This window comes from Cnephaeus nilssonii (assembly GCF_951640355.1).
Source record: "Cnephaeus nilssonii genome assembly, chromosome: 10".
Classification (NCBI taxonomy): Eukaryota; Metazoa; Chordata; class Mammalia; order Chiroptera; family Vespertilionidae; genus Cnephaeus; species Cnephaeus nilssonii.
Genome location: NC_137081.1, coordinates 36,606,227 through 36,675,102, shown reverse-complemented (window position 1 = coordinate 36,675,102; position 68,876 = coordinate 36,606,227). Strand labels below are relative to the sequence as shown.

The 68,876-nt window shown below is 55.1% G+C and overlaps 4 protein-coding genes across 7 annotated transcripts in view; 1 reads left to right on the top strand and 3 right to left on the bottom strand.

Annotated features, from left to right (window-relative positions):
• The window catches only part of PDCD1 (programmed cell death 1), a 12,610-nt gene extending 7,882 nt beyond the window's left edge, over positions 1-4,728 (top strand). Inside the window, exons 2-5 of one of the 2 annotated variants that reach the window (XM_079782948.1) lie at positions 1,208-1,570; positions 1,864-2,007; positions 3,586-3,620; positions 3,927-4,728. In XM_079782948.1, the coding sequence (XP_079639074.1) occupies positions 1,208-1,570; positions 1,864-2,007; positions 3,586-3,620; positions 3,927-4,154 (770 nt within the window). In that variant the 3' untranslated portion in view covers positions 4,155-4,728. Of the gene's footprint in view, positions 1-1,207; positions 1,571-1,863; positions 2,008-3,585; positions 3,621-3,923 lie in introns of both variants that reach the window. The other variant, XM_079782947.1, reaches the window with a different exon arrangement.
• A 12,592-nt stretch (positions 4,729-17,320) lies between these two features.
• Positions 17,321-20,310, bottom strand: NEU4 (neuraminidase 4). Its single transcript, XM_079782726.1, has 4 exons — positions 20,248-20,310; positions 19,786-19,989; positions 19,445-19,700; positions 17,321-18,665 (listed from the first exon to the last, which is right to left on the bottom strand). The coding sequence occupies exons 2-4, from the start codon at positions 19,984-19,986 to the stop codon at positions 17,671-17,673; spliced, it is 1,452 nt and encodes a 483-aa protein (XP_079638852.1). The 5' UTR covers positions 19,987-19,989; positions 20,248-20,310; the 3' UTR covers positions 17,321-17,670.
• Positions 20,311-24,622: 4,312 nt separating this feature from the next.
• GAL3ST2 (galactose-3-O-sulfotransferase 2) lies at positions 24,623-38,417 on the bottom strand. Of its 2 annotated transcripts, none has more exons than XM_079782700.1 (4): positions 38,235-38,417; positions 29,843-29,926; positions 27,305-27,569; positions 24,623-26,597 (listed from the first exon to the last, which is right to left on the bottom strand). In XM_079782700.1, exons 1-4 carry the CDS (start codon positions 38,264-38,266, stop codon positions 25,779-25,781), a joined length of 1,200 nt encoding a protein of 399 aa, XP_079638826.1. In that variant the 5' UTR covers positions 38,267-38,417; the 3' UTR covers positions 24,623-25,778. The 2 variants fall into 2 exon arrangements, with proteins under 2 accessions (XP_079638826.1, XP_079638827.1); XM_079782701.1 differs by having other exon boundaries at positions 27,305-27,462; positions 38,235-38,286.
• A 6,331-nt stretch (positions 38,418-44,748) lies between these two features.
• Positions 44,749-68,632, bottom strand: D2HGDH (D-2-hydroxyglutarate dehydrogenase). Of its 2 annotated transcripts, XM_079782284.1 has the most exons (10): positions 68,533-68,632; positions 66,839-67,206; positions 63,595-63,652; positions 62,200-62,339; positions 61,141-61,334; positions 59,556-59,724; positions 57,687-57,830; positions 55,849-55,991; positions 52,787-52,952; positions 44,749-46,778 (listed from the first exon to the last, which is right to left on the bottom strand). In XM_079782284.1, the coding sequence occupies exons 2-10, from the start codon at positions 67,194-67,196 to the stop codon at positions 46,519-46,521; spliced, it is 1,632 nt and encodes a 543-aa protein (XP_079638410.1). In that variant the 5' UTR covers positions 67,197-67,206; positions 68,533-68,632; the 3' UTR covers positions 44,749-46,518. The 2 variants fall into 2 exon arrangements, with proteins under 2 accessions (XP_079638410.1, XP_079638411.1); XM_079782285.1 differs by lacking the exon at positions 68,533-68,632 and having other exon boundaries at positions 66,839-68,506.
• Between the last annotated feature and the right edge of the window lie 244 nt (positions 68,633-68,876).

Below are 68,876 nucleotides of genomic sequence, written 5' to 3'. Positions count from 1 at the left end.
GGTGCCCGGGAAGGGACATGATGGGAGGTACAGGCTGGCTGGGCCCTGGACCAGTGTCCTCAGTGTAAACTGAGTGGGAGGTGGAGAAGGTCCTGTGTCCCCGAGCAGGGCCACAGAAATGCGAGGACACTGGGAACACCTCAGGACCCACCTGGTCTCTGAAGAGCTGTGATTTTGACCCTTGTGAGGTGCCCAGTGGGGATGGGCAGAGGGTGTCCTGGTCACACGTGCCCTGAAGTGGCCCAGGTTGAAGGGCAGCTGGTCCCAGCACCATCCCATCCTCCTCCGAGCTGCGCAGACCCACTGGGCCGGCATCGCACGGGGCATGGTGGGCTGAAGCAGCCAGCCCGGGGCCAGTGTCACGGAGTATGGGGAGCCACGCCCAGCAAGTACTCCCGTTTAGGATGGAGCTGAGTAGAAAGCAGATGTGTGGCCGTGAGCGCGAATGCATGTGAGGGCGGGAGAGCATAGCCCAGCATGTGTTCTCCTTCTCGCATCGGAGAGCCTCGCGCCCCCTCCTGTGTGGGCGGCCCCAGACTGCCGGCACGTCCTTGTTCGGGGGAGTGTGGGCTGGAGCCCAGGGTGTTGGGGACTCTATTTCCGTCCATCTCAGGGGCAATGGCCCAGCTGAACCGCAGTCCCCAGAGCCTTGGGAGAGGACCTGGGGGGCCCCACTCTGCCCAGGTCAGCAGTGCTCATGTGGGGTCCTAGCTCTGAGCTTGTCCTGAAATGGGGGAAGGCTGGCCCCTGAGCCCACTGGAGCTGGGCTTCCCACGGCAGTCCTCGGCAGCCCAGCCCAGCGCCAGGCCACCCTCCGCACCCCCTGGCACAGCGCAGACCGCGCAGAGACCTGGGAGGCAGAGCTGGGGGCCTGAGTCAAGGAGGGAGGGGTGAAGGCCCTAAGCCACTGCTTGGGAAAGAAAAGGGATGGGGGGCCTGGGGTCGGAGCCAGAGGCAGCCCAGCCCAGATCTCTGGATGCCGTCAGTGGACACGATCCCACCGTGGGGTTCCCTGGTGAGAGGTGAGCACCCCGCCCCAGGAGGCCTGCAAGGAGAAGCTGCAAGGCTCATGGCAGAGGGGACTCCAGCGTGGCTGGGCTTCCCAGACCTTCCTGTCTGCCGGGAGGTGGGACAGTGGGAGGTGGGTCTCGGTGGGCTGTCCCACATGCCTTCCTCAAGTCCCGCTGGTTCTCTCTCCACCCCCCAGAGACGCCCTACAGGCCCTGGAGTCCCCTCACCTTCCACCCGCTTCAGCTCACGGTGGCCGAGGGGGAGAACGCCACCTTCACCTGCAGCTTCTCCAACACGTCCGAGGACTTCGTGCTCAACTGGTACCGCATGAGCCCCAGCAACCAGACGGACAAGCTGGCCGCCTTCCCCGAGGACAGCGGGCAGGAAGCCCGCAGGGACCAGCGCTTCCGCATGACCCGGCTGCCCAACGGACGGGACTTCAAAATGAGTGTCCTCACTGCCCAGCGCAATGACAGCGGCATCTACCTCTGTGGGGCCATCTACCTGCGCCCCAAGATGCAGATCCAGGAGAGCCCCCGAGCAGAGCTCACGGTGACAGGTGCAGGGCGGGGCCCGAGGGAGTGAGGATGCAGACGGGCAGGGGAGGGCCTGTCCCACACCCAGGGCCACAGTGACCAGTGGCTTCGGGCCCCTGTGCTTGGAAGCACCTCAGACCCCATTGAGGGAGGGGCAGGCGGTCGGTGCGCCTCAGAATGAGGTTGTGCAGGCCTGGGTGAGACTGGTCAGAGCAAGCCTGGGATTGAGTCCCCTCGGACTTGAAGGGGGCAGGGTAGGACCCGAAGTCCCTGTCCTGTGTCCCCACGCCTGAGTATCTGTCCTCTGTGTCTCCAGAGAGAGTCCTGGAACTGCCCACTGAGAGCCCCAGCCCCCCACCCAGGCCCGCAGGTCAGCTACAGGGCCTGGTCATCGGTGTCACGAGCGTCCTGGTGGGCGTCCTGCTGCTTCTGCTGCTGACCTGGGTCCTGGCCACTCGAGGTAATGCCCCAGCCAGCCGCCCGGCCGTCCCAGCCGGGTGGAGCCCGAGGCACTGCCGAGGCCTGGCCTCGGAGACCCCGGCCACGCCCTCAGGAGGGGTCTGAGGGGGAGGCAGCCGTCCAGGTCACACAGGAGGCAACGAGAGGCCCCCAGGCTGAGGCCCCTGTGTGGCTGCCCAAGGCTGCCCTCAAGCCTCAGGCCACAAGCCACTGCGATGGTGCTTCCAACAGCCGCTGGGGCCTGTGGTGACAGCCACAGCCCTCCCGCCCCCCAGGATGGTGGTGGTCACGGGCAGCTGACCTCAGTCACTCTGACGATGGGTGGACACCTCTGGGGCCGGAAAAAGGAGCCGCTTCCTAGAGGGGGCCTAGCCCAGGGCTAGGTCAGCCCCTCCGCAGGCCCCGCACACCAGAGGCTCCGGTCCCACTCTCCCAGGACGGGCACCATGGGTGGCAACAGCAGGAGTTCCCAATCGAGGACGGATGCTGCTCTTGGCCCCTCTGACGGCTCCTCGCCGGCCCACGGCCTCCAGACCCTGCGGTAACTGGGTGGCCACCCAGGGCTGAGCCTTGTAGGAATCACACCCCTGCACCAAGTCAGCCCTGCCTGGCTCTCCTCTTACACCTTGAGGGACCTGGGGGCAGGACAGACCACTGTCCCTTCTGGGCGAGGAGAGGAGACTGGCCCCGGGCTCCAGACGCAGACCTGCTGAGACGGCCGCGTCGCTGTCCTGAACTGCGGCTCTGTGCCTCCCGCACGCCCGCCCGCCCTGGGTGACAAGGGCAGCCACGGCCGCCATGCCCTCCCCCCGGGTGGTTAGGGACAGCAGCCATGCTGCCCTGCCAGGCCAGGCCCTGCAGGGTTCATTTCTCCAGGGATCACATTTTCCTCCTCCAGATATTTTTTAAATATGTTTTTATGGATTTTTTTTTTTAGAGAGAGAGGAAGGGAGAGGGAGAGAAGATAGCAACATCGATGATAGAGAAACACAGCCGCCTTCTGCACGCCCCCTGCTGGGGATTGAGCACACAACCCAAGCAGATGCTCTGACGGGCATGGAACCAGGGACCTCTGGGTTCATGGGTCAAGGCTCAACCACTGAGCCGTGCCCGCCAGGCCCCTTCAGATGGCTTTGAGATGTGCCGTATGCCCTGGGCGCTGGGCCCTGGTGGGGACGCACGTGGTGCGTGTGCACATCAGTCAGGGAGATGCTGCCATAGCACCGCTGACTGTGTGTCTGCCGTGTGCTTTATGGCGCCAGCCCGGGACCCACGGTGGGTTTGGTGGCCTGCAGTGGGCACCGGGCTCGGCCAGGTTTGCGACCCACAGGAGCACTACGCCTGGAAGACAGGCGGTCCTGTGTGGCCGCACACCCAGCAGCTCACTTCCAGACGGACCCTGGCGATAGCAGGGACTCGGGTGGCTGCATGGGGGGTGGGAGCAGGCAGGGAGGAAGCTTGGCCACCCACGCCTGAAGGCTTAGGCTCTTCCCACGGCCAGAGGTCTTCCCACCCCACTGCCTGCTGAGCCCCAGCCTGCCTGGGCCTCCTGGGCCTGACTCCCTGTGTTTCTCTGCAGGGGGCTGTGCCTGCCGGAGGGAGGACCAGCCTCAGGTGAGTTTCCTTCGCCTTCTGGTGATGCTGGGACATTTCAGGAAAGCGGGGGTGGGGGGTGAGGGGTGGGGGGGAGAGGCAATGCCACAGGTGAGTGGCCTCAGGAACAGCCACACCCATCCCCAACCATGTCACCTTGTTTGAACATGGGGACCCAAGCCCAAGCACAGGTTGTGAGGCTCAAGCCCTGCCCCTCTGTGTATGTGTGTATACGCACGTGTGGGTCTGTGTTCACACTTGTGTGTCTGTGCGTGTTCACCAGTTATTGAGAGAGTGCTGACTCCTTTCTCCTTCTCCCCTAAGAAGGAGGGCCCCTCCGCAGGGCCTGTGTTAACTGTGGACTATGGAGAGCTGGACTTCCAGTGTCGGGAGAAGACCCCGGAACCCCCCATCCCCTGTGTGCCTGAACAGACAGAGTACGCCACCATCGTCTTCCCTGGCAGACCCGGCTCTCCCCGCAGGGCCTCTGCCGACAGCCCGCAGGGGCCCTGGTCTCTGAGACTTGAGGATGGACACTGCTCTTGGCCGCTGTGACGGCTCCTCGCCGCCCCAAGGCCTTCAGACCCTGCGATAACTGGGTGGCCACCAAGGGCTCTCCTCTTAAACTTAAGGGACCTGGGCGCAGGAGAGACCACTGCCCCTTCTGGGCGAGGAGAGGAGACTGGCCCAGGGCTCCAGACGCAGACCTGCTGTCCTGAACTGCGGCTCTGGGGCTCCTGCACGCCTGCCCTGGGTGTCAGAGGGGCTTCCAGTTGGAGACTGTCTTGGGCAGCCAGTGAGGTGCCTGCAGAGCGAGGAAATCCAGCACGCACCTGAAGGGCACAGAGGGACGTGCAAGAGCCTGGCTCTCCCCAGGCCTGGAGAAGAGTCCCTGGCCACCCAGGTGGGCAGTACCCTGGAGTGGCCTCCTCAATGGCGCCCATTCACGGTGCTATTTAAAGGCGCCCTGGAGGCTCCTGCCTGGGGTGCTGGGTGGGCACTCTCCAGCCAGACCTACCACTCCTCACCCAGCACACACAGGGTGTCAGCTGTCCGGCAGGGTGGCCTGTGGGCACCCGGTGTGGGGGCTCAGAAGCAGGTGTCCTTCGTGGGCTCCACACACACTGAGAGGCCCTTCCCTTTTTATTATATTATCTACACTAATAAAAGAGAAACGTGCAAATTAACCATCACTCCGCTACGCCTACAAGCCACGCCCCCCAGCCAATCAAGAGCGAGTATGCAAATTAACCCAACCAAGATGGCAGCTGGCCACGGAGCTGGAGCAAGCAGGAGGCTTGGGTTGCCCCGGCAATGGAGGAAGCCAAGCTTCCCACCCGCCCTGGCCGACCCAGGCCTTCCCTCAAGGCTACAAAGTTTCAATTATAGAAGATAAATAAATCTTAGATACTTGCTTCCAGCCAGCCCTGGCCTCTGCTCCAGGAGGCACTGAAAAAAAAAAGAAAAAAAGGAGGGTCTGGGACCTTGGGTCCCCAGGGGGTGATCAGGCCAGGATGGAATGGCAGGGGCCGTTGGGGGTGAGCAGGCCATCAGTGAGGGTCAGTTGGAGGTGATCAGGACAGGGGGGGCAGTTTGGAGTGAGCAGGCCAGCAAGGGGGCAGTTGGGGGTGAGCAGGCCAGTGGGGAGGGGAGGTGGGGGCGAGCAGGCCAGCAAGGGAGGCAGTTGGGGGTGAGCAGGCTGGCACGGGGGGGCAGTTTGGGGTGATCAGGCTGGCGGGGGGGGGGCATTTGGGGTGAGCAGGCCAGCGACGGAGGACAGTTGGAGGTGAGCAGGCCGGCAGGCAGAGTGGTTAGGGACAATCAGGCAGGCAGGCAGGCAGGTGAGCAGCTGGAGCCAGCAGTCCTGGATTGTGAGAGGGATGTCTGACTGCCGGTTTAGGCCCGATCCCTGTAAATCGGCAGTAGGACATCCTTCAAGGGGTCCCAGATTGGAGAGGGTGCAGGCTGGGCTGAGGAACACTCCCCCCCACACACGAATTTCATGCACCAGGCCTCTAGTAATTAAATAATGACAAAAGCTCAAAGAAAGGCCCCCAGTTCTGTCCTGCTCACAAGGTCATGGGGGGAGGGGGAGACCCTGCTGGTGCCGGGCAGATGGAGGGCTCTGGCCGTGATGTCACTATTCAGGAAACACACAGGCCTCCTGAGGCCTCATCTCCGCTCCTGTGGCTCCTCCCACACTCACACAGCCTCCGACTTTAGGGGGCTGCTGGGCACCATCCCCCAGAAGCCCTTTCTGGGCTTCTCACCCCAAGGTCCCACGACACCCTGCCCCCAGACCACCTCAATCTGGCACAGGGCATCCCTGAGAGAGTGTGCCTATATCTGCCCTGCTGTAGCCCTCATGAGTCCCCCACACCTTGGGTCCCTCCTGGGCAGGGGCAGTGCCCCAGGCTGGGGCCAGGCCAGCCAGTGGGTGGGCTGCACCAGGCTACCAGCAAGCAGGCTCAGGGTGCAGCCTGCAAAGAGAATGCCTGGCCCGTCCTCCGGAGGGGACAGGACACCCCCGTGCCGGTTCCCTGACTGCAACGACAGGCCCGCCACTCCCCAGCCCTCTGAGCTCACAGCCTGTGCCTGGCGCCCTGGGGTCCTGTCCTGGGTGTGGTGGGAGGTGGAGCCACCCATCCAGGAAGAGGCAAGGATGCTAGACAAGGTCGCACGTCCGAGGGAACACTGCTGGGAAGTCTGCAGTGAGCATGAGCCTGAAAAACAGAGTAGGTTCCATGGGAAAATACTACAACAAGAACATCCAGTTAAGGAGCAGATATAAAACTAAGATCCCGAAATAGAGGGCTGTCACATATTCAAACACTGACCAGTTAGCTGCTAACTGTTCGCAGAAAATGTGATAGTGTTCCGTCTACAGCAGAACAAAGAAGACAAAATGCCGGCGGCATAAATTTATCAAGAAATGTGCAAACCTGCAGGAGAGCTGGGTGTGGGCCTGACTGACGGGAACACGCACCCTGGTTGGGATGACAAGACACCGCTGAGGTGTCAGCTCTTCCTGGGCTAATTTATAAATTTAACAGGATCCCAACAGAAACCCACATGTCTGACCTGTAAAATTCACGTGGAAAAATGAACGAGTAGCAGCCGCGAAAGCCGTGAAGAGAAAGTGAAAGGCTAGCTTTGTCAGATATAAACTCGCCCCAATTAAAGCAGTGGGATTAGCTCATGAAGAGACAGAAATGAATGGGACCAGGGCAGAAGGTAGACTTTTTGATGAGTAGTGTCGGGACCATACCGCTAGCTGGAAACGCATCCAGGTAGACTCACCTTATGCCACTCACTTGCAGAAATCACCCGGCAACAGGGACGTGAGTGTGAGAGAGGAACCCTACAAGACAGGAGAACACGTGATGAACTATATTCCTCACACTGGCTCAGAATCAAGGCGCCAGGAAAGAGAAGACAGAGCACGTTAGCATGGCAGAACTATCACAGGCCAACTGGGGAGGAGTGTGCAATGTCACACAGAGACCTTTTAGAAATACAGAGACAGCAGCTCACAGGTGCCATGGGAAGGTGAGCAGGAAGTGTGACCAGACAGTACATACATGCACGCAGCATATGTACACATGCACACAACACAAGTGTGCACACGGCACACCCAGGCACATGGAGCAACCACACGCGCATGAGCATGCACACGCCATGCACACACATGCGCACATTGCATTATGGGTACATTGCTTAAACAGTGAAAGCATGTTCAATTTTACTCATAATAAGAAAAGCGCAGGTTACTTGCACCTATCAGCTGGCAAATTGAAAGCTGGGACCAGGCTGCTGGCCAGGACGCAGGAGGCTCCTCGTGCGTGGCCACGGCCAGGGAAGCACAAACTGGAGGACCATCGGGTGACATCCGGCAGTTGGCGAAGCATTTGCCCTTCGACCCATGGAACCCACCTGGAATACCTCCTGGGGCGACTGGATGGCAAAAATATGAACCTCCCTCGGGGTCACTGAGCTGGGTCTGGGGCCACAGACTACTGGGTGGGGGCAGGAGGGCAGCGGAAGCAGCTGGGACACTGGGAGACCCCGGCTCTTGGGGCCAAGGGCAGTGCGGGTCCGTGGGGGGCGGGTGCAGGGGGGAGCCGAAGGCAAGGAGCCCAGCTGGGGTCCTGGCGAAAGACCAGACACACCATTTGAGCATCAAAACCGCCAGCGGCAAAACTAAACATCTAATTGATTAACACATTCTGAGTGTGTTTAAAATCGCCTGAGATCGTATCGATACAAAAAAAAAAAAAAAGACCAAAGCGCGCGCAGAGAGGGGAGGAAGAGTCCCGGCCGCGGCGGCGCAGATAAGAAGTGGAAGCGGACACCTCAGCACTTTGCGCGGCGCCTGCCTTCCCGTAAAGCCGGCCGCCTGCCGCCACTCACTTTTTCCGTTCCCCGCTCTGCCCCAGCCTCGGGTGTCACGGCCGGGCTGGGGCACCTCGCCCACCCCCGCCCACGCGCTCCGGCGGGTCTGTCCCTGCAGCTCCCCGGCGGCGGCTTCGGTGGGGAGCCGGGCGTGGCCGGCCCCGGTCCCCGCCCCAGGCCTGGGCTTCCTGAGCGAGGCCCGCGGATCCTGGCGGGCAGGGGGCCCAGAGCAGGAGGCGAGTGGCAGCAACGGCACCCTGGGCCCCACCAGGCTCCGGGTCCGCGCCCGGCCCTGGAGCCCCACCCTGCAGCCCCTGGCCCTGGGGGACACGCCCACCAGCCCCTGGCCCTCCCAGTCCCAGGTCTGCAGCTCAGGGAGAGGGGTTGGACACCTTGGCTTAAGTGACCGGAGGGACAGAAAAGACAGGTTAGGCCTGTAGGACTCTGGCCAAGGTCTCCTGGAAGGAGGAATGCACAGATCTCCAAGGGAGCTCCCCCTCGGGGTCATGCAGGCAGGGCTGGCGCCAGCGTGGAACCCCGAGGGTCTCAGGCCTAGTGGGTCAGCGGTCCAGCGTGAATGGATCCATCCCCTTTGCATGTGGGTGAGGCTCCGAGTTTTGAAGACTTCAGGATGTGGGGAGTCCTCCTGAGGGTGATCAAGGCCAACACAGTGTTCACCCCAATCACTGGAGCCCCCTAACTGGGGCTCAATCGAACCCTTCCTGAGAGTCCTGTACCCTCTGACCTCAGTCAGGCTGCCCTACCTGCCTGTGGGACCTTGTGTTTGTGACTCCTGAGCCCACTGACTCACTGTGGACAGGGGTGTGGAGCTCCCTTCAGCCTTCGGCTCCCACATCTTGGGGTGCCCTGAGCTCACCACATCTCAGGGGCACCTCCAAGAGCCACTGGAGCAGAAGAATGAGTGGCCGAGCTGTCTGCCCTCAGGCAGGAAGAGACTCTGGGCAGAGGTGGCCACGTGTCCAGGATTTGGCCTTGAAGCCTGATGTCTGCCATGGGGTGGCCGCTCAGTCCACCCCAGGAGCCACTTCCCAGCCTCCCCCACCCTTTGGCTCCTCCCAGCCAGAGGTCTTGGCCAGGCACACAGATCCCCAGGACTCAGCTCTTGTTGGTCTTCAGGCAAAATGAAGCCAGCCTGGGGGTTCGGCCTGGATGGCGGGAGCTGCCTGGGCCCCTGCCTTGGGCACAAATTAATGGTTGTTTTTTTGTTATGTTTTTATCTCATTTGAATTCCAAAAATAAATTGTTATATGGAACATTATCCAACTGTTAAAATAATTTTTAAAGTTTGTACATCAATGCACAATAGCCAACAGATGGCAGCAGCCCCAATGTCCGTGGAGGGATGAAAGGACTGTCGAATTGGGTCCCTCCACACAGCCCAGTATGATTGAGTCTGAAAAGGGAGCACAGACTGAGACCTGCTCCGACATGACAGGACCCTGAGGACTGACGCTCAGTGCAATAAGCCAGACACAGAAGGACAAACATGATGTGATTCCACTGATTTGAGGTTCCTGGAGGAGTCAGGTTCACAGAGACAGAGTAGGGGGACCGGAGTGGGGAGAGGGGAGAAAGAGTGTTTAATAGGGACAGAGGGTCAGTTTGGGAAGATGACCATGTCTGGGCTAGGAGGTCAGCCCCTGAGCCACAGGGACTGTCAGGGCACCTGGACCAGATGCAGTGGTGGGATGACGCATGGGTGGCCTGCAGTTCAGAAAGGGACTGATGTACAGAAGGGAACACAGGCGGGGGAGAGGGGGCAGAGGGAGAGGTCCCTGAGTCAGTCAGGGTTCTCCAGAGGAACAGAACCTGTAGGATGTGTGTATAGAGATTTATGTTAAAGGAACTGGCTCATGCTATTGTGGCAAGTCAGCAGCTGGAGACCCAGGAGCTTGAGTCCGAAGGCTGTCAGGAGGCAGAAGTCCCTCTTCCTCAGGGGACCTCAGTCTCTTCTCCTAAACCTCACATGATTGGATGAGGCCCACCACATCACGAAGGGCATTTGCTTTATCCAATGTCTGCTGATTTAAATGCCAATCTCATCACTTAAAAAAAAAAAAAAAAAGGTGGGCGGGGGAGAAAACCTTCACAGAAACATCTAGACTGGCATTTGACCAAAAGCTGGATACTGTGCCTAGCCAAGTTGACACATAAAATTAACCACACCATCTCCAAGCCAAGATAAGAGTGGAAAGACAAGAATGAAACCCAGGCTTCCATATATCCCCAAATCCTCAGGCTCATGGGGGCAGCTGGGCCTCCCCACAGCCAGAGCCCTGTTGCTCCCTCCAGGGCCGAGAGGTCCAGCTGGGAGGTCAATTGCAGGGCCACAGACTGAAGGATGTGACATCTTGGTTTCTTCCAAGTTTTGGCAATTATGAACAAGCTGCTATAAACATCCGTGGGCAGGTTTCCATGTAAACATACGTCTTCAACTTCTTTGGGTAAATGCCAAGGAGCACAATGCTGGATCCTATGGTAGGAGTCTGTTTTGTTTTGTAAGAAACCACCACACTGTCTCCCGAGTGGGGGCACCATTGTGCATTCCCGCCAGCATGAGTGAGAAGCCTGCTGCTCCCGGCATTTGATGCTGTCAGTGTTCCGGCAAAATTTTGGCCATTCTGATAGATGTGCAGTGGCATCTCACTGCTGTTTTATTCTGCATTTCCCTGGTGACATGCTATGCGGCATCTTTTTATAGACGTACTTGCCATAATATGCAAACGAGGTTTAAAACTCAACGCTATGAAAACAAGCAACCCAGCTGAAAAATAGGCAAAGACCTGGACCCCTCACCAAAGAAGATACACAGATGGTAAAGCCATGGTGGAAGATGGTTTGGCAATTTCGTACAAAGTGAAACTACCAGCTACGAGTCTTGCCACAATTTTCCTACAGTCGGTGGCTTGTCTTTTCATTCTCTTAACGTGTGGTGTCAACTTTTCTCATCGAATTGCCCTTTCACGGATCGTGCTTTAGGTGTTGTGTCAGTATGCTTGGTGAACTTTACTTCTTAAAATGTACCTAATTCCTTGGCTCTTTAACGGTTTCTCCTCCCAGGAGCAGCGCCCACAGTGTCAGCCCCATGCTCTCCCCAGGGACACACGACGTGTGCTGGTCCGTTCTTAGTGTTTGACAGGATTCGCTAGGAAAGCCACAGACGCCTGGAGTGTACCTAGTGTGCAGATTTTAAATGATAGATTCCATTTCTTTACCAAGATTCTCCAGATTTCCCCTTTCATCTTGTGTCAGTTCCAATGTCATATTTTTCCAAAACTTGTCCATTTTATCTAAATTTTCAACTTTATTAGCATAAAGTTGCTCCTCAAGTCCCCTTGAAATCTTTGAGTGTCTGTAGGGTCCCGTATGTCCTTTCTCATTCCTGGCATTGGTTATTTGTGGGCACTGAGAGAGAGAAAGAGAGAGAGAGAGAGAGAGAGATCAGTTGCCTTCTGTACCATCCCTGACGGGGATCAAACCCGAAACCCAGGTATGTGCCCTGATTGGGGATCGAACCAGCAACCTTTCGGTGCATGGGACGATGGTCAACCAACTAAGCCACTTCAGCTGGACTATTCTCTTCCTTTCTTCGTGACCAGCCTATCAGGAGTTTGTTCATTTTATTAGTTTTTTCAAAACCCAACCTTTGGCTTTCTTTGCTCTCTTGTGGGATTTTCCTGTCCCACTGCTCTGCTCTTTGTCATTTCCTCCTTCTGCTTTGTCTGGACCAAATACGCTGACCTTTTTCTCGAGAGAGCAGGACTGTCATCTTCCTTCTGTTCTAACATGTGCATTTCCCTCTAATTCTGGTTTCAGCATCATCCCACAAGTTTTGTGTAGTGTTTGCATAATTAATTTCAAAATCTCTTCTAATCTCCACTATGGGTTCTTTGAACTGTGAGTTATTTAGAATACTGTTTCTAAATTCTTAAACATATGAAGATGTTTAATTATCCTTTGTTTAATTTCTGGCTCAATTTCCCTGTGGTTTTTCAAGTCTTTGAAGCCTGTGGGGATTTAATTTTGTATCTTGGTGCGTTTGGAAAGATGGCACCTCCTGCAGGTGTTTTGTGCCCTGTCTGCAGGTGTCAATATAGTTTAGCTTGTTAGGCAGGTTGGCCACACCTGCCCTGTCCCTACTGATTTTATTGTTGTCTGCTAGTTCTGTCAATTACTGAGAGACTCGTGTCTAAAACTTGCTATTATAATTGTGGGTCTATTTTCCCCAATATATCTGTCCATTTTTGTTTCACTTTTTGAGGCATAATATTGGGTACATACAAACTTAATACTGCTATAATTTTCTGTTGAGTGAAAACATGTCCCTTTATATGTTTGGCTGTAAGGTCCTTGACTGATAGAAACACAGCGCCACCAGCTGTTTCCTGGGCTATTTTTTTCTTTTAGCCTCCAACCTTTCTCTTTCCATCTTCTGTCTGCTGACAGGGGGATATCGCTGGGTTTGGGGTGGGGTTTACTGTTGTTGTTTTGCTTTCTGCCATGACCGTTTTGTCTGTTAATAGGAATGTTAGTCAATTTACATTAATGTAATTCTGATATGCTTGTATTTCGATTGGTTTCTTAATTTTTTTTTCTCTTTATCTTACCAGTTCGGTGTGTATTTTCTCTCATTCATTGTCTTTTTTTACAAAAAATAAATCTTTATTGTTCAGACTATTACAATTGTTCCTCTTTTTCCCCACCATAGCTCCCCTCCACCTGGTTCCCACCCCACCCTCTGCCCTTACCCTCCTCCCCACTGTCTTCATCCATAGGTGTTCGATTTTTGTCCAGTCTCTTCCCGCACCCCCCGCACCCCTTTCCCCCAGAGAATTGTCAGTCCACTCCCTTTCTACGCCCCTGATTCTATTATATTCACCAGTTTATTCTGTTCATCAGATTTTTTATTCACTTGATTTTTAGATTCACTTGTTGATAGATATCTATTTGTTGTTCATAATTTTTATCTTTACCTTTTTCTTCTTCTTCCCCTTCTTAAAGAATACCTTTCAGCATTTCATATAATACTGGTTTGGCGGTGATGAACTCCTTTAGCTTTTTCTTATCTGTGAAGCTCTTTATCTGACCTTCAATTCTGAATGATAGCTTTGCTAGGTAGAGTAATCTTGGTTATAGGTTCTTGCTATTCATCACTTTGAATATTTCTTGCCACTCCCGTCTGGCCTGCATAGTTTCTGTTGAGAAATCAGTTGACAGATGTATGGGTGCTCCCTTGTAGGTAACTAACTGTTTTTCTCTTGCTGCTTTTAAGATTCTCTCTTTGTCTTTTGCCCTTGGCATTTTAATTATGATGTGTCTTGATGTGGTCCTCTTTGGATTCCTTTTGTTTGGGGTTCTGTGTGCTTCCTGGACTTGTAAGTCTATTTCTTTCACCAGGTGGGGGAAGTTTTCTGTCATTATTTCTTCAAATAGGTTTTCAGTATCTTGCTCTCTCTCTTCTTCTGGCACCTCCATAATTCAGATGTTGGTACGCTTGAAGTTGTCCCAGAGGCTCCTTACACTATCTTCATATTTTTGGATTCTTTTTTTTTTTCTTTTCCTGTTGGGTGTTTTTTACTTCTTTGTATTTCAAATCTTTGACTTGATTCTTGCGATCCTCCAATCTGTTGTTGGAACTCTGTATATTATTTTTTATTTCAGTCAGTGTATGCTTAATTTCTAGTTGGTCCCTTTTCATATCCTCGAGGGTCTCGTTAAATTTATCGGCCTTTTTTAGAAAATTCTTGAAAAACCTTATAACTGTGGTTTTGAACTCTATATCCAGTAGTTTGCCTTCCTCCATTTCTTTCATTTGTGACCTGTTTCTTTGCCTCCGCATTTTGGCTGCTTCCCTGAGTTGATAGAGTGGCTTTGTGTGCTAGGTGTCCTATAGGGCCCAGTGGCTCAGCCTTCCCAGTTACCTGAGGTGGACACTCTTGGTGCACCCCTTTGTGGGCTGTGTGCACAGTCTTGTTATAGTTAAGCCTTGATTGATGTTGGTATCACTGGGAGGAATTGATCTCCAGGCCAACTGGCTGTGAGGATCAGCTGTGTCTACGCTGGGAGAACTTCTGTGCTGGAGACACCCTTATGAGACAAGACTTGCAAAAGCATCTGTGCTCAGCTTGGATGGGGTGGAGTCTCAGGGCGGAGCAGACAGCATTGGCTTCCCGTCAGCTCTTTTCTAAGACGCCCCTGGGTCTCAGTGTCCCGCGGTAATCGCTGCAAGCACCTCTGAAAGAAAACCACCCTCGAGTTTCACCCGCTGCCAGACAGTCCAGTTTCTCCCCCAAATGAGTCTGGGTCCCCAGAGTCTCACCCAGAACCATCGGGAGCTATTGTCTCCCTCCCGGTTGAGAAAGACATCCGCGTACTCAGTTGCCAGCCCTCTCCGTGCACGCGTCTCAGTACCTCTGCCTTCCGCAGCTCCTCTGAGTCTCAGTATGCTTTTCTCTTTCCTTCTAGTTGTAGAATTTCCACTCAGCCAGCCTTCCTGTGGTTCTGGATGATGTCCGTTTTGTCTTTTAGTTGTAGTTTTGAAATTGTTGTGTGAGGCAGCAGTTTAGGTATTTACCTATGCCGCCATCTTGGTTTCCCTTCTAGTTGTAGTTTTGAAGTGGTTGTGTGCGGCAGCAAGTTCAGGTGTTTACCTATGCCGCCATCTTGGTTTCTCCTCTGTGTCTCATTCCTTGCCTTTTTAAAATTGAGCACTTTCTATTTTATTTTCCCATTTGTCACCTCTATTAATTTGGTGATTACACAGTTTTGCTGTTCTTTCAGCATTTGCCCTAGAGATCCAGACCCCAGCCTTGGCCAACATGCATGGGTGCATTTCCCTCTCCTTGGACAGGACAAGGATCTCTGAGCTCTTCCGTCCCATTTGCTGCCCACTCAGCTTAACGCTGCTCTTATTCCATATTTAAGTCTATGCACATTGAAACTTCCCGAGGAATCATTGTCAGTTCACAGTCAGGTTCATCCAGATTTATCGACTGTGTGCGTTGCCGCTGCTGTCCCGTGACGTTCCATCTGGAGTCACAGTCCTTCCATTGAAACAACGAGCTTTCATGGTTTCTTTAGCACGTCTGCTGGTGACAAGCTAATTCATTTTCATGTATGTGAGAACGTCCCTATTTTTCCTTCGTTCTTGAAGAATGCTTTTTCTAAGCATAGAATTCCAGGTTGGTGGCTATTTCCTCTCAGCACTTTTGAAGGAACCACATCATTGTTTCCCAGTTTCCATGGTTTCTGGTGAGAAGTCAAATTCCAACTAAATGTTGTCACAAATCGGGTACTTAGACAACAGGTGGTCATTCTCTCCCAGTTCTGGAGGCCAGAAGTCCGACACCAAGGTGTGACCAGGCGTGCTCCCAGAGGACGGTCCTCCCTGCGGCCTCGGTTTCCGGGGCCCCGGGTGCTCCTCCAAGTCTCTGTCTCTGTCTTCAGTGCCTCCTCCTGAGTGTCCTTTTCTGTCTCTTATAAGGACACTCCCATCTGACTTAGGACCTCATCCAGGGTGATCTCATCTCAACCCTTATCTCCATCACACCTGCAAAGAACTTGTTTCCAAATAAGTCACAATCTGAGGTTCTGGGTGGACATGAATTTGGGAGGCATTACTCACCCAGTCCAGAACTGAATGACGGGACATGGGCCATACACACCTGTAAGTTCTATAGCTCCAGACTGACTGTCCCCCTGGGATGCGCAGAAGGGGTGGTCGGCCTGAGTTGGGGTTCCTGGGTGAGTGCAGGCAGGCTCAGGCCACTGACAGGCCCTGGATCCAAGCTCCTGTGCTGCCGCTGCCTGGAGCCCAGAGGTGACTCCAGAAAGGTGGCCATGCTTATAGGGGACTGAGAATGAAGGTAAGTGATGAGGGGCCACCTTGTTCCCATGGGGACTGGCTGCCCTGCATTCCCTAGGCAGCTGTAGGCCCTGGGAGGCTCCAAAGCCTCCTGGATACCCCCACCTTTTGGGCAGGTTACCCAGCAGAGTCCTTGTAAAGAAATTATGTCCAGCTGAAACCGGTTTGGCTCATGGATAGAGCGTCGGCCTGCGGACTGAAGGGTCCCGGGTTCGATTCCGGTCAAGGGCATGTACCTTGGTTGCAGGCACATCCCCAGTAGGGGGTGTGCAGAAAGCAGCTGATTGATGTTTCTCTCTCATTGATGTTTCTAACTCTCTATCCCTCTCCCTTCCTCTCTGTAAAAAAAATCAATAAAATATATATTTTTTTAAAAGAAATTATGTCCAGGCTGGTGGGGGGTGGGGCACAAAAGGTAGATGACTGGAGTGTGACAGTCAGGAAAGCTAAAACACAGTCAAATCTTTTTAAAAGAAGAAAAAGTCAGAAACACCAAAAGGAACATCATGGTTATGGCTTGGGGGCAGAGGGGGGAAGGTCATATGGGATCTTTTTGTAAAATTTTTTTTATTGATTTGAGAGAGAGAGACATCTATTTGTTGTTCCACTTATTTATGCGTTCATTGGTTAATTCTTATATGTGCCATAATCAGGGATCAAGCCCACACCTATGGCATATGGGGACAATACTCTGGCTAACTGAGCTACCCGGCCAGGGCACATTTTTATTTTGTCTTTATAGTTTCCTACATACCCAAATTTTTTACAATTAACATATTTTTTTGTTGTTGTTGTTAATCCTCACCCGAGGATATTTTTCCATTGATTTTTAGAGAGAGTGGAAGGGAGGGGGAGAGACAGAGAGAGAGAAACATCGATGTGAGAGAGACATATGGATTGGTTGCCTCCCACATATGCCCCGGGGGTGGGGATCAAGCCTGCAACCCAGGTACATGCCCTTAACCAGAATTGAATCTGGGACGCTTCAGTCCGCAGGCCGACACTCTATCCACTGAGCAAACCGGCTAGGGCAAGCATATTTTATTTTTATAACCAAAAATGAAGAAGAAATAAAAAGGAGCTTCCATGAGGAAACAGGGAGCAGGTTGTGGGAGGTGACCCTGCTCGCTACACTCCAATGGGAAATGCAGACACGCAGGGCAGCCCATGTGCAGACCAGACAGCTCTGGGGGCTGCCATACTGAGACCTGCTTTTCCTGCCCTCATCCTGCCCCACCCCTGACGCCCTGGGCTTGGAGAGTCTGGCCAGTGGGGTGGGGATAGGGAACAGACGATGCAACAAGATTGGGCTGGTGGTCAGAGGCGTGAGCTAGAGAACCGGGTGCCCTCCCTAGGGCTTTGGCAGGGAAAGAACTCAAGAGAAACTTCTCTGGGCATAAGTGCACAACACCTTTATTTCCCGTCCAGAAACCAGAGAGCAGAGTGAGATTAAAGAGCCAGACACCAGGACAGTGCAGCACCTTGTTCTAGTCTAAGGGTCCCCAGACACCCTTACCCACAGCCCATCGCCTGCCCCTACAAGGCTGAGAGCCCACCTCCCCTGGCTTCCAGCTGTGAGCTCCCTTCTCAAAGCCCAGTCCTGCTTGTTTGACAGTATTAAAATGGAACTTCTGTGTCATTGCACAGGGTCCTTCATGAAGACCTACCCTCACGGCTCTCCATAAAGAAGGGACCACCCAGAGCTCCATCCAGGGATCACCCAGAGCTCCATCCAGGCCCTTGCCCTCCCCACTCCTCCTAGGCGCACCTGGCCAGGCCTGGTCAGAGGGCCCTTCAGGAAGGCCAGCACTGCTCCCGGGGCTTGCTCCCCAGGCCAGTTGGCTCGGGGCCCGGAAGCACATTCTCTAGGACCTCGCGCAGGGAGAACATGCAGAAGGAGATCTCCTCGTAGGACACCCTGGCTCCGCTCTCATATAGACAGGCGAAGGTCAGGGCGCCCTCAGGGGTGGGCCCGATGGATGCCAGGTCAGAGTAGCCGCTGGGGCCCTGGTAGATCACCCAAGGCTCCGTCCAGCTGTGGGGGTCCAGGGGGGACCTGTTCAGGTGGACACCCATATGGAGCCGAGCCCTGCGCCCCGCTGGGTGGGAATACAGCAGCCACGTGGGGCTCTGAGGCAGGGCGGCAGGGAGCCTAGGGAGCTGCAGGGACCAGGCCCTCCTGTCCCCACCGAGCTCAGGCCCTGGGCTGGGGTCCCCTGATCCCTCTGTCCCGCCCCCACATCTCTCTGTCCCACCCAGCCCCCCACCCCTTTGGGTGTCTCCAGCCCCCTCCTCTGGGGATTCCTGGGCTCCAGGACAGAGATTTGGAGGAAAGGGAGTCTTCCTGGAGCCCACTGACCATCCCTCATCGCCAGGCCTATTAGAGGGTGGGGCTGGGAAGCCCAGGATGCTGCCCTGGCAACCCCGGGCAGTCTCGGCCAGGGTGGGCACCAGCTCTCCCGGCAGGAAGGAGGTGCCCTCATCTGTGCTGAGGGCCTGCACACGGCTGCCCAGGGGGCTCCGGGCATTGCAGTAGAGGACACTGCCCGCCTGCCCCGCATCCACCACGGCCAGCTGACACTCTCCCGAGCGCAGGTTGGGCAGGAGGCCGCCATGGTGCCAGGTCTGGCCATGGTCATCGCTGTAGAAGGTGAAGGCGTGGGGGCTGGTCCTGCAGATCTTGCCGAAGCACTCACGCCGGTCCACGTGGTAGGTGTAGGCTGGCACCAGCAGGCGGCCCGAGCGCAGCTGGATGCCGTGGCCTGGGCCCACGGCAAACGTGGCCCAGTCTGCAGATGGGAGGGGCTGCTGGTTACCTCAGGAGCCGACAGCCACAGCCGCAGGTGGTGGGGAGGATGGGGGGCAGTGCCCGACCAGGGAGCAGTTTGTGAGGGAGCCACCCGTTGACCGTGCCTCCGCCCTCCACTCCTTCAAGCCACCCTGAGTCCTCTGGGGCTGGACAAGCCTCCTGAGAACGTTAGCACCAGTGGGAGCCCAGGCAGGCCACTTGGCCAGGTTCCCAGCATGTGAGCAGGTGGCCATTGTGAGCATTGTCCCCGCAGGAGCAGCTGAGGGATGTGGGGTGGGGGGGGGGGAGGGCGGAGCTTCAGGACTGGGTAGCCCCGCCAGCCTGGGCCAGTCCCCTGGGGTGGGGTCCACACCAACAGGTAGCCCTTTGATTAGCTCCAGGTCTCAGAGCCGCCCCCTGACAGGGTTGGGGTGGCCCCAGAGGCAGTGGTAAGGTCAACCTGCCTGCAACCCCCGCTGAGGAGGAGGAGGAGGAGGAGGAGGAGGAAGTGGTTAAGGAGGGAGGCCTTGGGGTTTGGGGGCTCAGATCAAGACACAGCTCAGGAAGATGAACAGACTGCTCCTTCTGGCGTGGCCAGCACCCGTTTGCGGACTCGGGGGTGGAGGATGGTACAGCCTCCAGGGTCCTTAGGCTGGGGGCGGGGGCGGGGCCGGGCAGCCGAGGGACCACTAGCCAGACCCGCCCCCACCAGCGGGGAGGACCCACCCCACCCCGTGCAGGCCCGCCCCCGGGTGTACACCGGCGCCTGTGCCCGCCTACCCCGCTCGGTGGCGCCCACCGCCTCCGCCGTGAGGTCCCGCGCGCTGCCCCAGGTGCGCCCCGCGTCCCGGCTGGTCACGCAGCAGAGGCGCGCGGCGTTCCTGCCCGTGGCTATCTGCGCCACCTCGGGGGTTTGGCCGCGTACGGCCACGAAGAAGAGGAAGACGGTGCCGGTGCGCGCATCGTGCACGGGGCAGGGGTTCATGGACCGGTGCTCCTCCAGGGCCGCGGAGCCCAGCACTTGGGCGGCGCCCCACTGCCGGGAAGGGGGAGGGGTGAGGGCGGGGGCAGCCTCAGTTTCCCGTCCGCACCGGGCACCCCCCCCCCGCAAGGTCACTCACCCGCACGGAGCCCCCCGCCAGCGTGCCGCACCTCTGCACCAGGCGGTGGGCGTGCGCGTCGTTGGGGCTGAGCCGCTGCTCCGCGAAGGCCAGCAGGGTGGGCCCGGGGGTCACGGGCAGCAGCGCGGGCACACGGTAGGTCAGGCCGCTCCTCTCGCTCTGGAAGAGCACGGTCCGCGTGGGGACTCTGGGGGTCCCCATGCCCTGCGGGCCCGGGACAGCGGCTCAGCGGTCAGGGTCCAGGCGCACTCCCCTCCCCCCGTCCGATGGGGGAGGGGCTTTGTAGGTGCAGACGCGCTGAACCACACCAGACGCCTCCCTGCACCCACCTCGAACCGCTCTGGCCCAGGCTCCCCGCCCACCTCTTCTTCACGGCACCCCCAAATTGGCCCCTTCCTGCTGTCAACATAGCCCGCAGAGGGAAAGCAGGGAGCCTGGCCAGAGCCCCCTCACCCTACACACCTGTGTGCCTGGGGCAGGTCAGCACCACCCGCCCAGGAGGCCAGCCAAGTGCACACTCAGGACCCAACGTTTTGGACAAGGAGGGGTTTAGTGTTCCTAAATAGGGGCCCCACAACCGCGGGAGCCAGCCCCACAAACACAGAGAGGCACAGGAACTGACACACCAGTCAGAAAAACAAAAACAAAACCAGGGAGAGACTTACACACGAAGCAGAGACACATGCAGATGCACACACATCCCCACAGATACCCACACAGATACACACTTGGGAGACAAACACCCACAGTCACGTTCCACACACAAGAGGAAGGCACCCTAGCTGCTGCCACCACTCATCTCAGACCTGCAGGGTCACCAGGGTCAGGAGGTTCTGGGGAGTAGCCAGGAGAGGTGGGGATCACCTGCTGGCCAAGGTGGCCCCAGCAGGTCTGCAGAGAAGGGGCCTGGACTCCAGGCCCCAGAGGGACATCTGCGGGGGCAGGTGACCCGCCACCCTGTCCCTGGGGCTCCTGAGAGAGGCTGGGGGTCCTGGGGAGGTCCAACAGAGCCACTGCTACCCACAGGGGCCCCCAACAGCTCCCACACTCGCACACGTGCCTCAGAGACCTAGGAATGGTGTAGGCCAGAGGAGCAGTGACAGGAACCCCAAGGAGGCCAGAGAGGCCACCATCCTACAGTCCTGCTCCTGCCCCATCCCAGCAGAGAGGAGCCACAGGAGATGGGAAGTAGGTGGGGGGGGCGGGGAGGGGAAAGGGGGGGACTCTAGTCTGTGCACTGAGGCCCAGTGTATTGAACTTGAAAGCAGGAAGCAGGTGTGGGTGTCACATGTCCCTCCGGGTTGAATGGATACAGCAGGACATTCTCTCCACTTGGCTCCCTCCCCAGGGCCTGGGACCACCCGAGCTGGTATCAGCAGAACAGGCAGCCCAGGCCCACGCCTGGCCTGGGGATAGAGCGGCAGAGCGGGAGGCTCCCAAGACCAGCTGCTGTGTCTGCTGGCTGCACAGAGCAGGACAGGGCTGCCCAGCTCTTGGAGCATCCTTGCCCCGACCTGAGCCCCAAAGTTCTGGGGAGGCCCCCCTTGTAGGAGGAAGTACCAGGTCTCCCAGGCAGCTGTCCCTTCCCAGTGTGGCCAGTTCAGCAGATTAAGTCTGGGCGCCCATCTACCTCCACAGGGGGGCCTTTCTTGGGGGCAGCACATCGCAGAAGGGAAGCTGAGGCCCAGGGAGGCCATGGGACCCCCAAGAGAACCTGGTCCCCTGACCTTGGATCCCGGGCAAGTTGTTGGGGCTTACCCTAGACCTGCCTGAAGCCTGTCCTGTCTGGGCTCCGCCCTGGAGCATGGGCCAGCACAGGTCATCCGACCCACACCTCCCTTCTGAGTCAGCACCTCTATCATCCTTTGGACCTGCCGCTGCTGGTGAACGTTGCACAGGAAGAGCCAAGGCTCTTTGCATAGAAATCAGGCAGAGGGCCCTGGCTCTGTCACCCCCGCGGGGGCTCCAGTCTAACCTGCCTGCCCTGTGCTCCGTCCGGACAATGACTCAATTACACACCCCTCTGCCTGGTGGAGCGACACCCACAGGCCCACCTGGTCCTGCGGACTGGACCCCCGGTCTGCATCCATCCCATTCTCTGAATCTATCTCCAGGCCCTTTGGTGTCACGCCTGCCCCTTGAGCCAGGAAACTGTCCCACTGGGGATCCACGTGCCCATGGCCCTCAGCCCAAAGAGGGGCAGCCAGGGAGGACAGAAGGAGCGGGGTCCCGGCCTGGGAGGCTGGGAAGCAGGGAAGGGACTCACCGGGCACCGCAGGGAAGCCGCACAGCGGGCTGTGGTGCGGCCACAGGACTGCCTGCCTGCCTTCGGACCCAGCGAGCTGAGTGGAGACAAGGGCCCACTGTGTGGGCGGGAGGCGGGAGCTGGCCTGGCCCCAGAGCTGCATCAAGACCCAGGACCCTCCCGCCAGCTGTGTGACTGTGGTTCGGCAGAGCAGTCAGGGGTTACAGAAGGGCACTCGGGGTGGGGGCTAGGGTCAGGACGGGGCCACACAGGGCTCCTCTCTTCTGGCTGACCCCCTCCACCCTGGGGTGCTGGGGGCTCGGGGTTGGGGGGTCACAGTTGCCCTCAGGTCTCCTGCAGAGATGCCTCAAACTACATAACACTCCGTGACCCTTCCCTTGGCCTCCAGGATGTAACCTCTTGGGCCCTCACTGGGCTCCAGCCCCATGTCTATTGCTTGGAGCCCGGCTCCCACCAGGCAGGCCAGCATCCCACCCCTCCCACCCCCTCCCAGCACCAACCGCCTCCCAGGGCTCCCTCCTGCCAGCTGGCCCATTCACCCTCACCACTCCCCCACTGCTATCGCCAAGGTGGCTTTGTGGATGGCCACTGCATGGGTGATCACTGCCCAGGTGACTGCTGCCCAGGTGACACAGGCTGGGCCAGGACCTCAGGGAGAGTGCTGTCAGGGTCCTGAGGGGCCAGCCTCTGCAGGGACATCCTGGGCCCCGCCCCCTCCTTTTCCTGCCCCTCCCTCCAATGTGAAGGAACTTTCAGGGGAGAAATGGGCTCTGGGAAAATGAAGACATCCTATGATGTCCACATGGAGCTGACAACCCCGCTGTGTCCCCTCAGGTCCTCAGGGCCTGAGGGGATTTACAAGGCCACCAGGTGGAGAGGAGCGGGTGGGCCAGGAGAGGGCTGCTGACGCTTCCTGATGGCCGCCAGCCCCTCACCACCAGCACAGGCACGGCCCCAGGAAGACGGCCGCCCATTCTGTGAGGCTTCTGGGATGGGCACCTGTCACCTCTGCCCACTCCCATGAGCCCCAGGGCCACCCCCCACTCCCCCTAAGACAAGCACATGCCCTCTGGCAGCAGGCAGCTCCTCACCTGCCCCCAAAAGGAGGTGGAGGCAGAGTTTGCTCCGAGCTCTCACTAGCTGCACAGGATGCCAGCATATTCGGCCTTTTGGGTGGGTGGACTGATCATTTCTGAGTTCTTATTACAAACCACATGCACTTTATATGGTAATAAATACCCCGAAGTTTCCCTCCAAAAACCGTACCAGTTCATATTCCTGCCAACCCCAAAGGCACAAGCAGACGCCATGGAATGTCTATGGTGACTCAGCGGTCAAGGTTCTGTGCCACTGAGGATGGAACGTGGCAGAGGTGGAGGCTCCCCTCCCCCACCCCCATTACAACACAACTGCAGCCTGCTCGGGGTTCAGAAGCTGCAGCTTTCCTCCTTATCCTGGGTCCACACGGGCCCAGGCTAGCCCAGGTGTGGGTCTTGCTTCCTTTGGGTTTTGGCGGAGCCTGCCTGATGCTCAGGGCACTGGATTTTTTCTGAGTCTTTCTCATTTGACTATAGTTTCTTATCCATGGCTCTTACTGTCCTTCTGAGCCGCCTGTCATCCCCTTGCCGTTCATCCGGCATCTGACTCCCTTTCTCTGCGTTCCCCAGGGATTCCTTCTGCCTTGTCCCTGGGTTAGGGAGAGGGACCCCAGCTCACCCTGGCTCTGTAGTGTCCTGTTCTTCACCATCTCTATTCAGTGTTTTGGAAGTCACTTTTTCTGTTTCCAAGTATTGTCTTTTCAAATTTGCTGCAATATGTCTTCTAATCTCACTAAAAACTCATTCTCCTTTTTATTTTTTATTTGAGAGGACATTCATTAAAGCTGGGGACAGTGAAGTAAGGAAGGGCTTAGGGTAGAAGCAGCAGGAGAGAGACCAGGCGGAGCTGCTTTGGCTCTCTAGGAACTTTAGGGGAAATAGTGAGCCAAGGCGAGGTGGCTGTCAGCTCACTCGAGTCAGAGACAAGGGGGGCCTTGGAGACAGGTTCAGGGGGTGAGCCCTGGATGAGCTGCCACTGCCCATTGCTCCCCTGGTTGCAAGTCTCATGGGACCCTTAGAGTTTAGGAGGTGCATGCCTGTGGGGGAAGAAGAGGAGGAAGGATAAGGCTTGGCATGCTCCCAGGAAGAAAAGTTCACACTGGGTCCTTTGTTTTAAGGGTTTTAAAGGCTTGGAGTTTAGGGGAAGTCTTAGGGGAGGATCTCTTTTTTAATTTGTATTAATTTGAGAGAGAGAGAGAGAGAGAGAGAGAGAGAGAGAGAGGAAGATAGAAAGAGAGAAACATAGATTTGTTGTTCCACTTATTTATGCCTTCATTGGTAGATTCTTGTGTGTGCCCTGGCTGGGAACCGAACCTGAAACTTTGGCATATTGAGAAGATGCTCTAACCAAATGAGCAAACTGGCCAGAGCATAGGAGAGGATTTCAACAGAATATTCATCAGATTTATGGTGATGCACCAAAATGAGATTTATTTCTTTTTATTTTATTTTATTTTTTATCTCAGAGAGGGAGAGGGAGAGAGAGATAGAAACATCAATGATGAGTGAGACTCATTGATCTGCTGCCTCCTGCACGATCCCTACTGGGAATCGAGCCTGCAACCTGGTCATCTAACCATGATCTCCTGGTTTATAGGTCAGAGTTCAACCACTGAGCCAAGCCAGGCCGGGCAAATTCATTTCTATAACTTTATCATCCTTGGGTGTGGTTGGTACAAACTGTACTAACTGGATTTCTGCTATCTATCTCTCTGAGGAGTCAGTTAAGCTGTATACCCTCTGGTTAGGAAGAAGTGTAAACCATTTACTCTTAGGTGTCGTTGGTTACAGAATATAGGATTTTGCAATTTACTAGCTGGCTGTAAACTGCTAGGTCATTTAAATATTTGTCTCAACTTTCCTATTCTACTTTCCCTGGCTTACTGGCCTGTCTTAACTGGACCGGGTTTTCCGAAAGAGCTGAAGTCACCTGGTGGTAGCGCCGTGTGGAGTGTCCTCCTAACAGGAGCCATGGTACTAAGAAAGCTCTTGTTTACCCTGCTCTGTGGGTTAAAATCACTTTGAAAAAGTTTGCCCCTCCTGGGAGAAGGCACTAGCCACGTCCTCTGCTCCCAGTGTTCCAGGGAGCTGCTGCCTCCTGTTCTGATCGTTTGGGTGTGTGTGTGGGGGGGGGGGGGTGCTCCCCTTCTTTGAAATGCTGATTTACCTGAAAAGTGTGGACACACCTACACACAGGAGTACCCGCCGCTGCAGGTGCCCAGCCCAGCTGCCAGGTCCTCTGAGCTGGAGGCCCTGAGGGAACGGAAGGGGCCCCCAGCACCGGGCCGGCAGGACCGGCTGAGCCTCCAGGCTGAGCTGTGAGAGGAGCTATTCCCCCAGTGCTCCGGGCACCACGCGTTTTGAAGAGCGCAGGGCATATGACACTGACGGTGGGCATCGTACTCTAACCGCTGGACCCCCGAGCAGCCAGGAATCATGTCCTGCCAGGCAGAGCGCCCTCAATCCCTCCCCACGAACAACAAACAGGCTCCCTTCTGGACTGCGTCCAACATGAGCTCCTCCTGCAGGTGTTTTCCTCCCTGGACACTGGGGGGCGGGGCTGTAATCCCAGGAGCCCAGCTACGAGCCTCCCAACGTGACAGCACAGGGACGGGCATCAAACGGAGGGGCTAAGCCTTCAGGAAGGGGATGATCTTGGGGGGCTTTTCGGGGAACTGCAGGGTGTACAAGTGGGCCATGTACTGGAGCTCGGGCATGACCATCCTCTGACACATGCGCAGCGTCTCGTTGTCCAAGCCCTGCCTGAGGTTGTAGCCCAGGATGTCGGCCTGCCCGGACTGGAATGGCTGCAGCCTGAGGTCGGTGATCTGCGTCTTGTTCTTGGGCGCGCCGTCCTGCAGGCACAGGGCTGCGAGCTCGCGCCGCCGCGCCCGGAGCCTCGCCACCTCGGAGCGCAGGCGCCGCGGGCCCAGCTCGGCGCGCACTGCGGCCCAGAAGGTGCGGTTGAAGTGCTGGTAGAGGCGCCAGTCCAGGGCGCACCAGCGCTTGGCGCGCTCCTGGCCCTCGGGCGTCAGGCGGGTGACGGTGCGCTGGCTGCGCGAGTTGACCTTGAAGGAGACGACGTCGTCCAGCCGCCAGCGCAGCCGGCGCCGCAGCAGCACCATGGACTCGTCGAAGTGCTCGGCGATGAGCACCAGCTGGAAGCGCTGCTCCACTTCGGCCAGGCGCGCGCGCACGTAGCTCTCCTCCACCGGCGCGTTGGGGTCGAAGCCCAGGTCGAACCACATGTGGTTCCGGGCGCAGGCGTTTTTCAGGCTCAGGCTCTGGTTGTAGTAGGTGTGCGGGGCCGCCAGGAAGGCGTCCAGGCTCGGGGCGTCCCTGAAGGCGGGCGCGTTGAGTCTGTAGTAGGTGAAGGAGGACTCCAGCTGGAAGATGGGGTTTCTGAGGATGGAAAAGTATAGAGTGTCGTTGGGCATCACTTTCTGCACCTGTGCGGAGACAGAATGAGGGCTGGTGACGCTCCGGCTTCTTCCAGAAGCTCGCTCAGGGGGCAGGTGTCCTCCCCCCACCCCCACCCCCACCCCCACCCCCACTGCACACCTGATCCTGCCCACCACCTCTCCCACGGGCTTCCCTGCATCCCGTCCAGGCTACCTTGCTCCCTTGACCGCCACTTTCCACGAGTGTCCAGAATGATCCTAAAACACTGGAACTTGGCCCTGCCCTTCCCCCAAACTCCCTCCGGGAAGGGAAGTCAGGGAAGCCCCCAGGAGGAGAGGATCTCTAAGAATCTGAGACCCAAATGGCCCACAAGAGGAGGTGTGAAGAGCATCACACTGAAGGGGGCAGCGCATGCAAAGGTCCTGGGGTGGGAAGACTGTGCGGTTTGGGAACAAGAGGAATCTGGAGAAGGAGGAGAGGGCCGCAGGCTGTGAGGGCACCCCTATCTGATTCCAAGAGCAATTGCAGGCCAAGAGAAGTGGGGGTTGGAGTGGCAGGGTCTTCCAATGGACCGCTACCAGCCCCCTCCAGCCAGGTCCCTGTACACACCCCACAGTCTCTCCCGAGGCCAGGCCTGACGCCTTCCCGCATGGTCAGCCTCAAAACCACGAAGTGCCTTCAAGGCCTGCGGCGGAGTCCTGCCCCTCCATGACGCCCCATCTCCCACCTGCAGAGGGCACGCCCCCAGCCCCACCTCGGGCAGGTTAAACCTCAGGTGGTTGCACATGATGTTGAAGTGCCGCTGTGGGCCATCCTGCTCCACGCCCTCCACGTAGCGCGCCAGGAAGAGCCAGGGGTAGCCCAGGTGGAAGCGTGAGCCGGCTGGCAGCGCCACCGACAGGTTGTGCATCTCTGCAAATCGGTAGAGGATGTTGAGCACCGTGCTGCTGGCGGTCTTGTGCGTCTTGAGAAACATGATGTTGGTGATGGGCAGCCCCTCAGTCTGGCCGCCGAGGAGGCTGGGAGGACAGCATGCTGCCATCAGTGAGGGACACTGCCCCCCATGCACCCCCAACCGGAAATCCCCACTGGGAGAGACCCCAACCCAGCAAACCTCCCAGCTGCATGACCCAGCGACCCCCAACCTGCTCCCCCAACTACATGACCTCCAACCCAGCAGCCTCCCAACCCGCACTCCCCATAGTGGTGACATCCCAACCCTCCCAGCCGCATCACTGTGGTCCCTCTAACCTAGAGACCCCCCAACCCTGCAGACCCCAAGGATAAAGAGACCAGATTTTAACATTGGTAAAGCGGGACACGATTGACCGGGGGGGGGGGGGGGCTTTTAAAAATATATATATTTTATTGATTTTTTACAGAGAGGAAGAGAGAGGGATAGAGAGTTAGAAACATCGATGAGAGAGAAACATCGATCAGCTGCCTCTTGCACACCCCCTACTGGGGATGTGCCCCCAACCAAGGTACATGCCCTTGACCGGAATCGAACCTGGGACCCTTGAGTCCGCAGGCCGACGCTCTATCCACTGAGCCAAACCGGTTTCGGCCCGGGGATGGGGGTGGGGGGGAGGGTTCTTGATTAAAAATTTGGTCTATATTGTAATCACTTTTGTTTTTTTTTTAATAAAAGGAAATTCACTTCTTAGATCATCATTGAATTTGCATCCTCTTTTCTTACTCATTATGTTAAAAATCTAAAAAAAATAATTTAAAATTATATTATAAATTATTATATACATATTGCTTAAAAACACAGTAAGTAGGTACATAATTACATGAACATATTTTATTGTTAGTTTATAAATTAAATTAATTTGATTGTTATAAAGTAACTATATTTTAAAAATTATTTTAATCCTATATTTCTTTCTAAATAATAACAATACTAACTTGTATTATTTTTCCTCTGAATTTGCCGTAACGTAAGTCGTGTCACTTTCAAGGCCGGCGCTAGACTTTTTGCCGCCACTATAAAATATAAATAATACGAGTACTGTCTGCTAAATTCAAGAAAATTTATGTATTTATGAAATAAATAAATTACTTACCTAAATTATCTGAATAGCTGATTTGTAATGACATCACTTGTTTAACTAGCTTACTAGCACGCAGTACAATGTGTATCGTCTGAGAGACAGTTACAAAATGTTTTCGTCGTTGCCAATCCCAAAAAATGCCATTGTTCATTAAGTCCAAACAATGGTGGTCAAATTCTAACAACTGATCAACAATGCGAACTTTGATAAGCAGTTCTCGATAATCAGTTCTCAACAATTATTTGTTATTATTAAAGTTTAACATTATAAAATTAACAAAAATAATATAAAACTCATATCCTGGCTAAATAGCCACATGGCCGCCGAAAACCGTATATTCCCTTCCCGTTCTCCTGCCGTTCCCTAGCTTGTCATGCATTCTTTCCAAAAATCAGGACTTTTTTAAAACGCCGCGGGACGCGGGACAAATTGTTAAAAATCGGGACTGTCCCGCCAAAAGCGGGACGTCTGGTCACCTTACCCAAGGACCCACTGGCACAAACATGATTCTCCCTAGGTGGCTGCATCATCTGCCCCTCATGTACTACAGGCAGGACCCCTAGATGCTGGCACCCTTCTTGGCCCCCCAACTTCTTGTCTGGCTCCTGGGGCACCTGACACGGTGCTGGCCCTGTGGCCTGGGCCACGTGTCTGGCATTTCTTGGCTGACTCTTCCTATCAGGATGGGCCAACCTGACCGCAGGGCAAGCGTGGAGGCTGGTGCCCCCAGCGGTGGAGCAGCAAGACCCCAAAGCAGGGCCAATAAGAGAGACCCAGGATGGGGGAGGGAGGCAGGGTCCAGAGGCCTGCACTGGCCCTGGGGACAGTGAGGAGGCAGGGGTGGCAAAGAGACCCAGGGACTTTGGCATTCCCCCACACCCCAAGGAGATCCAACCAAAGTTGGCGGTAGGGACAGGGGGAGGTGACCTGAGGCCACAAAACGCTCCCAGCAGCCAGGCTCAAGTGCCGGGCCTGTGTGGCCATCCCCGTGGGGCCTGGGCTTCACAGAGGACATACCACTGACAGGCAGGGAGCAGGGGTCCTGATCTCCCCAAACCTAGGCCCTAGCCCTGCCTCAAGAAGCTAATGGGTCCCCAAAAGGAAGGGCCCACCCCATCTAGGAGGTGTGACCTGCCCGGTCACTGGCCAGTGCTTGGAGAAAGGCAGGCTGGGGCCCTGTACTGGTGTGGGAGGGAGCAGTGCCCAGACCACAGAGCACCCAATGCAGCACTCACGGTGTGAGCATTTCCATATCCACATGCAGGAGGCCAACCAGCAGGAGCAGGAGCGGGGTCAGGATGAGGAGGGTCCAGAAGCACCTGTGGGTAGGTGAGCCAGTGAGCCCCCCAGTCAGGGGCACAGGAGGGACTGGTGTCACCCACCCCACCCACCTCAGCTCAGCATCACCCATGTAACAGCTCCTGTTGAACCCTAAGTGGCTATACCCTCTGCCCCTCATGTACCACAGGCTGGGCTCCTGTACTGTGTGCCGGCCTGTGCAGGCCCTGGGTGGATGGATCATCAGACTCTACTCCCCTTTGGCCCCCTGCCACACTACCCACTGCCCAAAGCCAGGGGAAGCCAAGAGGCAGATCCATTCTCCGGGAAGTGGGCAGGAATCTGACAGGTGGAGGTGAGAGCAGGTCAGGGGTCTCTGGAGACTGGCCTGACTGAGACCCCTGACTGAGACCCCTGAACTCATACCCCAGGGGCACATCCTGGGTGGGGGCCGAGAGGTAGTACATCCTGGCATTCTGCGCGCCCCCCCCCCCCCACAGAAGGGGAGAAGCCCCACAAAAGAGGACACTTAGAGGGCCCGCCTGGGTTCCAGGAACGCAGCAGGTGGGGTTCAGGCAATAGTCCCCGGGCTGGGACACCCAAGGGAGACACTGTGACCAGATCAGGGAAGAGACAGGCTAGGACAGGGGCACCCCATAATGTAGGGCTGTCCCTCACTGTTGTGATTGACACCACCTCTCAGGACCTCTGAGTTAAAGTGCACAGAGCCTTTGTCCAGAGAGGACATGTGCAAGGATTTGTCCTGGAGTCACCGAGTACCCCTTGACACCTGACCTGCTCTACCCCATGGAGTTCCAGGGGGTCACTGGTACCCACTGGGCTCAGGAAGATCCCATGTCTCGCCTGAGGCCACTCGCTGGGGAAGAGGCTTGTGCCCAGAGACACATTCATCAGCAGGCCACACTGCCCCCGCCCGCCCGCACGGCGCCTCTCCACACGGGCAGGTGGGGAAGCCTCCTGGAGCGCCGGGAGAGCCAAGGCACGCCCAGCAGAGCACGTCCAGTGGAAAGAACCAGGTCAGGACACAGCGGCACCATGTGGGGAGGGACAAGCTCAGGCGGATGCCAGAGACCCTGAGGGTTCGCCCAGGAAGGGAAATGTGCACGCTGCGGACACTTAACACTCTGCATGCACTGAGCACCCTGCACACAGTGTGGGCACTGCACAGACAAAGCACACACAGTGCACACACTGTGGACACTGCACACCATGCACACAGTGTGGGCACTGCACACACAAAGCACACACAGTGCACACACTGAGCACACTGCACACACAAAGCACACACTGTGGACACTGTCAACACTGCACGTGCTGCACACACATTGCACACAATGCACACACACGGACACTAGATAAGCTTTTCCCTCCCTCACTTCAGCCTTGTTCTCCAAGTAACTCTCTCCCTGATGCTGCCCCAGTCCTTATGACAGGTGGGAATAGCTGATCCTTAATAAGTGATAGAACAGCCCGGCTGGCATGGCTCAGTGGTTGAGTGTCAACTTGTGAACCAGGAGGTCACAGTTCGATTCCCAGTCAGGACACATGCCTGGGTTGCGGGCTCAATCCCCAATGTGGGGTGTGCAGGAGGAAGCCAATCAATGATTCTCTCTCATCATTGATGTTTCTATCTCTCTTCCCTTCCTGTCTGAAATCAATAAAAATATTTTTAAAAAATAAGTGATACGATTTTATTATATTTAAAATCATTTTTCTTGAAATATTAATATTTTTTTGCATGTAAGTAGCTAATTATCTTATATCTACAACCTGGTAATAGATTTAGTTTGTATATTGTATGGTTAAGTGCAAAATAAATAATTAAATAAATAAATGTGGGGGTGGGGAGTGATAGCCCTAGCTGGTTTGGCTCAATGGATAGAGCATCAGCCTGCTGACTGAAGGGTCCCAGGTTCGATTCCGGTCAAGGGCCATGCCCAGGTTGAGGGCTCGATCCCCAGTAGGGGGCGTGCAGGAGGCAACCGATCAATGATTCTCATTATTTATGTTTCTATCTCTCCCTCTCTCTCCCTCTCTGAAATATATATATATATTTTTATTTTTTTTTTAATAAGTGATAGAACAGCAGTGAGTGGGGCCCAATAGGGAAGGACGCCCAAGTCAGCAGCGGCCTGTGGGCAGCAGCACAGGGACCCCTTGCGATGCAGAAAGGGGAGTGACCAGGAGAAGCAGGTGGGGGACTTTGGGGGACTTAGGAGAAGCAGGGCCCCAGTGAGGTGCACGGATCTGGGGGAACCAGTAGTCTGCACCAGAGTGAGAAGGGACAAGTTTCCAAACCCCAGAGGGTTGCCCTTCTAGAAGGCCATACTGTGGTCACAGAGCCACGGGGTTACTGTGCTACAGTCATTTCCACTGAACTCATGTGACCCTCCCAGGGAAGCGGTGTGCTGTCCCCTGACACCTGCTGGGTTTAACCCCTGCTGGGACGCCTGCCAGGCTGGCCTCCCTTACGATACTCTCCAGTCGACATTTTGTTCCACCATAAAACTCCCTCCCACAAATACTGCGGTTTACCGACTCCTTGCAGAGGCTTTAATAAGATTCTGCCCACACTGACCATCTGTTTGCAACTTACAATAATCTCTTTGGCCTTGAGGCAGCATGAATGTGTCTCAGTTCTTCGCAGCTGCTCAGTGAGAACCAGGAAGTCTTGTAGAGAACTCCCCGTTTCTAAAGAGAGGCTCTTCTGGCTCCAGCTCCAACCCCGCCCGTGGGGTCAGTAGGGCTGTGGGGGTTGAAGTGACCTGGGAAGGCAGTGGCCAAGGGGGGACCAGTGGTCAGCCCAGAGCGGCCAGCAACCCTCAGGGCCGAGGCAGGGAGTCCCTCTCCGGCCTGTCCTGACACCAGGAGTTGCTCATAGATGGTTAGCCTTTAACGAGAGCCCAGTGGTTGCACAAGGCTAAATGGATGAATTGCTTGGTATGTGAATTACATGTCAATAAAGCTGTTTGAAAAAATAAAATTTTAACACTGTTTAAATGACTCCAGCTGCTAAAAAAAAAAAAAAAATTTAAAGCCAAAAAATTTTAATTTAAATTGTGAGAAAAATTATGAAAAATAGTTGAAAAGTATAAACCATGTGATCATGCTTCCAAGTGCCTTTAGCTGGAAGGGGCCACCGCAATCCCTAAGAACTTCACCACTCAAACAAACACTTCTCTGTGGCACCCCCTTCCCTTTGGGGGTGGCCCGCGTTGCTCAGGAGCCTCAAACTCCCCGCATTTGGAACTGAGAACAGGATTTGGCATTGGTCCAGTTCCACTGGGGGCCAATGGGGAGAGCGTAAGGCGCCCAGGCCCAAGCCCACGCCCCGGTGAGCCGAGGGCTGACCAGTGAGTGCCCCAGGTGAGGCCATTCCCAGGTTGCTCAGGAAGAATTCCTGGCATCTGGTAACAACCAATAAAATATATAAAATTGTGAGCAATAAACAGGCAAGACAGCCAGCATATGAGCAAGATTCACAATGGTTTTATATCCAGGGTTACACCTTGCAGGCCCATCTGACCAGCTCATGAGAAATGGACAAACATTTGCCCTCTGTGGGGTTATAAAAGGACATGGAACCCATTGTCTGACCATCATTCAGCGATCAGCCAATTTTAGCTGGAATCTAGAAAAACAACACCCAGCCTAATCTCTAATTTTTGGGGGGTGATCTTACAAATCACGCCCAAAATCCAGCACTACAGGTAGAAGAATCACACACCCGGTCACCTGCCCCATCCTCTCTTTCCTGTCAGGGTCCCAGAGCCGGAGGGAAGCAGAATGGACTGGAAAGGGACACTGCCACCCCCCAACCACACACATGGCCTAGAAGCTCTCCATCTGGCCTCTGGGCTCTGGGCTTCCTTAGAACAAATTCTTCCTCAGCTAATGCAGGGCCCCCACCTAGAGAGAGCTCATGTGTAGGGTCCAAAATCATCAGATAAAGCTATCCCCTAACAGCAGTCACTGCTCATCCACCCATCTATTGTCCCTTCGCCTGGTCCTTATGGAACCCTAATGGCACTTTAGCTGGAAGGGTGTGAGTGCAGAGAGAGCATTTAATTAGCAAGGGCTAAGGATGAGACGGAACAGTTTCTCAGGGCTTCCCTACACACACACTCTCACACACACACTCACACACACTCATACACACACACACACACACATACATGCACAACTCACTCACACATACACTCACACATACACTCACACTCACACACAAACACACACTCACACATACACACACTCATACACACTTACACGCACACACTCACACACATACACGCACACACACTCACACACACATACACGCACACTCACACACATACACACACACTCACACACACTCACTCATACACGCACACACTCACTCACACACACTCACACATACACCCACACACTCACACATACACACACACTCATACACACTTACACGCACACACTCACACACATACATGCACACACAGTCACATACACGCACACATACACGCGCACACACTCGCACACATACATGCACACACTCACACATACACATGTATACACACACTCAACACACACTCACACATGCACACACTCACACACATGCATACACGCACACACTCAACACACATACACTCACACATACACACATGCACATACACACACACACACACACACACACACAAGCACTTGGCAGCAAAGGCTGCATCCTCAGGAACAGGCGGCCTAGATGCCTTCCCGACTCAGTGGGCTGAGGAGCTAGCCTCCAGTACCTCCCAGAGAGACCTGAGTGAGGCCAGGCACAGGACTCCCGGAGGCCAGGGGCAGTTCCCAGTGCTGGAGACCTAGTCAGTGCAGAGTGGAGACCATGGGTCAGCAAGTTCAGAGCACAGAGCCATCCATATAAAGGCCAAATCAAAAAGAAACAGGGGCCCCCGGCCAGCATGGCTCAGTGGTTGAGCGTCGACCTATGAACCAGGAGGTCACAGTTCAATTCCCGGTCAGGGCACATGCCCAGCATGCAGGAGGCAGCCAATCAATGATTATCTCTCATCACTGATATTTCTATTTCTCTCTCCCTCTCCCTTCCTCTCTAAAATCAATAAAAAAGTATTTTTTTTTAAAAGAAAGTGATGGGGTGCCAGGCATCCAAACTCAACATCCCCCAAATCACAGAGGAGAGGAGTGTGGGTCACCCTGCTCCCGGGACTTCATCTAGAAAAGGAAAAGAAGGCCACGTTGTCACCACCTGCAGGATGTGGCAGAGGAGAAACGTGGCCACAGATGCTGTCCCGCCACACCCGCCACCGACCTGCTACCCTCCCATCAAGATGCCGCCCATTTCACTGCCATTGAATTGGGAATGACAGGATGTCGCTTCGACCAGTAGAATGTGCCGGAAGTGATGCTGTGCGATTCTGAGCACAGCATGAATAATGCAGCGTCTGCTTCTGCTGCCCTGAGACCCTGCTCAAGACAGCCACCCAAGGAAGCTGTTATTCCCCTGGAAGGCCATGTGGGGGAAACTGAGGCACCCCCGCCAACAGCCAGTGAGCACAAGGCTGTCCAGGGCCTTCCAGCCCCTCAACTGTCAGGCTGAATGCAGCCCCTGGGGGGAGGGGGGTGCCAGGAGTGGGCGCAGAGGGGCCACTGTCCCTGAGAAACGCCACGTCCTCTCTTCCAGCGGCTGGGTCCCGGGGGCTTGTTAACAGACTGCTGGCACAAGGAGAGCCCAGTACAGCCCATGTCCCCATTACCCCAAAGGACGCCGATCCTCCTCCCAATCACTGCTTCACGCTCAGCAGCCTAGGATGGTGTACTCTCAACTGTGGGCTGCACGCCATTTGCTAAGAAGTCGATTCAGTGGGTCTCACTATCAATGCAGGGGATGCAGCCAGTGCTTTTGTAGAACAGAGTAGAATAGAATGGAAGGGAGAGGAGTGGCGAGGAATAGAATAGAGCAGAATAGAGTAGAATAGAGTGAAATAGAACAGTAAAATAAAAATGGAATACAATAAAATATTATAGAGTAGGATGGGATGGAACAGAATAAATATATACTAGATGTAGAATATAAAATAACTAGAGGCCCGGTGCATGAAATTCATGCATGGGTGGAGTGTCCCTCAGTCCAGCCTGTACCCTCTCCAATCTGGGATCCCTCTCACAATCTAGGACTGCTGGCTCCAACCGCTCGCCTGCCTGCCTACCTGATTGCCCCTAACCGCTTCTCCCTGCCAGCCTGATCACCCCCTAACTACTCCCCTGGCAGCCTGATTGATGCCTAACTGCTCCCCTGCCAGCCCGATTGCCCCTAACTGCCCTCCCCTGCCGGCCTGGTCACCCCTAACTGCCCTCCCCTGCCAGCCTGGTTGCCCCTAACTATCCTCCTCTACAGGCCTGTTTGCCCCCAACTGCCCTCCCCTGCTGGCCTGGTAACCCCTAACTGCCCTCCTTTGCCAGCCTGGTTGCCCCTAACTGCCCTCCCCTGCCAGCCTGGTCCCCCCCAACTGCCCTCCCCTGTAAGCCTGGTCCCCCCCAACTGCCCTCCCCTGCTGGCCTGGTTCCCCCCAACTGTCCTCCCCTGCAGGCCTGGTTTCCCCTCCCCCAAATGCCCTCCCCTGCAGGCCTTGTGTCCCCCCCCCCCCCCCCCCCGCCAACTGTCTTCCCCTGCTGGCCTGGTCTCCCCAACTGCCCTCCTCTGCCAGCCCAGTCACCCCTAACTGCCCTCCCCTGCTGGCCATCTTGTGGCAGCCATCTTGTGTCCACATGGGGGCAGTCATCTTGTGTTCACATGAGGGCAGCCATCTTGTGTGTTGGAGTGACAGTCAATTTGCATATTAGCCTTTTCTATATAGGATAAACATAGAATAGATAAATAATTATAGGACAGAACAGGAAGTATCAGGGCTGTGGGCCTGTAGTGGCTCCTCCTTCGGCCCCACAGGACACCCAGAAGCCCAGAGCTCCTATTGCCTAGGTCCCCCAGGGAGGCAGCACCATCCCCATCAAAGTTCTGCTGCCTAATTGGCAAGTGGGGTCCTGTCAGGGTTGGTTGGGAGCCCCCCTACAGCTGGCCTCCCTCCCAACTTCAGTGTGTCTGAGACTCTACCTCCTCTGCTTATAAAGGGAACAGCCACGTGTCACCAAGAGCTGGCAGGGAGGTGCTCTCAGCACTCAGCCCCCCCGGCAAGCGTCCTGAAATGCATGGAGCCCCCACAGGCCACACAGCCCCCACAGCACAGATCCTCAGGGCTCAGCACTCTCAGGGTTCTTTGCTCCCACAGAACTGAGTCCCAAACAAACAGAAATGCCAGTTTTTAGAGGCCCAGGCGAATATCCCAAAGCCATCCAACAACTGCCATACAGCCAACGAGTCCACAGTCTTGGGCTGGGGTCCCCAGCAGCCATGAGAGCCTGGGGAGATGCCCCCCAAATCAGGGGTCACCCAAAACCTTGAAGTCACTGGGGAGGGTTTGTGCCTACATTCATCACAGGCAAGGGGACTGACTCCCTGAGACGCCACAGCCCATCTGACCAGAAAGTCTTGGCTCTGCTCTCAGCTGCTCGGACTGCCCAGGGCCACGGGGTTGCCCACCCAGCTGCCCTGCCCATGGTTGTCCTCTCTCTGCCCCTCAACAAACAAGCACACCGTTTGCTGGGCCAAGCGAGAGAAGCCTGCAAACGTTCGCACAATTCAAGGGAACTGAACAGGCTCTGGGTGGCCCTGGGCAGGGTTGTGGGGACAGGGACTCTGTGGCTGCAGTGAGTTGGGAGCCCCTTCCTCCAAGCGCTCTGAGCTGAGCCCGTGAGCCTGGGACACTCAGGGCAACCAGACAGCCTGGGGCTCCCCACGCTGCCTCGCCTGCCCTGTGCACGGGATGCTGAGCAGCCAGAGAAACCCAGCTTGGTCCCAGCTAGAGTGACCCTACCCCCCAGCCTTCATGCCTCCTCCTCACAGAATGGTGACAAAGTTCACAGGAAGGGAGACACCAAAATGTAAATGCAGGTAACTGCCAACGCCATGAAGGAGGATGGAAGATCACTACAAATCTCGGGCCCCTAGCAGTCCTCCACCCAGGCCTTCACCCCAAAGCTCAAATCTTCATCTTCTCCTCAGCCCTGGGCTCTTGTCCCCCAGAGGCCCGAGCCTGGGGGTGAATTCAGGGGAATGTTAGAGCCCCCAACCAAGTGACTTCTTTTTTAAGACAAACACAGAATGACTCCTTTCTGCCAGGTTCACAGGACATCCGAGGATTAAAGAAGTGCTTTGTCTCCCCTGGAGGACCCAAGTTCTCCCCCCCCACCCCCCCGACCCCCCGCCGCCCCGACTCCCCACCTTACCTCTGCATGCTGCCCCGCAGGGACAGCAGCATGCTGGCGGGTCCTGGGGGCTGGCGCAGCAGGGCAGGTGGGTTCAGGCTCCCTGCCAGCTCCTGCCCCAGGCCACAGCTGCATGTGGCCCCTTGCAGAGTATGAATTTGATTCCCAGAGAAGTTCACCTGCCAGCTCAGGTATGAGGCCACACCCTCCACCCTCACCCCAATGGGAGGGATTATCTACGCGCCAAAGGAAGAACCAGCCCTTCCCTGAGCACAGGTGGGAGCTGGTTTCTTTCTCAGCCTCTCCTCCAGGCTCCCCTCGCTGTCCACACCTGCTCTCCCTGCCCACCTCAAGGGTCAGTCGGCCTAGGGTGAGCTTGGAGGGAGCTGTGGGCAGCCTCCAGGGCCTCTGGATCCAGAACTCAGGAGGTGCAAATACTTGAGTGTAAGCAAAGACAGTCAACATTGTTGAGGAGGAAAAAGGGAAATATGAGACCAAGTTCAGGAGCTGTTCTCCCTCTCCTTTTCTTCTGAAAAGTGTGCTTTATGCCAGGAGGACATTTACTATTTCTTATATCTTGGGCTGAAAAAAACTTTTCAATGAGGATTCCATCATAGGAACTCAACAAAAATACTAGTAGATTTTACTGCATAAAAGCTCATTTCTTTCTTCAGGAAATAAATGAATCTCATTCAAAGACAAACAGCAGACAACAGACTGGGGAAATGTTTGCAGCACTTGACCACGTGCAAAGTCCATAAAAAAAAAAGGGTCCCGTGGCCCATTGAGGGGCTTGGACAGGACAGACAGCCATGTGGAGGAGGCCAGGCTCTGGGGGAGGGGGGACACTGCACACCTGGTGGGACAGGCCACCACGGTGGGGCTTCCTTCTCCACCCTGGCATCTCCACACACACAGAGCTCCGGGGCCGGGCCTCAGAGGGTACGGGGTCTGCACCCCAGGACAGCCCTCAAGGGAAAGAGGATGAGGAGAAGCATGAGGCCCTGCCTCCATTCTCAGAGGAGCTGGAGCTAAGCACCCTGGGCCTCACTTCTAAAATGGGGGTGGGAGTTGAAAAGAGAAACGGCGTTATGCCGCCAAGGAAAGACAGGCAGTGCGTGGACAGCACCCACCTGGGAATCCAAGCAGCACAAACCAAAGGAGATTGCACCTGACCAGCAGGTTAGGATACCGGTGCATTAGCCAGCGAGCCCCACACTCACGCTTCGTGACAAACCACCCAGAACCTCGGAGGCCCAGCAGCAGGCGTGGCTCCGCAAGCTCACTGTCTGCCCGAGGATTGGTTTCCCGTGGGGTTTGCCCTGCGCTCTAGCAGCCGCCTTACACGCTCTTTACATAGAGGATAGCGGGGAGGCCCTCACATCTCACAGGCCAGCGAAGCCACACGGCCAAGCCCGAGGTCCCAGGGAAAGTCGTGAAGCCAGCCAGGGTCAGCAATCCTATAGGGCGCCTCTCGGGGGAGTGCCAAGTCCTCTCTAAGAAGCTGCTGGGTCAGGTGAGAGACAGGGAAGGGCTCACTGATGGGCAGGAGGGGGCCAGGCCCAGGGCAGTCTCGGGGTGGTGCTCCCTCCTCCAGGCCCCGCCACGGTGCCCACCTCTCCTGTGTCCTGCCCGAGGCAGAAGCCCCAGGGTTCAGGGCACAGGGCTCCCACTGCTTCCTCAGGGCCAGCCCTCCCTGGGCCCGAAGCAGGCATCAGCCTAGCTCCTCAGGGAGCCCCAGTGGGGCAAATGAGCCGGGGAAAACTGCCGTGGTTATACTTCGAAATGCCATTCCTCTGATTCATTGGGGCACACTCAGGGCACTGGGCTGGGGAAAAGGACAGTTATTCTAACAGACAGACAGACCGAGGGCAGCCAACTGTTCATCCGTTTACAGCTGGGAAAAAGTTCCGGGTGTGGCGGGGGCGGGGGGGGGGGGCGGGACACACAAGTGCCACAGGTGGGGACATCTCGGGGCCCAAGTGCCGAGGCCCCATCTCCACCTGCTGGGGCCTCAGACTTTGTTGCTGTTGTGACAAATGTGTACTTTCCTCCCAATTTGTTGTGTGTTTTTGTAACCCCAACCCTAACCCAACGCCATGGTGTAGACAGTGACCACACCTCACAAGGTCAAATTCTCAGGACCCTTGGTGAGGGAACCCGAGAAAGGGCAGCTGTGTGAACACCCGTGAGAAGCGCCACAGGGCCCCTTCCCGAGGGAACAGGGGAACCCCGGAACCACCAGCCCTCAGGGGGTGCAGGTCCTGAGGTGTTGGCACAATTGGTGATGGGCTGGCCCAAGGCACGGAGTCTGTGGAGAAAGACCGCAGCTGCATGCCGGGTCAAGGACGAGGCCTGGATGGAGGCCACAGCCTCAGCTCCTGGTGTCCAAAGCCAAGGGCCCCCAGGAGGGCCCCTGGGAGCAGCCAGCAGGAGAGAGAAGGGGTTAGGGGCTCAGCCTCAGCTGTCGGAGGCTTGGAGGCTGGAGAGCAGGAGGCAGCAGCTAAGGACGCTGAGGGGGGAGGGTTGGGGGTCAGCTGTCAGGTGGATGAGGACCAAGGACTGACCACAGGGTCAGTGGGGGAAGGGGAGCCGGTGAAGGGTGATGGGGACGGCTGGGGCTCCAGGAGAGGAACTGATTTCAAACCTGGAAGGCAGCGAGAGGAGTGCCAGGGGTGGGTGGCAGGGACTTGGCCTTCCTTTGTCCTGAGCAAAGGGTGTCCCATGGAGACCAAGGCTGGGGAGCAGCCATGTGCAGCCTGGTTTGTACCAACGGAACACACGTCTCTCCTGGCCAGTCCATCTCTTGCCCGCCGACCGAGGGAGACTGTGTCCCCAGGAGGCCTGGCTCACTGACTAGCAAGCTGGGTCCTTCACCTGAGCCCCCCTCCTCACTCACACTCTACTGAGTCGAGGAGAAAATGGAGGAGCCATGTCATCCCCTGCCTGTCCTTCTATCCCCATCAAGAGCCCACCTGAACCCCACCACCTCCCCTCCCACTCCAAACTGGGAGGTCTTGTTGGCTCTCAATGCCCCTCCTCTGACCTTCCAAGTCTGGGGGGGGGGGGGGGGAGTGTGTAGGGAGAGAAGGGGACTAGAGGGGGTCCTTGGGTGGCCTGAGCCCCTTGACAACCTTGCAGAGGTTGGTGGGCTTGGTGATAGAATGGAGGGAGGAGCTTTCTGTGTAGCCTGCACTGAGGTACCTGGAGGCTGTTGTCTCCCTGTGCCTTCTGCCCTGCGGGGAGGGGGTCAACCCTGCATGTAGGGCGAAGACAGCCACTCACCTTCAATGCATCCAGGCTTGGGTGTCACACAGCGGAGGGGTCTGGAAGGAGGACAGCCACGTCTCCCACCACAGGGGGGTCCAGAGGCCGTGTGGACTCAGCTCCAGGAGATGCTCAGAACTGGCCTCCCTGGCCTCAAAGTGTGAAAAGCCATGGCCGGTGTGACTTTCGGGTTCAAAGGCTTGGAGAAAGGGCTGACGCACAAATTGATACACAAGAAATATTAATTTGATTATGGGGGGAGGCCAGGGAAAAGCTCAACTGTAGCAGTCAAGTTCCTTCACTGAGTCTCCTTTTCCAGCTGCTTTTATTTACTAGAATCCACAATTCCCTTTTAGGAATGCAAACAGACATATCAATGGTAATGTTTAGTCAACAGTAAGATGATCAGGTTTGGGGGAGCTTGCTTTAGGCCATTAAGTCAGCAGTAGGTAATAAAATGTAAATATTCACCCAGTGAATATCAAAGGGGAGTCCAAACCCAGCCTTCTGGTGGACTCCTCGCATTTATATTAATTACTGTTGATCTTGGTTTCCAGCATCAAAGACCCTTGGTGGGTGTACAGCCCCACCTCCCTCACCCAGAGCATCCGACTGTGGTGGGAGGCCCATCATCCCTGCTCTCCTCCGTCTATACCCCGAGGTCATGGTGCAGCTCTCCACCTGGACACTCCTGCACCACCACACCCCACACCCCGCCCCCCCCCCCCCCCATTCCTCTCTCCATGAAGGTCCGGGGGCTGCCTTGCTCTTCCTTTAAAGGGAACGTTCTCTTTCCACCCAGCCGCCCACACCTCAGGTGTCACCACCACTCTGATCCCTTGCAGGTGCTAGGGCCGAGGGACACTGCACTCCAGTTGGGTCCCAGCTCCGGGATCCAGGCAGGAAGTGTGAGCTGAAGCCAGAGGCCCAGAGCCCTTGGCTGCCACCCAGCTCAGACAAAGCCCGTGATGTGGATTTTTGAGGTTAGCCACCCAGGTGACCTGGGAAAGGAGAGGGAGGCCGCCTGTGACTTGTGGGACCTGGCGGGAGCCCCCATAAGAGCAGGCCAGAGGTGTAGGAGCACAGAGAAACCACCATGAAGTCTGGGGGCAGGTGGCACCCCTACTGGAAGAGCCTGATCAGGGGACACAGGGTCACCTCCAAGCCCACTCTGCCACCTGCTTCCTGTGCAGGGCTGCCTCCAGCTGCTCACACTCACACCTCTGTGCCAGGTGTGTGGCCTGGATCCTGTGCGAATGGATGGCCTTTGGGGCAGACCCAAGGCGTGAGGGGAGGCCAGCCAGGCCACGTGTTTCCTCCTCCCCTGGGTGGGGATAACCAGAGGCAAGGGGCTGGCAGGACCATGGGTGGGAGGGGCTCCCATCCACAGAATCAGGAGTGCACCCTCCTTGCCAGGGGAGTGAGCACCAGGACTGCCAGCTGGCCATATGCCACAGAGGACCCCTCAGGCAGCAGCCCCTCTGGGCCCTGGCTTTGATGAACTGACCCCAAGGCCTGAGTCAGGACGAGGGCCCGAGCCCAGCCCTCTGCCTCAGACCAGTAAGCTGGAATGTGAGCCACCAGGTCTAATGTCCCATCCTCCCACCAGTCACTCTCAGACCCACTATGACCCATCCCCAGCTCAGAGGGCTAATGGCTGCTGCAAACTCCGCCCAGAAACAAGGGCACATCATCTGACTTCCCAGCCACGTCCCCAGAACACCTATTTGCACCTCTGGACCAGGGCCAGTGGGGCGGGGAGCCAGGAGACAGGCCTTACAGGGCCCGTCCGGGAAGCCCCTTTTTCATGCACCCCTGTACCAGGAGCTGTTCCAGAAACTTCCGTGACTCACTTGTTCCCACCACCACGTGTCCCTAAGGAGGAGCCTGCTCTGCTCCAGGCCCTTGAGTCCCCTAAGTCTGAGTGACCTCCAGCTGTGGATGGTGGATGATTTACTAGGTGGGGGTGGGAGGGAGCCAGAGAGGGGATGGTGAGGTAGCCTGGGACTGTGTCCACTGTGAGGTCTGTCACCTGTCAGTGGGGTTGAGGTCAGGAGTCAGGCACATTGCGCTGTGACCTGTCATCTCCCCCATTCCATAAAGCAGCATCCTGGTGGCTGTCCTCAGGTGCCCTGCGGGCCACAAGAACCCAAACTCTCCCCCTGAGCCCTCTAGGCCCACAATCATGGAACACGCCGAGTCCTGAGCAAACAGGAAGACTGCTATCCTCAGAGACTGCTCCCTGTAGACCTGTGTGGGGCTGCCCATCCCCAGCCACATCCTAAGGTTGAGGGGCAGACTCCTTGCCCCCCACTTTCCCCCAACCTGCTCCCAGAGCTGAGACCACTGAATCACCCTCTCCTTCGCTTGCCCTCTGGCTGGGGCTTCCTCGCCACTCCCTGGGCCCCTCCAGGCGGATCCCTCCCCGGGGGCCCCTTACATAACCTCTTCTCACATTTCAGTTTAGAGGCAAAAATCATAAGCTTTTCCTCATCCAAACACAATGGCCATCGCTCCACACGTCCAGGACATTCGAGATGGTTGAGATTGTCATCAGCAGAAGCCCCACCTGGTGGGAGCGGCTCCCGGAGGGGAGTTGTCTCTCCACCCCCAGGGGTTCAGGGTCCAGGTTCAGGGTTCAGGGCGTGGGCCCTGGGGTTCGGGGCTCGAGGACTGGAAGGCAGGTTTTGCTTCACAGACATTCCCGACTGCTCAATGTGATGCTTCGTGTGGGGTGTGGCCTGGACGGTGCGCTCTGCTTTGATGGGCACTCCTCCAGCTTTGGTGGCAGTCAGGGCCACAGGGAGCGAGTTCCCCAAGAGCACAAGGGCATGCGGCCTTGGCCCAGTGGGTCTGCAGCGGCGTCCAGACATTTAGTCAGATTTTCCTGTTGGTTCCAACAGGATTTTCTGGGTGTGTGGAAAGGTAGTGGGGAGGGCTCGTATTAACATAGCCACAGTTGTTTTAGAATTATTCACCCTACTAAGCATAGATCAGTTTGCTTACAGACCTGGGGAAACTGAAGGATGAAACATCTAGGCTGCAAACAGATAAGATGCCTCTGCCGGCCGGTCAGATTCCTGGTCAAAGCACATGCCTGGGCCCAGGATTCAGGCTTCATCCCCAGTGGGGGGTGGGGGAGGGCATGCAGGAGGCAGCTGGCTCCCCCGACCCGGATCTCTGAATCAGCTTGTCACCTGGTTTGTCCTGTTTTGTTTCTAAAGTGTACATGCACTTAGCCAAAAAAAAAAGTGCAAGGCATCCAAAAATTACAAAAAATAATCTCCTTCCTACCCAGGCGCCTTCCCCAAAGGGAGCCCAGCTAGTCTCAACACACCGGAAGGTTCTGTGTGCAACCAGCTTCCTCAAGCCGCTGTCCTCTCTTGGGAGCAGGTGGTTGTCCCCTTCTCCCCTCTTCTTGCTGTCCCTGTCTGGGGGTCTCAGAGGCACACGTCACCTCCTTTTCTAAAAGGCCAGCCCCCACCTGTCCAGCAACGGATGCCAGGTACAGACAGTGCTCTGTGCATGTCCTGGTGACAAGCCTATGTGTGTGTGGTATGTGTATATGTATGTTATGTGGGCCTTGTGAACCATGTCTGTGTAGTATCTGTGCATGTGTGCTAGTATGTACTGCATACATGTACATACCTGTGCACAGGTGGATTCTGTAGGGCGACCCCAGGAGTGAACTGCAGAGCACTTCACATTTTGACATTTTGGGGACCAGCATGTGTCCCAGGGAAATGGAGGATCCTCCAACACTTGCTCCCAGAATCCGTGGGCCACCTTTGCAAAGCCCTGCTGCTACTCTAGCAGAAAATTCCTCAAAATTCTTAGCTTTTTAATATTTCATGCATTATTTGAATTCTCCAAAATAAACTTGCTTAATCACAAAAAACTATTATTGCAAGTCATTGCATACATGAATGGACGGTGGGAAAACCACCTGAACCTAAGCCACGGGGGCCCCATGAGACAGGGCTCTAAGCCTCTGGGTGGGGCAGGGGCCGGGATTTGGACAGGACAGGGTCTAGGGAGGGGCAGACACCCCCAGAGGTGGTCAGGCCCGGTCTCTCTGGCAGCCCCCAGTATTCGGTGCTTAGGGCACTTCACCACGGGCTGTTAGGAGATTATTTCTCTAGTAACAAAAGCAAGGAAAGTGTCCTGAATAATTCGGTTTTTACTGGAAGTTCACAATAGCCAGAAGGAGAAAACGTGCCCCACTTCCCAGACTGTCTCCACAGCCCTAGCAGCTGCCCGGGGCCACAGGTCAGCAGGGACAACTAAAGAAGCAGGAGCACAAGAGGGCTGTGTGTAGTGAGCGTGCACTAGTACGTGTGCCTGAGGGGGCTTCATTGCAGCACAGCCCATCTGTGTGGACTCATCACGGTAGACCGCCAAGTGTGAGAAACGAACGCCTGAGCTCTGACAACTGTCGAGGGAAAGGATGCATTCCAGGGCCCAGCAGTCACCCATTCCACGTCCCGGTAAAGCACCTGGTGAACCAGGCTCTGGTGGTCAGAGCCCTGGAGGGATGGGTGCTCTGGGCTGTTCACATGGAGTTGATCACCGCTGCCCCGACTGAGTGGCTTGCACAGCCTGGGCCAGGGGTCGGGGGATGAGGGGGGCAGGACCAATATGCTCCTCCCAGGGCTTCAGCTCTCAAGCAAGGCTGGTGCCGCCTGGCCTATTTCTGAGTGGGCAGAACCATTCATACACCGGCCCATCCAGGACGTGCTGGCAGGAGACCCCATTCCCCACCTGTGCAGGGACATGAGGTGTCTACTTTTAGGCCAGGCAGAGTGACCAGGGCAGCACGAAGCCGCTCTCTCCTCTCTGCTCACACAACGTAACCTGTGGAGCCACCAGAGGAATCCTGCCCTAGAGTGAGTCCCAGATCCTCAGAGCCAGCTCCCAACCCCTCCAACCAGGGGGCTCCATGGGCTGGAAGCCTGAGCCCATGCCAACCCTGTGCACCCATCCCAATGGGCAAAACGAGGACTGGACCAAGGCCACTCCTGGTGACCCCGATGCCTTGTCAGGCCCGGGTGGGCAACGTCTTGTAGGGGTTCAGGATGCCCTGGGGGTCCAGGAGGGTCTTGAGCTGCTGCATGAGCTGCAGGGCCTCAGGTGGCTTGCTGTAGCCAAGGACGCTCTGCTTCTTGAAGCCGACACCGTGCTCTGCACTGACGCTGCCCCGCTGCCCCGCTGTCCACTCATACACGTAGGGCTCCAGGTCACCCAGCAGCGACGGGCTGAAGGCCTCTGCTGTTACGTTGAGGTGCAGGTTGCCATCCCCTGGAGGGACAGGGAACCATGGGTCAGGCTGGGCAGTCCACCTCTTAAGCCCCTCCCAAAGAGCCCCTTCCCGCCCTGTCTGGTTCCAGCCCTTCAGGTCAGCAGCCACTGACCTGCAGTGACAGAAGCAGCCTCTTCAGGGGGCCCCAGCTCCCTTGGCTTTTGCTCACTTCTCTCGCCAGTTCTCCCGACCTGCTCCTTCCTCCATCAGCTCAATATCTTCCATGGGCTCCCAACTGAGAGCCCTGGAATCTGATCACACTGATGGCTGTCACCAGACTCACATCTCCAACAACGCCCAGTATGATCCCATCCCCACCAGACACCTCTACGGACACCATGGGGGCCTCCCCCACCCCCGGATGCCTCCTCTGAGGCTGCCCAGCCAACACCCACCACAAAGTCCTGGATCCCCACCTGCCTCCTCTCAGGTCCACTTGGCCCCCTGTTGCTCTCAATGAGACCCCTTGGGCCCTGGCTTTCCAGAACTGTCCAAACACATGCTGACTCTGGCCCTAGGGATAGCCGGGCTCACCGCACACATGCACCCTCTCTCGGGGGTCCCAAAGCAACGACAAGAGACATGAGATTAACCCAAGTCAATGCAACCCGTGCGCTGGCGGGGGCTGTGAGCTGGCTGGAGGGAGCCTAGGGTGTGCCTGCACCCAGTGGGGTCATGAGAGCAGACAGTGGAGTTACCATTGATGGGGGTCCTGCAGGAAGTCTGGGGGGCAGGAATTGTGCTGGCCCTGGGAGTCCTGGGAGGTAACACCCAGGAAGCATTGGATGTGACCAGCATGCCCTGGAGCCAGTGCACACATACAGAGAAGAGGCCCCATGACCATAGTCAGCAGTCAGGAAAGTAGAGGGGTTGAGCAGACAGTGGGTCAGGCCCAGTGAGGGTTGCTATCCATCCTGAAGGGCAGGGACCTTGGAGGCCAGAGGAAGGGGCTCCCAGAGGCAGGAAAAAGCACAGCAAACCTAGGGCAACACAGGAGACAATGGGGGGCAGGCATGTGGCCTCTGACCCAGTGACCTTGAGCTTTTTATACCCCCTCCCTCCATGAGGGTGTCTCAAATGTGGGGTGCACAGCAGGGACCCCTCCAACCAAAAATGGTTCCCACTGACACACGCAGGGCAAAGGCAACTGAAAATGCCACCACGGGCTTTCTTTGTCCAGGGAACTGTGTGTGGGAGGAGACCCACCGCCACTAACACCTGGATATTCACAATCATCAACCAGCGCAGAGTTTACAACCCAAGTTCACACTACCTGGTGGTCCACAGACACCGAGCTCAGAACATTCGGGAGGTTCCAGGCTGGGCGGCCTAGGTCTGCACCCACCCACTGCACAAACGAGCAAATCAACTCCAACCCTGGCCTCAACGTTTCCACAGGCAAAGGACTAAGACATACAAGCCCGGGCCACAAATTACATCCACACAAAACAAAGCCACCAAGAGCCAGGGCAGCAGAATCCGACCACAGAGACTCGCCATCCGGCCATTTCCAGAAACAGAATGTAAATGTTTCATATGTTTAAAGAAATAAGAGATTAAAAAATACAAAACACTGCCCGGCTGGTGTGGCTCTGTTGGTTGAGCACCATCTCATGCACCAAGAAGTCAAGGTTTGATTACTGGTCAGGACACATGCCTGGGTGGTGGGCTCAACCCCCCAGTGTGGGTGTGTGGGAGGCGGCCAATTGATACTTCTCTCTCACTGATGTTTCTATTTTTCTATCCCAATCCCTTCCTTTCTGTTTTAAAAAAAAAAATCAGTAAAAACGCATTAGAAAAAATAGTGTAATGGCTGAAGCGCACGACTCAGTGAACAGGTTTAACAGGACACAGCACACAGCAAAGCGAGACTCGTGACCTGCAAGATGGCAAAATGCTCTGAATGTAGCAAGAACTGAGGCCCACATCACAGGAACCTGCCATCAGTGATGGCGGAGGAGACCTCAAGCACTGGGCTGCAGTTCCAGAAACAGAGCTGGGGAAGCAGGATGAGGGAGAAGAGCGTTTGAAGACACAAGGGCAGACCCGGCAGGACACACGCTGTCACCCCGATGAACCAGAGGACACAAGGTCATAAAAGCAGCAAGAAAGGAAAAACAGATTCCTTTCCATGGGACACCTGCCCTGGCAGCTAAATTCCCAGTGACATCTCATGCTGCAGAGAGAAAAGAACTTGTCAAACCCAAATCGCTGAAATTCGTTTCAAAACAAAATCAATACCTTTTCAGGCAAATAAAATCTGAGATGTGTCACCTACGTCCCTAGTAAGAAATTCTAAAAGATGAGACCCAGACGGAGGCTATGAAAGCAGACAAAGCAGGACTAGAGGTTTACCCAGGTCCGGACCAACACTGACCACACGAATACCAGCAACAGCAAGGCCACGTGGGCTGAAACACAAGGCTAGACTGAGATCTACTCCAGAAACAGTGTATGAACAGGCGGGTGATAATCTGGCCAGCCTTTCACCTAAAGCAGGATATCCGTGTAAAGGTGTCCCCGTTGTCGCCCCCTCTACCAGGAAGAATGGAGATCATTGTCAGAAATGCTGGACCCTGATCAGCCTGAGATGCAGGAGAGGAATCACATAACAGCTGGTGGTCCATTTCCCCAGATAGTTATTGACCTTCCCACGGTTTGCTGCCTGAGAAGCTACAAGTCCTCATCCTTCCTCTGTGACTTCTCTGATGAGATGCCCGTGTCCTGAGCTCCCGTTGAGCTCCTCATCGCTGAGCCCTGTGTGTGTGTGTGTGATATGCACCTGTTAGTGAATTTGTTTATTTCTTGTACTCTGTGTCTTATGGGTCTTATTTCCAGGGCCCCAAAGACTCTAGGAGGGTAGGGGGAGAAGTTGAGCCTTCCCTGCCCAACACAAACCAAACACTTTAGTTTAAAGACAATGACTGGCCAGTGATGAAGAAGAAACCCCAGCTCCATGCTGTCTTCAAGACACCTATGTAAGTCATGGACAGAAAACAGCTGAAAGTCACAGGAGGAAAACCAGTACGTCAGGCAAATAGAGGAAAGCTAATGCTCCTGTAGAACATCAAACAAAGGAGGCTCCATGGCAAATGAAACTCTAATAATAAGATAAAAAGATTCATTTAGTAGAATGAAAGGACAGTTCTAATCTCCTATCTTCCAAACTGACAGCTATAAAGAGACAGATTATCCTGTCACCTGGGGACTGATGCTCTGACAGCCAGCAGGATGTGGAGGATTAAATTCCACATGAGCACTTCTCTGTGGATCTGGGCAAACACTGCTCCAGGACTTCAGAGGGCAGCTCTCTCCAAGCAGTCATCACAGCTGTGGAATCAGACCACACGCTGGGCCCACTGGGCCACTGACTGGTTTCAGTGTGACACAGGCCCAGTTCTCTGGCTCCAGTGCAATTAAAAGCAAGTCAACAATTTTTAAAATTACTAGAAAATTCACATATGTTTGTGAATTTAAAAACACATTTCTGAAAAAAAGAAAAAACACACACACATTTCTGCCTAACCCATGGGTCAAAGAAGAAATGACAATGGAGATGAAAAAATATTTAGAACTAAAGATGATGAAAGTGCCATCAAAACTGTGGGACAGCCGAAACCGGTTTGGCTCAGTGGATAGAGCGTCGGCCTGCGGACTGAAAGGTCCCAGGTTCGATTCCGGTTAAGGGCATGTACCTTGGTTGCGGGCACATCCCCAGTAGGGGGTGTGCAGGAGGCAGCTGATCGATGTTTCTCTCTCATCGATGTTTCTAACTCTCTATCCCTCTCTCTTCCTCTCTGTAAAAAGTCAATAAAATATAAAAAAAAAAAACAAAAAACAAAAAAAAAAAACTGTGGGACAGCATTAACCGGTTTGGCTCAGTGGATAGACTGCAGTGATGGCGAACCTATGACACGCGTGTCAGCACTGACATGCGTAGCCATTTCTGATGACACGCGGGCGCTGAGGCGGCTACATGCCGAGGATGAAACATTTGCTGCTCCTGAGGATGAAACATTTGCGAAATAATATTTTTTCCTCAAAGTGACACACTACCCGAGTTATGCTCAGTTTTTTGGCCAAGTTTGACACACCAAGCTCAAAAGGTTGCCCATCACTGGGATAGAGCATCAGCCTGCGGACTGAAGGGTCCCAGGTTCGTTCCGGTCAAGGGCACATGCCCGGTTTTGCGGACTTGATCCCCAGTAGGGAGCGTGCAGGAGGCAGATAATCAATGATTCTCTCATCATTGATGTTTCTTTTTTTTTTTTTAAGTATTTTTTTAATATATTTTATTGATTTTTTTACAGAGAGGAAGAGAGAGGGATAGAGAGTTAGAAACATCGATGAGAGAGAAACATCGATCAGCTGCCTCTTGCACACCCCCTACTGGGGATGTGCCCGCAACCAAGGTACATGCCCTTGACCGGAATCGAACCTGGGACCTTTCAGTCCGCAGGCCGACGCTCTATCCACTGAGCCAAACCGGTTTCGGCATCATTGATGTTTCTATCTTGCTCTCCCTCTCCCTCCCTCTCTGAAATCAATAAAAATATACAAAAATAAAAAACAACTGTGGGACCTCCGCACAAATGCTGGGGCACCTCTAGCTGCTGAGGCGGACCTGCCCCGGAGCCATTGACCTGGAGTCGCCCTCCGCCAGCTCCTTCTGGAAGCCTGGGGCTGAGGTCAGGGCTGCAGAAGGACAGGGCAGAGGCATGCCAGCAGTAGAGAGGCCAGGAAACAGAGTCCCAGCAAGTGGCCTCCAAACATCACATGCATGGACACTCCACCCTCCCACTGAAGTCCGAAGGGAAGCCACGCTTTGCTTACGATGACACATGGACCAGAGTCACTGTGGCTGAGTGACAGCTACTGTCCTGGCTGAGTACTTCCCCGACCATGCTGATACCACGCAAGGAAACATGAGAATATCATGAACACTGTTATGTAATATATTCGAAATTCTAGAAGAAATGGACAAATTCTTAGAAAGAAAAATTGTCAGGACCAGTTCAGAGGAAAAGGCAAGCTGGAATAACCTGCAGACATTCAGCAAACTGGTCTGCAGTTGCCCCCCAAACACTAACTTCCAGCCACTTATCTTCATTGGCAAGTTCTCCAAACACTCAAGGAGAAAACTCCACCGTGCACAGACTTCCAGAGATGGGAAACACTACCCCAACATCAACCCAGACAGAACCAAGGATCCTGACAGGGCAACATCACCCTAAAAATATCCCATGTAGAATTAAATAAATGGAGTCGAGATACTGGAAGGACCATAGCCAAGCAAGCCCATCCCAGGAATATGGCCCCATCAGTCAGGAGGGCTTAATGTCCTTTGATCCCTGACTATTAAAGGAGAAGCACCAACAAACCCAACATTCGCTCCTGATTTCACAGAGGGAGAGCCCTCAGTCCACTGTGACCACGACAGGTTAGAGTTGCTCTCCCCAGAAGAGGACTCACCCACTCTGGAGTCCAAATTCTCAGGGGAAAACAGCCACCTTCACATTACTCCAATGACCCTGTGTCCACCTCCCACCCCCTCCCCAAACACTAGAGTTTCGAGATCCAAGCTTTGCCAGCCATCATTCCCCTGAAGGTTGTTTTGAGGAACAGGATCATTCACTTTCCATGTAGCCGAAGTTACCAATCCTTCCTGATGCTTCACACCGACTCGAGTCCCACAACTGTCCTGTGCTGTCCCCTAACCAGGGTCACTGCTGCCCTCACTGGGGACCTCCAGCCCACATGAGACAGTGTGGTGCGGTGTGGTCAGGGATCTCAGACCTGCTCAGACTCTGGGTTCAGGGCCCATGCCCTACCGCGCTCCAAGGAGCTCCCCACGGCCAGAGTCACTCTTCCCCCAAACACCTAAATGACTCAGAAAAATGGTTAGGAATCTCTCAACCCCAGGTTTCCTCCATCACTGTTCAGAGCACGGACGTGGCGCTGAGCTAGCCCATAGTTAACCACGGTCCACCTGCCCAGCTCTGCTCACCCAGGTGGCCATAGCCCACCACGTGCTTGGCCTGCGAGCCAAGGCGGGCACGCAGGTCGGTCACAAGGTCGTAGAGCCTGTCCACGGGCAAAGAAACGTCGTACTTGTACACATAACCGTCCCGGGCCAGCGCCTCCGTGATCCTCTCCCGCAGAGCCCACAGCATCTGGGGGACAGGAAGAAACAGGCAAAGTCCACACCTGACTGCAATGGGTGTCCACAGTGATGGGCATGACAACAGCAGCTGCTTTGGGGGGACACTGCTCTGTGTAGCGGGCATGGGGCTGCCATACGCGACAAGGTCCCAGGTGCAGCCCCACGACAGCACTGAGTGCCAGCGACTGAGGCACTGAGCCCGGGGACGGGCAATGACACTATAGGCATGCCCTGTAGGTCTGGGTGATAGAGTGGGCATGGCTAGTCAGGGCTGCCTGAGGGCGAGGGGCTGGGAAGGCCCCCAAGGATGGGCCCTGGGCTGCCTGGGGACACATGGGGCACGGGTGGGACAGGGATGCTGGTGGCTGGAGCAGGGAGTGGGGGGTGCAGGGCCTGGGGGTGGGGTCTGGGGGAGCTTGTTACAGCAGTGCTGCCCTCCCACACAAACCCAGCTGTGGTTTACTTGTTCAGTTAACTTGTCACTGTGGGCATCTGAAGCCGTCGTGAGGGAGCAGAGACAGTGTGCTGTGCCACCACTGGGCGCTACTGTCCCACCCAGGCCCTGCCCCCACTCCTGCCCCTATACACCTCACCATCTCAGGAAACATCACCGAGAAATTTCTACTAGGTAAGGATGCTCCTTTTGTTTTTAACATAAGCACCTCTAAAAATAAAAGATTTCCGCCCTGACTGGTTTGGCTCAGTGGATAGAGCGTCGGCCTGCGGACTCAAGGGTCCCAGGTTCGATTCCGGTCAAGGGCATGTACCTTGGTTGCAGGCACATCCCCAGTGGGGGGTGTGCAAGAGGCAGCTGATCGATGTTTCTCTCTATCGATGTTTCTCTCTATCCCTCTCTCTTCCTCTCTGTAAAAAATCAATAAAATATATATTTTTTAAAAAAATAAAATAAAAATAATAAAAGATTTCCCCAATTCTCTCATCGATTGTTATAGCCTCGCAGGTCATCCGTGCCCTGACTTTCAGCAGGTCCTACTGGCCTGGCCCCTCACACACCCAGAGCCCAGTGACGTCCCCACAGAGATGCCGGAGCCCTGGGGACCCCAGAGGATATTTTTTGGTTGCCTCCCAGACACACTCTGACCAGGGCCGGGATCAAACCTCACTTGCTGCACAGCTGTCATGCCCACACTGCTGACTGCAGGCTCCGCTCACCTCCATTCACGTTCACTGCCAGTGCACGGCCACAAGACTGCTCTCCCTGCCCACCCTGTTCTGTCCCACCAGCTCAGGGTGTTCTGCACAGGCCTCCTGGGGCGTCCCCTCCATCCCACCTTTGCTCAATGCCCCTTCCCAGCCCCTACACCTAGCCATCTCCCCGTCTGGATGCCCCCCAACTCCTGCCCACCTGGGAGGAAAGCCGGCCCAGCCCACCCCCACCACCATCTGAGAACAGGGCTGTGGAGCCAGCAGTCTGCCAGGCCAGGACCAGCGTATTCCTGCCTCCCCCAATGGGACAGCAGTCACCCTCTGAGGCTCATGTGACCTGCTCCCCCCGGAGCACAGTGGTGTCTGTCCTGTCTTCTGCAGCAAGACCAATGGAGGCGGCTCTGCCTGGGCCGGGCGATAGGGAGGGAGGGCACTTGTGGGCAGAGCGGCAGCTCAGGCTGCCCAGCCACTGCGCTCAATAGGGGCCTGGGTCAGGTATTGCTATAACTCCCTACATATAACATCTAACTAACATAAAAGTAACTGTAGAGAAAAGGGTTTAATTATAAAGTAGAGAAATAGAGTCAATAAGCAGCCACTAGGAGACAATGAGCCCTGGCCAGTATTGTTCCACGGTTAGAGCGTCAGCCTGAGGACCAGAGAGTCTCAGGTTTGATTCCTGGTCAAGGGCACGTACCTGGGTTGCAGGTTTGATCCCCGGCCCTGGTCAGAGTGTGTGCGGGAGGCAACCAATCCACGTGGCTCTCTCACACAGATCTCTCTCCTCTCTTTCTCTCTCTCCCCTCACCCCTCCTTTCCACTCTCTCTTATAATCAATGGAAAAAATATCCTCTGGTGAGGATTAACCACAAAAAAGAAAGAAAAGAAAACGAGATCCCACTCTCCACTCACCCCAAATCTGACCCACCTGGCTCCCATTCCTGCCACTGTCCTGTGGACTTCCTGCCCCCTGCTGGCCACTCTCCACACTGCAGCTCATGGGACCACGGCGGGGGGGGGGGGGGGGGGGGGGGGGGTAGGGGACAAAGGCCTGTGCTGTTGAGAATGGCTTCCCTGCTCCGGCCCTCACCTCCCCCCATGGTGACGATGGCTCCCCTGCCCTAGGCCCCCCCCCTTAATGGTGACGATGGCTCCCCTGCCCTAGCCCCCCCCCACATGGTGATAATGGCTCCCCTGCCCTAGGCCCCCCCCAATGGTGACGATGGCTCCCCTGCCCTAGCCCCTCACATGGTGACGATGGTTCCCCTGCCCTAGCCCCCCACATGGTGACAATGGCTCCCCTGCCCTAGCCCCACCCCCCATGGTGACGATGGCTCCCCTGCCCTAGCCCCCCACATGGTGACAATGGCTCCCCTGCCCTAGCCCCACCCCCCATGGTGATGATGGCTCCCCTGTGCCAGGCCCCCCACTTCCTTCCTTTGGCCTCAGAGGCCAAGTCACTCTTGGTGCTGAGTCATCCTTATGGAAACGTCTCACCCCCACAACTGGCTCAGGATCGCCCTAACCCTCCCACAGCCCACGCAGTTCTCTCTGCCTGTTTAAAACACTGCTGAAATACCTGGACACCAAGAGTGCACTTCCAAAGAGGTTCTTCTACCAAAGCTGGGACAGCCACTCAGGTCCAGCCACCAGCCACACTCACAGTGGACACAGGGCCTTCCACACGGCCCAGCTGAGCCGGGCTGGGCAGAGGACGAGGGCCGCCAGCACACACACACCTTGGTTTTCCTCTGGTCGGTGGCCAGGGTCCCGTCAGTCACCAGGCCGGAGCCCAATGCATGTTCCAGGAAGCTGCTCAGCTTCTCGGCATCGTGCTCCACTTTGGAGCCTGAGGTCTCCACCAAAACATAGAACGGACTTTCTGGAGAGGGCAGAAGGCAAGATGGGCAGAGGCAGGGCGGTCAGGCTGAGTCAGGAAGCTCTGGGCCCAGGAGCCTGCAGAGCAGGGGCCAGCAGGGCAGGAGCTCTGCTGAGGCTAAAATCCAGGCAGTTTAAAAACAGATCTTTCACTGTAACAAACCACATTCACTGGAAACACAGGAACAGCCCAGGTGACACAGTGAAGGCCTCATTGCAGGAGGCACTCTTACCAACCGAGGGAGACACGCCCTGCCGAGAACCAATTCCGGCATGTAATAATTACAAGAGTTTTACCAAAAGGTTGGTGAAGCTTGGGCGGCTCAACAGGGGTGAGCCACATATGTAGTTCACCTGTTGGAAACGGCTAAATGGCACTCCCCCAAACCTGAATAGGATAATAGTTTGCTGCCAGACAGCTCAGGGCATTTTATTGCCTCCTGTTGGCCGAACAACTGAACTGCTGTAGGCTATTCCCCAATCTGACAATATCCTTTGATACCTTACCCTTTGAAGTGTATATGTCCACCTTGCCTTAGGACAAATTGTGTTGAATAAAAGCAGGGGTCCTTGGTCAAAGTAGGAGTCTTTAGCTCCTTCAGCTGAAGATCCTCTGACCCCCAATGCCTTTCAAAATTATCTTTCGTCCTTGGGCCCCTTTCTCCAGAATGCTGAACCCTTTGTAAGGCTGGGAAAAGAACCCCGGCAGCGCCCTTCACACAGGGGCCCACCATCTTTCCAAAGGTTGTATATTCTTATTTCTCTACCACTGGGCATTTAGTTTGTTTCCTACTTTATACTACAAGTAGAATCTCATTCAAAATTGGAGTCTTTCCATATTTATAATTGTATGCACTGAATCGTGTCGTCATCCCGCCACCCCCAAATTCCCATGATGAAGTCCTAACCCAAGCCCAATGTGACCATTTGGAGATCAGGCCTTTAAGAAAGTTAAATGAGGTCAGAAGGCAGGGCTCTGATCCTGTAGAGCTGGTGCCCTCCTAAGAGGAGGAGGAGTCACCAGAGCTCTCTCTCTGGCCACCATGTGAGGACACAGTGAGAAGGTGGCCACCTGCATGCCAGGAAGTAGGGCTCACCCAGAATCAACCCTAATGGAACTCAGCCTCCAGAACCGTGGGGTTCTATCAGGGCAGCTAAGACAATAACGATTTCTTTAGGATGGATCTCAGAAGTAAAATCACCAAGACCTCCAGCTGAATATTTTTAGATTCATAATGCAAATTGCCTTCCAAACCCTATCTGAGTCACACCCAGCACCTGTGACTTGCTCACTGAGGTTGGAGGGTGAGCGTATCATGGAACGGCACATCTCTTGGTTCTGGAGACAGAACAACATTTCTGAGAAGTGTGCTTGGTTGTTTTGAAGATCCCAAAGCTATGCCCCAATGGACTGCATTCAGTGAACTAACCGAGGCCACATTTAACCCTTTGCACTCGCTTGCTTTTTACTCGATTCCTTTATTCTAATGCTAACCATGTCGAGTCACACTCAACATCCGAGTGCAAAAGGTTAAAACAAAAGTAAATGAGAATCCTGTGCTCATCCAATAGTGGTGACACCACAACTGCAGAGGGCCAGTATCCTCCTTCCCGCCCCCTCTCGCACAGAATGGCCTGACAGCCTGAGCCATCCTGTGCAGACAGCCTAAAAGGAGTGGCAGGTGGGTGGGGTCAGTACCTTGCACTGGGCTGGTGAGTTGGAGGTGTTGCCTGACCAGCTGCATGCACTCAGCATCCATGAACTCGTACGCTGACAGGATCTCCCCCAGCATCTTCTTGCAAGTGCTGAAAGTCTGCAAAACCTCAGCAAAGCCTGGGCAACCTGCACAGGGCACAGCACCTCAGGAACACGCCAGTCCAGAGCCTCACCCAAGCCCACCCAGATCCCCTGTAAACAGCCTGCCAACCCAACTCCCAGCTGGCGTGCGAGGCAGCCTCTCGGAGCTGCAGAAGCACTGCTGAGGGAAATGCCACCGGTCAGCCAACAAGTACATCACAGGTAGCGGAGATGATGAAGACAGAGAAGGCTCACCAAGGTTGCCCACCGTTTCCTCGTGACTCGCTCAAGACATATTCACAGAACACTGAGAGGTCACTGTGGTGCCAGGACAAGGGGAGCTGACCCTCCAGCTGGAAGGCAGAAGAGACCGAGTGGACTGCTGTAGGTGGAAAGGGCTGGGATGGCACTGGGGAGGGGTCAGGGATCAGAGGTCACAGAGATGTCGAGAAGAGTGTCCCAGAGAGAAGAGCCCGGGACTGCAGAGGCCCGTGGAAGCTGCACTGAGGGTGAGGCTGCATGGGGACACCAGCAAAAGGACACATTAGCGAACTGAACAAATCGGAAGAAACAGCTGGAATGCAACACAGGCGGTGAACGGAATGGAAAGGATGGAAGAGGGTGAGAGACAGGAGGGCAGACAAACGATGCCACATGTGTAATCACAGGTTGAGGAAAGGACATGGGCAATACTGCAACTGACAAGACACCGGGCCAGGGAGACCTAGAGAAACGTACTGAAAACCACGAAAGACCAAGGGTCCGAAGAAAGAAAGAGACAGACCTCTTCGGAGTAGCCGTGGAGGCCGCCCAGAGTGGAGTATTTTCAGTGGAAGAAGGAAACGAGTGCCCACCTGAACCTGCACGCCTAGTGATCGCGCCTCTCGCAAATGAGTGTAAATTAAGACATTTTCAGACAAACTGACAGTGAGAACTCATCGCCAGCGGGTGTTCCCCAAAGGATGCTCGAGGATGTGTTTACAAGATGAGCCCAGCAGGAAGTCTGATGAAGAAGGAAAGAAGAGGAAGGAAAATGGCACATTTATAAAATAATGGTAATTATGATCTGAGAGATTAAGACAAATGGGATCAAGAATCCAGAAGAGGGGACATTTAAAGTCAGGAGGGGAAGAAACAGCTAATGTCCCCACAATCCTGACTGTCCCAGCGGGAAGACACTGATGCACGGACTGACCGCACCGGTCCATTAGGGGCCTGCAGAAGCCTCTAGAAGACTGGTGGTTTGCATCCCTCCTGACCGAGGACAGGAGGAGACGGACCACACACCTACCCAATGGCATGAAGGCAAGAAAGGAGGTGGGAGCAGATGAAGGGCAGGGACTGAGGGAAGCAGGTGTAAGGTTGTGGTTCAAGTCCGCTGGGAAGGGAGGCAGGTGGTGATGGTTCCTCCATGGTGGAAACGTCACGTGTGCGTTTGCTGAGGTGCCGGGAAGGGCATCCATCTGATCACCCCTCATAATGAAGATCGGTGTCCTTGGCTTTATGCCCAATGACAATGTTTCCCACAGAATCTTAGGTACATGCTCCGTAAATGACGAGTGGGTGAGAGAGCTGAGGAAGCTCGACTTTGTTCCAGAGTGAGCTTACTATGCCCAGAACCCGCAAGCATGACTCCAGACCTGACTGAACACCAAGGCCAGGTCCTGGATCCCTTTGGAAAGAGCGCGAAGGTAGGAGAAATGGGGAGTCCTGTGAGGGCCCTGTCCATCCGCACTCTCAAACCATGGGGGCGGCAGGCACTCCACCTACCAAGGAAAGCCACGTTCACAGCCCTGGGCTTGGGCGGACACAAGATGGACACGGCGGTAATGACCCCCAGGGTGCCCTCTGACCCGATGAAGAGCTGCTTCAGGTCATAGCCGGTGTTGTCCTTCCGCAGGGAGGTGAGGCAGTTCAGGATGGTGCCATCGGCAAGCACCTGGCGAGGGAGAAGAGAAACAGGTGTCTAGGAAAGCAGGGGCTCCAGGGTGGGGACAATCAGGCTGAAGGAAGGACTTTTCTTCCCTGGCTGGAGTGAAATCCCCCCACCCACAACCATGAGGCTCAGGGCCCAGTTCTCAAAGGAAGCTGGCCCGAAGCAGAGCCACACCTGGAGATGGAGCAGGGCCCACACCTGTTGCTACAACAGGACTCACACCTGGGGGTACAACAGGGTGGAGCAGGACACACCTCATAAATATGACAAAGTGAGTTACAATCAAAATAATGTGCAATCCAGCCAACGTGGGTCAGTGGTTGAGCATCGACCTATGAACCAGAAGGTCACGGTTCGATTCCCAGTCAGGGCACATGCCCAGGTTGCGGGCTCAATCCCCAGTGTGGGGAGTGCAGGAGGCAGTTGATCAATGATTCTCTCTCATCGTTGATGTTTCTCTCTCCCTCTCCCTTCCTCTCTGAAATCAATAAAAATATATTTTTAAATAATAATAATGTGCAGCTGGCCAGAAAACAAAGCTATTGAAACTTTGTAAATTAGCAGATGGAAGTCCAGTGTGTATTTATGTTCAGTCCACCCTTGGGAAACAGGACAGAAGGTTCCAAGCTTTAAAAAACCAAGAGGTGTGCCCTACCTGGTTTGGCTCAGTGGATAGAGCGTCGAACTGCGGACTGAAAGCTCCCAGGTTCAATTCTGGTCAAGGGCACATGCCCACGTTGCGGGCTCGATCCCCAGAAGGTGGCGTGCTGGAGGCAGCCAATCAATGATTCTCTCTCATCATTGATGTTTCTCTCTCTCTCTCCCTCTCTCTCTGAAATCAATAAAAATATATTTTTTAAAAAACAAAACCATGAGGTGTCTAAGCAGGAGCCAGGGAGGGTTCAGGGAAAGGGATTCCAACGCCCCTGGAGGGGCAGCCAGCGATGGTGTGAGTAAAGGCCAACAGAACCTTGCTCCTTCTCTGCACACAGCCCACCTGGAAGCTGACTGGTGGGACGTCGCTGGGTCGTGGGAACCTGCTCGAGGTGAAGGGTGCCTAGAGTGCCTCACGTGGACCCAGAAGCCACGGACCCAGAGCAGGGCCTCCCTGAGCAGGTGCTATGTGTAACCCACAGGTCCCGGCCTGGGCGGGATGACGGGAGCCCAATCACCTGCACCACCTGGGGCCTGAGGGCAGCCTGGGCACCACCCCAGTGTCCACACAGTTGTGGGCCTTCGCAAGAGGAATGAACACTAACCCGAAGGCACAGGGTGTGGAGCTGACAGGCCTTGTGAGCGCACTGACAGCTGGGAAAAGGTTGGAAGAACCCTGAAACTGGCACCTGGACACCGGGTGCCAGGCCGGGTGTCCCTGGGAGCGGGACTGCACTTGCACACACAGCAATGGCTCCGGCTCACCACTTCCAGGCCCAGGACAGTCCCACGCAGAGAACCATATCTCAGGAACCGCAGGCCACCTGCGTTGGTCGCCAGGTTCCCCCCGATGTGGCAGCTGCCCTTCGCTCCCAAATCCAGGGGCATGATGAAGTCCCGCTCCTCCACGTACCGGCTCAGCTCCTCCAAAATGCACCCCGCCTGGCAAACCAGGATCCCTGCAGAGCAAGCAGAGCTGCCACGGTGCTCTCAGCACAGGGTGACTCAGGCAGAGCCTGCGGTGCAAACTCCCCCCACCCCCAAGGAGCAGCCACCTCACGATCCAACCCAGAACCCAGAAAAGGAGCTTGGGCCCCATCCCTCCCCAAGTTATCTCTGTGAGTACTGCGAGAAAGAGGAAAAACTCGTAAGGCAAAGATGAGAAGAAACACACATGCACACATATACCCCTCACACATTCACATGCATGTGTGTGCCCATTATGCACATGTGCACATGCACTCATGTGCCCATGTACACATGCATGCACATGTATTCACACACACATGCATATATGCAGCCTATGGAAGGGAGCAGAAAAGAGAGGGTTGTTATAAGGCAGTGGTCCTCAACTAGGGGTGATCTGCCCCCCAGGGCACATGTGACAACACATTTTTGGTTGGGGGTGCTGTAGGTGTCCAGTGGGTAGAAGCCAGGGATGCTGCTCAACACCCTATGGTGCCCAGGTGCCCCCAGCATAGAGAATGATCCAGCCTGCACATCCCACTCAAGAAGCCTACACCATGATGCTGCTGCATCCTGAGCAGGAAGCCCCTTCATGCTATGTGACCTCACACTCCCAAAAGGTGGTCCTGGCCAGAAAATGTCTGAGTCCAAAGGGGCCACAGTGACAGCCCATCCCCTTCACCTCAAGCCCACAATATGTCACTAAGTGACCAACTAAATAACACCCCCTGTGAGGACATGTCCAGAGGGCCTGGCATGGATAGCCCTGGTCCTTTCCTTCCAGGGCCCAGGTCCCCTACCGCCCAGCCCCAGCAGATGACAAGGATGAGGACGGCACCAACAGGCAGCCAGGCTCACCAGATATGTCCTGAAAGCTGACGACCTGGTTCATGAGGGCAGTAGACAGGATGATCTCATCAAAGACAGGGACACTGCCCCCCACCAGGCCCGTGTTGCCCCCCTGGGTGTTCACGGCCAGGTTCTTCTCATGACAGTACCTGGGACAAGCACAGGAGGTGTATCAGGTCCCTCGTCCCCACACCCACACCACCATCCTGTGAGACATGCTCTGGACCAACATCTGAGAGCAGCGATGGCAATCCAAAGGAGCAGCAGGCGTGCCCACGTGCATCAAGTAAACCCACCCTGTGAGGTGCCAGTCTCTAGCGATGAATTCTGAGAGCAGGCACACATGGACAATGATATATAATAATGTGAAACTCGAGGCCACCTTGATGTGATCTGGCAACTTTGGGGGGCTGTAACATGTAAGGCACTTGTGAGGTGAGTCAAAAATGGCACGGAAGAATAATTTGCACCAAGAAATGGCCATGGATTTGCCAAATGGGAAGGGGAAAAAAGATGACAATGTCTTAGATACAATGTGACAACATTTAAAACCACATGCAGCAAAAAAGATACTACATAAATCAAATGTCATCAAGTGTTAATTCTGGAAGTGAAATTAATGGTTACTTTTGCTTTTTGTTTGTTTGTTTGTTTGTTTTGTTAATCTTCTTCCAAGGATATTTTTTCCATTGATTTTTAGAGAGAGCAGAAGGGAGGGAAGGAAGGGAAGAGAGGAAGAGAAAGAGAGGGGGGGAGCGAAAAACACTGATGTGAGGAACATTGATTGGTTTCCTCCCACCTGTGACCCGACCACCAAACATGGGGATTGAACCTGCAACCCAGGTACATGCCCTTGACCAGCAATCAGACCCTCAGTGCACAGGCCAGCATTCTTAACCACTAAGCCACACCAACCATAGCTGCATTTTTTTCTTTTCTTTTTTTTAATCCTCACCTGAGGATATTGTTTCCACTGATTTCTAGAGCGAGTGGAGGGAACTAAGGAGGGGGAGAGAGACACATCGATTGGTTGCCTCCTGTACACACCTCTACCAACGCTGGGGAACCTGTAACCAAGATACATGCCCTTGACCAGGAATCGAACAGGCAACCCTTTGGTCCGAGGGCCGATGCTCTCACCACTGAGAAAAACTGGCCACGGCAGCATTTTTTTCTTTATATTTTCTATGTTTTCCAATTTTCCTATAATAAACATAATAGTTTATTGATATAAAAAAATTTAAAAAGGTGTATTTCAAGAAAAGGTCCATTTCCTTGGAGTCTGCAGCCACTCCCACTCCGCACCCAAGGTTCTGGCTCTGCACAGGCTGCCAGCTTCCTGGGGTCTGTGTTTGTGTGTCTTCAGGAGGAATCTACTCACGTACCACAGGGCGGGCTTCTTACCTGAGGATGTGAGACACCTCCTCCGATGTCCGGGGCTTCAGCAGTACCTTGCTACAGCCTGAGACAGAAAAGGGTGTTAGACATGGGAAGGGGCCCTCCTTGGAAAATGACGGTTCTTCCAAAGCACTTTCTCCTTCCTCAGGGAGATGACCCGCACAACCACGGTCACCCACAAACCTCAAGGACAAGAGCAGTCCGTCTGCTCACTGAGAGGAGGAGGAGAGGCCGGTAGAGGGTGCCCGATTGCAGTAATGGTGAAGGTGGTCGGATGTGAGGGGAGGGGCGCCTGCCTGGCTTCTCCACTGCAAGTTACTAAGGATCTTGTGGGCAGACACTTGACACTACGTAGATAGCCTATTGCTCCTCCAAGTTCACCCCAGGACTTTAGCATCTATTGATTTTCCTGCCTGAAGCAGTTCTTAGGATAGTTGCCAAACGGGGATTTTCACCCATCCTGCATTGAACAGCTGACCTTGTACTGTAAGAAGGGGCCTTCCTTCTCTCCCGTGTATTTATTTATTTAGCTATTCAATCATACCAGTGTGGACTCATGGGTTCATTTTTCTTTTATTCACTGGTTACAATTCTTTGCTGCCATGATTTGAGGTCCAGATGAGGCTGGTGGGAGCCCCCTGAACTAGTCCGTCGGCATCCCTAACCACTGCCCCCCTTCTGTACCTTTGTTTTGTTGAAAGAACTCTAACTAGATGAGTGGAGGCTGCAGAGGCAGGAGGAGCACCGAGCATGTTCCTCTTACATCATTAACTCTTCACGAAGCCGTGAGATCAGGCCAGTGGGTGTGGCTCAGAGCTTGAGTTTCGACCTATGAACCAGGAGGTCATGGTTTGATTCTCTGTCGGCACATGCCCGGGTTGTGGGCTCGATCCCCAGTGTGGGACGTGCAGGGGGCAGCCAATCAATGATTCTCTCTCATCATTGATGTTTCGCTCTCTTTCTCTCTCCATTCCTCTCTGAAATCAATAAAAATGTTTTTTTTAAAATTCCTAACTGGGAAGTCACGCCCCATGCAGATAACTTTAGTAAAAGGTTTACCTTTGCCTTAAGCAAGCCCTGCCAATTGTTCTTGTGCATCTACATCAGTGATGGTGAACCTATGACACGCGTGTCAGCACTGACACGCGTAGCCATTTCTGATGACACGCGGCCGCTGAGGTGGCCACATGCCGAGGATGAAACATTTGCGAAATAATGTTTTTTCCTCAAAGTGACACACTACCCGAGTTATGCTCAGTTTTTTGGCGAAGTTTGACACACCAAGCTCAAAAGGTTGCCCATCACTGATCTACATCAACACACTTTTGAAATAAGCATAACCACTCTCAAGCGAGCACTAATCTTTTTTTTAATTGTTTTATTTTTTTAATTTTTTTATTAAGGCATTATATGTGTACATATCTTACCATTGTCAAGCGAGCACTAATCTTAACTATCCTGTAATTCAATCCCTACCTTGCTTTCTCCCACCCTCATGTAATCTTCATTATGGTCCCTCCTTAATTTCAAATGCACGAAGGCTGCAAAACTGTTATTTTCTGGAGCATTTGAGATCTTGCTCCCCGGTATATGTCATCAGTTTGGCTCAAATAAGCTCTTATAAAAATTCTCTACAGGCCCTAGCTGGTTTGGCTCAGTGGATAGAGCGTTGGCCTACGGACTGAAGGGTCCCAGGTTTGATTCCAGTCAAGGGCACATTCCCAGGTTTCGAGCTTGATCCCCAGTAGGGGGCATGCAGGAGGCAGCCAATCAATGATTCTCTCTCATCACTGATGTTTCTCTCTCTCTCTCCCCCTCCCTTCCTCTCTGAAATCAATTTTTAAAAATAAAAATAAATTTTAAAAAGTTCTCTACAAGTTGGGCCGTTTCTTAGGTCCCATGTAATGGAAGAGGCAGAGACTGGACTGATGCTGTCACAAGCCAAGGACGTCCCCTAGAAGTTGGGGGAGGAAGGAAGGCCCCTCCCTGGAGTCTCGGGAGGGAGTGCAGTCCTGCAGACACCTGATCTCAGCCTTGTTGCCTCCAGAACTGGCAGGACCCATCTCTGTTCTCTTCAGCCCCGTCTGTGCTTCTTTGTCACAATGACTCCAGGAGCCAACACAGGAGCCGAGAGGAAGCAAGCAGTAAACACACAGACCGCCTCAGAGCCGCCAGGGGACTGTCTGGTCCTTTAATGTGAAGGTGTCATGCACCACTGTGGAGAGCAGAGTTAATAACTAACCCCAACTTGTGTCTGAACCTTATCATCTGAACACATATAAGCCTAGGCCAGTGGTCGGCAAACTCATTAGTCCACAGAGCCAAATATCAACAGTACAACGATTGAAATTTGAGAGCCAAATTTTTTAAACTTAAACTTCTTCTAATGCCACTTCTTCAAAATAGACTCGCCCAGGCAGTGGTATTTTGTGGAAGAGCCACACTCACGGGGCCAAAGAGCCTCATGTGGCTCGCGAGCCACAGTTTGCTGACCACGGGCCTAGGCCAACAGCCAAGTCCTGGGCTGCCAACGAAAGGGAGGCAACCCACATGTGTAAGTTATAACGATGACCCAGCATCTTCATGGACGGTGCCAAATATTTTGATTTGGATTTCGAGGGCTAATCTCAGAGACCACAAGCTAATCCAACAAGTGCAGATGAAGGAAGACACCTCGACAAGAAGGATAAAAGTGAAACTAAGAACAGGTGACACTTGCTATTTGTCCTCCTGTGAATGAACCGTGCTGACAGCTCGTGTGTCTGGCTAGGTGACTGATTATTTCGGGGCCTTGCTGTCTCAAGGTAGTTCAGCAGTCTTCCTTGCAAGACATACACCCCCCACCCCATCCCCGGACACTGAGGCCTCTGTGAATCCAAATGACCAGTAAACACTGCTCTGTGAATAGCCTGGACTGAAGAACAATTTGTTAACCCCCAATACTTGTGTGTATGTGTTCTGATGTGTTTGTAATTTGGATTAAAACTGCAAGTAATAAAAGCTAAATGGATGGCATAGTCACCTGTGTTGGTGTGGGGAACCTAGAGGGCCAAGTGGCCTCGATCAAGCACCCCTGATATTATCTGGGGGTCAGGACATCGAGTGACTTATAGGAAAGACTATACTCACAGCCAGAGTGCTCATGACAACCACCAATAAACTTCTGTAAATTCTGTCCTCAGAGCATCTTACAGTCACCTCTTAGGCAGCTTTCGTCAGCATAAGAAAGGCGTGTGGGGTCCTTGCTCACCTCGCATGGTTCTCAGCCAGTCCACATTGGAAGCCTCCAGCTCCTCTGGGTCTGTGATGACCCTCCTGGGGATGATGCGCTCAAAGGTGGCCAGGTCTTCCTCAGACACTGTGGAGAAGGGCAGCCGCCGCACAGGGTAGCGCTCGCAGGTCAGCGCCACCTCGGGGGCTTGGGAGGACGTGGAGGAGCTGCCTCTGCGAACCAGGGGGCTAATGCCCGCGACCCCACGAAGTCTGCCCCACGAGGGGGTTCTGGATGCCCCTGCCCATGTCCTCTGCTGCACGAAGGCTCCAGGAGTGCAGGCTACCCGCCACTGGAAGAGCCACACAGGCCACCTGGGGGCCAGACGGGGCACCATAGCTCTTGCCCTACAAAGCAAGTGATGGGACCTGTAACCCTGGACTACTATGAACCATGAAAAGGAAATAATTGCCCTAGCCAGTTTGGCTCAGTGAACAGAGCATCGGCCTGCGGACTGAAGGGTCCCAGGTTCAATTCTGGTCAAGGGCACATGCCCAGGGGAGGGCTCCATCCCCAGCAAAGGGTGTGCAGGAGGCACCCAATCAATGATTCTCATCACTGATGTTTCTCTCTCTCCCTCTCCCTTCCTCTCGGAACTCAATAAAATATATATATATGGAAATAATTGCCCAAGGAAGGGCGAAAGTTGGGGAAGTGAGGACAGGACGCGGGGAGAGGCGGGCTGGAGGGGACAGGGGACAGGAGGCCAGCGGTGGCAGCTCTGCCCTTGTTCTTGCCCGGGGTGTGGTCCCCCTGCACCTCCTGAGGACTCACAGCTGTCCATCCCTAGGTGGCTGATCTTTGCCTCCTTTCAGCCCTCTTCCTTTAGAACAAGACCAGGATTCAAGGCGTTCCAAGAAAGGGACAGATGGCACGAAACTGTACACTTAAAAATGGCTAAATGGTAAACTTTATGTTTTATGTATATGTTACCACAAGTTTAAAAAGTGCAGAATCAGCTGAAACCGGTTTGGCTCAGTGGATAGAGCGTCGGCCTGCGGACTGAAAGGTCCCAGGTTCGATTCCGGTCAAGGGCATGTATATTGGTTGCAGGCACATCCCTGGTGGGGGGTGTGCAGGAGGCAGCTGGTCGATGTTTCTCTCTCATGGATGTTTCTAGCTCTCTATCCCTCTCCCTTCCTCTCTGTAAAAAATCAATAAAATATATATTTTTTTAAAAAGTGCAGAATCAAAAAAAAAAAAAAAAAGACAGATGAGGGAGCTTCTCTGGCTGCCCACGTGGTGGAGACGGTTCGCACACTGACCCCGCACCAGTGAGAGGTGACAGGTGGCTACCTGCCCTCACCCGGCGCTCAGACCACCTGGACGGCACCTGGGGCTGCGCTTTCGCCCGCTGCGTGGCTTGGGGAAATGAGCCGGCCTCTCGGTGCCCTGCGACGGCACCCGCGTGCCGCCCGCGCGGGGAGGACCCGCCGCACCACCTCGGGCCCTCGCGCTCGGAAGGACGCGGAGCGAGCTCAGGCTCTTCCCGCGAGAACCGCCAGGCGCGCGCAGCGTGCGTGGTCACGTGTTGGACGCAGCCCGCACGGGGTCGAACCCGCGGACCGCGCCTGCGCTCCCGGTCCTCGCCATCCGCGACCACGGTCGCCGCTCCGGCCCGCAGCCCGCGGCCCCTCCGCTCAGACCCCTGGCGGCCGCGCGCGCGCACTCACGTCCGCGTCCCCGTCCCGGCCGCAGCGGCTGTCGCCGTCCTCCAGCAACCAGAGCCAGTGGACAGAGCCGGCAGGACTGAGCCTGCGCACTGCCGCCCTCCCGGCCCGGCCCCGCCCCGCTCCCTCAAGCCCCGCCTCTCCCGTAGGTCCCGCCCCCAGGCCGAGGGCGGGCCCCCGGCGACCAGGCGCACGGCGCTGTCCACACCCCTCACTGCGGGGACCGCCAGCTTCGACCCGCGTTCCGCACCGCCCAGCAGGGGTCTCGGCACACTCCCACCCCCTCCCTGAGGCCGGCCCCTCCGTAGTCCGCCGGACGGGCCCCGCAGGGAAACTGCCCGCTCCCT

Bases quoted from the DNA above. Each gene is read 5' to 3' on its own strand.
- NEU4 (XM_079782726.1), bottom strand. From the start codon at position 19,986: ATGGGGACCCCCAGAGTCCCCACGCGGACCGTGCTCTTCCAGAGCGAG. The intron at 19,701-19,785 runs GTGAGTGACCTT...CCTTCCCGGCAG, and splicing joins TGGCGGGGGGCTCCGTGCGG to TGGGGCGCCGCCCAAGTGCT. The intron at 18,666-19,444 runs GTAGGCGGGCAC...TCCCATCTGCAG, and splicing joins GGTGGGCGCCACCGAGCGGG to ACTGGGCCACGTTTGCCGTG.
- GAL3ST2 (XM_079782700.1), bottom strand. From the start codon at position 38,266: ATGCTGCTGTCCCTGCGGGGCAGCATGCAGAG. The intron at 27,570-29,842 runs GTGAGTGCTGCA...CTGTCCTCCCAG, and splicing joins GATATGGAAATGCTCACACC to CCTCCTCGGCGGCCAGACTG. The intron at 26,598-27,304 runs GTGGGGCTGGGG...GTCTCCGCACAG, and splicing joins TGAGGTTTAACCTGCCCGAG to GTGCAGAAAGTGATGCCCAA.
- D2HGDH (XM_079782284.1), bottom strand. From the start codon at position 67,196: ATGGTGCCCCGTCTGGCCCCCAGGTGGCCTGTGTGGCTCTTCCAGTGG. The intron at 63,653-66,838 runs GTGAGCAAGGAC...TTTCTGTCTCAG, and splicing joins CTGGCTGAGAACCATGCGAG to GCTGTAGCAAGGTACTGCTG. The intron at 52,953-55,848 runs GTGTGTGTGTGC...CCTGTCCCCCAG, and splicing joins CCGACCAGAGGAAAACCAAG to ATGCTGTGGGCTCTGCGGGA.